The 72,089-nt window shown below is 39.7% G+C and overlaps 3 protein-coding genes and 1 long non-coding RNA gene across 8 annotated transcripts in view; 3 read left to right on the forward strand and 1 right to left on the reverse strand.

Annotated features, from left to right (window-relative positions):
* LOC124253040 overlaps positions 1–9,055 on the forward strand; it is a 13,214-nt gene extending 4,159 nt beyond the window's left edge. The window contains exons 2-8 of one of the 2 annotated variants that reach the window (XM_046686757.1): positions 1,695–1,963; positions 3,239–3,285; positions 3,524–3,550; positions 6,886–7,072; positions 7,777–7,823; positions 8,220–8,422; positions 8,617–9,055. In XM_046686757.1, coding sequence (XP_046542713.1) covers positions 1,699–1,963; positions 3,239–3,285; positions 3,524–3,550; positions 6,886–7,072; positions 7,777–7,823; positions 8,220–8,384 — 738 coding nt within the window. In that variant the 5' untranslated portion in view covers positions 1,695–1,698 and the 3' untranslated portion in view covers positions 8,385–8,422; positions 8,617–9,055. The remainder of the gene's footprint in view (positions 1–1,694; positions 1,964–3,238; positions 3,286–3,523; positions 3,551–6,885; positions 7,073–7,776; positions 7,824–8,219; positions 8,423–8,616) is intronic. The other variant, XM_046686756.1, reaches the window with a different exon arrangement.
* A 5,208-nt stretch (positions 9,056–14,263) lies between these two features.
* On the forward strand, positions 14,264–38,720 carry LOC124253041. Of its 3 annotated transcripts, none has more exons than XM_046686758.1 (7): positions 14,264–14,387; positions 17,899–18,155; positions 34,763–34,809; positions 35,261–35,287; positions 36,823–37,009; positions 38,147–38,193; positions 38,584–38,720. In XM_046686758.1, exons 2-7 carry the CDS (start codon positions 17,903–17,905, stop codon positions 38,698–38,700), a joined length of 678 nt encoding a protein of 225 aa, XP_046542714.1. In that variant the 5' UTR covers positions 14,264–14,387; positions 17,899–17,902; the 3' UTR covers positions 38,701–38,720. The 3 variants fall into 3 exon arrangements, with proteins under 3 accessions (XP_046542714.1, XP_046542716.1, XP_046542715.1); XM_046686760.1 differs by lacking the exons at positions 34,763–34,809; positions 35,261–35,287; positions 36,823–37,009; positions 38,147–38,193 and adding exons at positions 19,993–20,039; positions 20,356–20,379; positions 25,706–25,892; positions 26,564–26,610 and having other exon boundaries at positions 38,584–38,709; XM_046686759.1 differs by lacking the exons at positions 14,264–14,387; positions 17,899–18,155 and adding an exon at positions 33,759–34,059.
* Positions 38,721–38,798: 78 nt separating this feature from the next.
* Positions 38,799–39,928, reverse strand: LOC124253042. Its single transcript, XR_006892078.1, has 2 exons — positions 39,123–39,928; positions 38,799–38,850 (listed from the first exon to the last, which is right to left on the reverse strand). It is a non-coding gene; the product is annotated as an uncharacterized LOC124253042 (long non-coding RNA).
* A 12,270-nt stretch (positions 39,929–52,198) lies between these two features.
* LOC124252940 (ATP synthase subunit gamma, mitochondrial-like) lies at positions 52,199–61,144 on the forward strand. 2 transcript variants are annotated; one of them, XM_046686628.1, is made up of 7 exons: positions 52,199–52,307; positions 53,458–53,492; positions 53,893–54,024; positions 58,913–59,114; positions 59,566–59,709; positions 60,124–60,344; positions 60,813–61,144. In XM_046686628.1, the coding sequence occupies exons 1-7, from the start codon at positions 52,261–52,263 to the stop codon at positions 60,911–60,913; spliced, it is 882 nt and encodes a 293-aa protein (XP_046542584.1). In that variant the 5' UTR covers positions 52,199–52,260; the 3' UTR covers positions 60,914–61,144. The 2 variants fall into 2 exon arrangements, with proteins under 2 accessions (XP_046542584.1, XP_046542583.1); XM_046686627.1 differs by lacking the exons at positions 52,199–52,307; positions 53,458–53,492; positions 53,893–54,024 and adding exons at positions 55,551–55,659; positions 56,811–56,845; positions 57,246–57,377.
* Positions 61,145–72,089: the final 10,945 nt, after the last annotated feature.

A 72,089-nucleotide genomic window follows, 5' to 3' on the forward strand; every position in this document is an offset into this window, starting at 1 on the left:
GTGCCCTCAACCACCAGAATCCCGTCCTCCACCGACACAGGGGCGCAACCCACGGCAAACAGGTTGCTAAATTCGCCCTAAGGCCAGCAATGGGGTGCTGTGGACCAAATATGCCCCCGGGTATATACGGGGGCTTGAAGAGCGCTTAGCGTTACCCAACACCCACCACGAGGAGGTGGCTCTTCACGGGGTGTCATATATCTTATAGATGTACTATATATCTATTATAAAGTGTGTATATATATATATATATATCTATTATGAAGACACTTCACAGTGCCTGTACCGTGTCTGAGTGCTCGCGGGCCCCCTGGATTACTATAGTCACATTCTGTATCATACCTTTACCTTTGAAGTGTCTCTAGCCCTAGAATTCCGCATAAATATAGAGGCAGCATGTAGCAAAGCAAGTGAAAGTGTAGATACATAATTATCAATACTGATATTTATCAAGTCAGTGGCACAGATCAGTTCAGATCAGAATGCCATCTATCACAGAACGCTCGACCCCTGCATACCGTTCCAGACGTAAAATGTTTGTTCAGGGTGCACATATTGTGCAGGTAGTAAGTGCCATGAGTGCGACGTCGGTGTAGGTACTAACACCGTTATCAAGTAAGGGATAACGCTGTTAGTACCTACACCGAAACGTCCCACTCATTACAATAAAGAAGTTGACTATCAATAAAACTTGGTTTTCCTTTGTCTATACAATTTCTAAAAATGCCTCTCAAAGAAGTTTTTCATTGATAACATATTTGTGTAATTGGGGGGTAAAACATTTAGCCATACCCATGGGCACCAATTGTGCTCCCATCCTTTCGGATATGTTTCTTTATGCATATGAAACAAAATTTCTGCTTGGGTTGGCAAAATCAAACCAGGGTAATTATCTTAAGTAGTTTAACTTAAGATTTAGGTTTATGGATGAATTGATATCGTTCAATAATCATCAAATAGACAATTCCCTTCCACTGATTTACCCACCTGAACTTACCCACCTTAAATTAAGGTGACAAGACAGTGAGACTGCCTCAACCGTTTCATATTTAGATCTATACATACAGATTCAGAGAGACAAAACCTCTCCACAAGACTGTAGGACAGAGAGGGATGATTTCAACATCCCAATAGTCAACTTTCCCTTCATGTCGAGCAATAGCCCCAGCCTTTGGTGTTTACATTTCACAACCTTTGAGATACAATTGAGCATGTCCTTTTCACCAAGATTTCAAAGAGCGTCATATCATTCTTGCTCAGAAGTTGTTTGACCGAGGTTACAATATTCAAGGCAATAGTAATGTTTTCAAAAAAAAACTATGTGGAGGACATTTCGAAATTTGCTACCAAAATGATGTCCGATGCAATTCCCTATTTTGATTTGTACCTTACGTTCCCGAATTATTTCTGGTGAACAACGGACTTGACTTTCCATATGTATAAGACGGGTGCCACGGGTGGGGCAGGATACGCTTACCTTTTCGCGAACACCTGGTATCATCGCTATTTCAAAGTGATTTCATAAACACATGCTCTGTCATCGTATCACATGGTGACAATCATTGGCTTGTCTGGTCCAGACTCGATTTCAGACATCATGCAGCTGTAATACTGCTGAAGCATATGTATGCTTATGATATGGTCACAGCTGTACACTCGACTCTGCCTTTAACGAAATTCATTTTCTTCCTTAGTGCAATGAAGCTTCTACTTGTTGCTGTGGTAGCAGTGACGGCTGTCATGGCCGACGATCATCACCACGATCACCATCACGACTACACCGACTCCTATAAATTCGCTGACTACCTGAAGGATATAGAGCAAAGTCACGAATTCTTCAGTATGAACCCAACTGAAAAGCTCCTCTACAGTGAACTCATCATGGCTGCCGAGAAGGGCAGTGCCGATCTTACAGCCTTTATCAAAGCCCAGACCTTCGACAAGATTATTCGTCTCATTGATCGTATGTCTATATTTGTGTTCGTTTCCATTCTCATGGAGCTTTAGAACAGTTGGTATCCCTAACCAGTTCTTTCAGTCATTTGCGATACCTTGTATGGAGTACACCGATCCCTCCTTTGGATTGGAATTATGTACAAACTACACACACACACAAACGCACACACGCGCGCTTATTACACACATTCTCTCAGATGGACACACGTCACTTCTTACACACAGTCACTCAGATGGACACACGTGACTTCTTACACACAGTCTCTCAGATGGACACACGTCACTTCTTACACACAGTTCCTCAGGTGGACACACGTCACTTCTTACACACAGTCACTCAGATGGACACGTGTCACTTCTTACACAGTCTCTCAGGTGGACACGTGTCACTTCTTACACACAGTCTCTAGGATGGACACAAGTCACTTCTTACACACAGTCTCTCAGATGGACACAAGTCACTTCTTACACACAGTCACTCAGATGGACACGTGTCACTTCTTACACAGTCTCTCAGGTGGACAGAAGTCACTTCTTACACACATTCTCTCAGATGGACACGTGTCACTTCTTACATACATTCTCTCAGGTGGACACACGTCACTTCTTACACACAGTCTTTCAGATGGACACACGTCACTTCTTACACACAGTCTGTCAGATGGACACACGTCACTTCTTACGCACAGTCTCTCAGGTGTACACAATTTACTTCTTACACACACTCTCTCTCTCAGATGGACACACGTCACTTCTTACACACAGTCTCTCAGATGGACACAAGTCACTTCTTACACACACACTTTCACAAATGAACGTAAGTCTCTATTTACTCACTCCTACTCAAATGGGCACAAGTCACTAAATGCAGAGCCAAGACTCAGATCAAGAAATAGTCTGATAATACTGAAATGATAATCTGAACTTATGACGGTATCTATGTTTCATATACACACTGACATATACGATATAATGATTCTGGGGGACAAACCAGATCAATTATATCAATTTCATCTCGAAAAACGTTTATGGAAAAATAGAAATTAAGAAAGAAAGTGTATGTCTACAAGTGTATTAACACGTTATGAAACAAGATATTTTATCCCCCATATATAACCTTTGGGGCATAATATGTCATCATTAAAAAGCTTATATAAATCAATATATACTGGTATAGTATTCACAAATATTAAAGAATCTGACATCCTGGCAGGTATAACAACCCTTATCTTTATACTCGCTTCCAACATCCATGTGGCACATATGATTCCTATATCTTCAGATCTTGACAAGGACGACATTCCCCACTTTGAAGGTTACCTTGCCGCTGTAAGTATAGTGATGCTTATTAATCATATAAACTCGCATCAACTTAACAACTGCAAACGTGTGTATTTGACTGCACCTCCTCCTCCTCTTCTTCTTCCTCCTCCTCTTCCTCCTCCTACTACCACCATCACCAATCACCACCACCATTACTACTACTACAACTACTGCTACTACTACTACTACCCCTACTACCACTACTACTACTACCACCACTACTACTACTGTTCTTCTGTTTCAGCATCTGACGGGAGGAAGCATATTCGGGGTAAGTGTGAACCTTAGTCCTGTTTTCAATCAGTCATGAAAGGATAAATATACTGCAGTATGTGACAAAAAGCAGCAAAGCCTTTTCAAAAATCATAAGAAATCACGTCTGTACGATGCCTACTTTATCATGAGCAACCGTTCGTAAATCATTATCAAATAGTGATGATAACAGGTGTTCGCAATAGGATGAAGAACCCTGTCCAAGGGTCGATACTCTGTACAAACACATGGAAAGTGTATGATAATTGTTTATCCGAAAAAGAACATATGGTTTAAAATAGGGAATTGCATCCTTTTGTCACTGATACGCTGAGTTTGGATATTTACTCTGCATGTGTACTATAAAATTTTAGAAAACTGTATTTACCCTGTAACCCTTCTTGGCAAATGCATATGACAGCCTAGTTAAAGTTTGGCAGAAAGAACCTGCTTGATTTTTCCACAAATTCTGTGCCATGTAGACACCTGTAGTTGCTGGGACACTTGCTGGATATAACATATATAGCTGGGGAGGTTGAGTACTGGAACGCTGAAATCCTTCCCACTTTCAGACAATCTTGCAGATCGTATTCTGTCAGTCTTTATCGTTATGAACCGGTGCAGATCTGGGTTAAAATTAGTCTACAGTAACCCATGGTTGTCGTAAGAGGCAACAGACGGGATCGGGTGGTGTTACATGTCATCGTTTACCAATTGCGAAGGTCAATGCTCATGCTATTGATCACAGGATTATCAAGTCCAGATATCGCTGGAATATTGCTGAGTGCTGCGTTAAACAACAAACCAACCAATCATCTTTTTCTTCGTACATAGATCTGTATAGCGTTATGAGAAGGTGTTCTTGTTAATGTTAAGGTCACATTAATTAACTTTTTGTTATTATAGGTCACAAAAGTTTGAAGCACTGGGTGTGATTTGAACTCGCATCTTGAACTTGAGCTGTGTAATTTCACCTGTTAAGAGTAAGCTGGAGTAGCCTACCTTTGGTTGTTTGTTGCCTCCGGTCTTTTGGCGTTCTTGTGGAAAGTTCTGGAAGGATTGTAGTGAGATGTAGCTGCTGCTAGAGAATTCGAGGATTGTGTAATAGGTATATGTTGATTGGTTGTTGAGATGTTCGACACGACTTTGAGGACTGCTTTGGATTTACGCACATCTGTCTGATAACATTGACGTTTGAAGACCATTGACTGTCATTGATTGTCAGTTTCAACATTCTTCAATCAGTACATCGACAAGAGTAAAGACTCCGGTAACTATAGACATTTAGTTAATATTTCAGATATGTGACCCGATAGTATTGAATCAGCTATCTATACTATCATTCATTGTAACCTTGTTCATTCTTTATTCAATATATTATTGAATACTATAGACATGTCTGTATTTTATTTTGCTGGTTTAAAGGTGACTCACAAACCTTTTGTCACGGCAATTTCTAAACTGTAACAAATAGGGAAAACAGATGGTGTGGTCTCACTAATCTTCTATGTGTTCACAGGGTAAATCAGTGGAAGGTAATTAGCTGTTATTGATATCAGATCATCCCTATTCCTAATGCGTGTGTTAAACGTCTTACCCAACCCTTTTTTATACCCTTTTTATACCCCGGCATGTAAGCGGGGGGGGGGATATAGTCGTCGCCTCGTCCGTCTGTCCGTCCGTCCGTAATAATTTTTGTAACTCCAAGCCATTCGATATTTTTCAACAAAAAATTGTAAATATATCAAACAGAACCTACGGTGGTGCCTTTTGCTATTTACAGATTTTTGGCCTTTTTATTTTTCTCAGTTTCCGTGGAAACGTTTTGGACTCAGTCTTAAAGGGAGGGTTGGGCTTCGTTTCCGGAGCATAACTCAGAAACCGTTCAGTATTTTTCTGCAAAACTTGGTAGATATATCAAACAGAACCCAAAGTGGTGCCTTTTGCTACTTACAGATTTTTTGTGATTTAATATTTTCTGGGTTTCCATGGAAACGATTCGGACTTAGTCTCAAAAAGGAGGGGTGGGTTTCGTTTCCGGAGCACAGTTCGAAAACTTCTTAATATCTTTCAACAAAACTTGGCAGATATGTGAGGCAGAGCCCAAATTGGTGCCTTTTGCTCTTTACAGATTTTTGGCATTTGTATTCTTAGTCTCAAAAGGGAGGGGGTAGGTTTCGTTTAAGGAGCACAACTTGAAAACCGTTCAATATCTTTCAACTGTACTTGGGAGATATATGAGACAGATCTTGAAGTGATGCCTTTTGCTATTTACAGATTTATGTCATTTTTATTTTTCTCGGTTTCCATGGAAACGATTCGGACTTAGTCTTAAAGGGAGGGGTGGGCTTCGTTTCTGGAGCACAACTCAAAAACCGTTCAACATCTTTGAACAGAACTTGGCAGATGTTTTAAGGCAGATCTTCAAGTGGTGCCTTTTTCTATTTACAGATTTTTGGCAATTATTTTTTTCATGATTTCCATGGAAACGATTTGAATTTCAAAAAAAACTTTAAGTCACAGATGATTTGTCATTTCAAATATGTTGGGGCCGGGGGATATGTCAACTTCTGATGACTCTTGTTTACTTGTCCAATTCCGATTAGTATGTAGAGAGTGAGTAAGTGGGGTTAGCTTTACAACACTTTTAGCAATATTCCAGCAATATCGCCGTGGGTGACACCAGAAATGGGCTTCACACATTGCACCCATGAGTGCTATGCTACAAATTTTCCTGAATCCCCGAAGGTATAGAAGTAACTTTATACTTCACTACATTTTGAGACAAAAGCCCAATTGATCAAGGTCTTAAGTATATTCCTACCTATGTCATGTGGGATACAAAGTCAAATTTGAGCTAGGGGTGAATATTTTGTGTTTTTCAGAATCCATATGACATTATTCCACTTGGCTAACATACTTTCTGTAAATAATCAGTCCTTAATTAAATAAAGGACTGTGACTCATCTCTGAGACAGGGATGTGGTGGTTCATGTCTATGACAGAAATATATATCACGCTAAAAAAACGTATATCTAACAGCTATTCCTTTTTGATAGATAAACATAATCCGTAACTTAAAAGAAAGAAGTATCTAACAGTTAGAACTCGTTCAGTAATTCTTCGCATATTTCGTATGGTGGACTAGAGATTACTTTTATGTTCTTACTAAACGTTAGTGTGTTATAAGTACACACGTGGGACAGGGAGATGTGAGGAAACACGTTGCTATAACGGAAATACTTAACAAAGAGCGCCATTGTTCGTGGCGCATTTATAGATCTGGGCCCCGATCTGAAACAGACCCTTAACTAAAACGTGTAAAACCTACAGACGTGTGTTTTCTTTAATCAGAAGCGACAGAGTGGCTCCGACCTGTTCAACTTCCTGAACGAACTTCACCTTGCACACAAGATTGAGGACGATCTCTCTGACGCCGACATGCAGGTGTTCTTGGAGATCTTGTACGCTGCTGAACACAATACCCTCACCCAGTACATTGACCAGAAGGGCTACGCAGCTGTCCTGGACCTTATGTCACGTATGTATATAATCCACAACAACCGCGTACTGTGGACAGGAATATCATGTATCTCTATGTTCCTGTACAAACACCTTTTCATCCAGGAGCAAATGTTATGAAAGTTGCTGAACGTTCATTTGGTTTCAAACTGCTACCACTTTTTTATCAGAGAACTTAGTACAAGTGCCCAGCAGTATGCCAGGATATCAAGCCTTGTCTCTATTTCCATGAAGATTTCATCAGAGTTACAACATTCAAGATCTCAACAAAGCTTTCTCCCACAAAATACAGTCCATAAACACTCGCTCTTAATGAAGCTGGAACCGTACATTCGACTCTGCTTTGAGAAGTGATTTCAAATGACTATGGACGGGGTTGAGTTTAGAAAGGGTTTGGGTTTTTCCAGAGTATTGTCACCTCTTCACTTCTTCTCGCCAGAATCTCCAACCATCACTTAACTGAAGAGGGAAATCCAGAACCTCATCTCGTTGGTCTTCAATATAGTATTACCCGGAATGTCATACTCCTGCCTCTCCGTGTATTGCTTCCCGGGACATCCAACAGTTGCTCTCTCTACTGCACTATCTGAAACCTCCTCCCGTAGCTCTTTACTGTTGTGCTCACTGAAGCCTCCATCCATTAGTCAGTCCGGAACTGCTTCCCAACCAATGTGTGCATTGAAGGAGACTGTCATTGATTGTATTTCTTATTTCTTTTTGCAGAAATTGATGACGATGAAGTTCACGGCTTTGATCAGCTGATCATTAGGGTAATCCAAACTAACAAACTCACGATAGAGAATCCTAAAAATCGTACATCAGTTGTTACATTATCATAGACACTTTCCTTCCTTCCTTCAATTCAGTCAGCCAGATTATTGTTTCCTAACACGTGAACACAAAATCATTCATTTCATGCCAAGTAGAACGTAAAAGTACCTGAGTGCAATCTTGAAAATTCCGCAAAGAAACTGTAGATTTACTGCAAAGGCGTAATCAAATAAAACTCTTACGGTTCATTTTGTCTGTTTCATTAGACTCCAAATACGCCCAAGGCACTGGAAGAAAAAGAAACATGAATTGGAAGAGAAAGAAAGTAGATTTGATGGGGCTGTGTATTTTCCAAAGTCTGCATCCATTTTAAGTTAATCTTTGCCGTATTCCAGCATCTGGAAATGGAGGCTAAGATGACGGAAACTACCGTCGGCACCATCGTTGTCACATCTCTTCCAGTCGTTGTCAGCACAGCTGCTCCAGTAGTTGTCAGCACAGCTGCTCCAGTAGTTGTCAGCACAGCTGCTCCAGTAGTTGTCAGCACAGTCATGGGGTGAACCAGACTGTAACATATACAGATCAACATTTTCCGATGGTAATAGTATTAAGGATATATCTGACAATTGACAGGTAATTACGGATTTTCCGTCCTAGAGATTTGGTTTCTTGTGACAGGAGCCTTTTCAAAATGACAAGGGAGTTATTCTGTGATTGGGAGTTACATGCTTCTGTCTGTCCTACCCACAGTAATTTTATTAGCAAGATTTTATTAGTGGTTTTCTGATTTAGGAAAACTTTCCACAAAACGATCAGAGCGCTACGGCTGTGGTAAACCTATAAAGACAGTTTCGAGCATCGTAACATGGTGATTGTTTTGTGGAACTAGCCCCGGCTCATTTCGACTATTGTTGAATAAACGTCGATTGTGACGTCACATGATATCACACTGCAGTAGGCTTTTGGAATAAAATTAACAAACTTACTGATAAAATGTTTAGGGTTCATATTCTGAGCAATATCCGTGCCTCTTTCATACTGGTGCAATGTCATTTAAATATGTGAACATTATATGGAGGATTAAACTATAATTGAAACTGGAAGGCCTTCTGCAGGAGTTGGTTGTTTGCAAGTATATTATCAATGAATGTTTATTCAAGTGTGTAATTCGTGTAACTATTTTCTTTGCAGATACACCATTGCCAGTTGTGAATAAAATGTGGGTAATGTCTGTATTGCTTTTACGTTTATCATTTCATCAGAAAAACACAGTCACAATACACAGTACATATATCTTAAGGTATAAAAGAGACAAGACATATCAAGTTGACCAGAGTGAAGTTGGATGGGTCCAAAAGTTTCGGTCCTGCTCCGACTGGGCACTAGTTATGAAACACAAGTGGTATATTTAAGTCTTGCATATATTTACCCATCAGCGAATTGGTCCTTGGGTTTGTGAAACGGGGCCTAAAAGTTGCTTGGATTGTGTAGTCAGCCTGGGTGGCACGTCTACCTATCGGGCCAAGGTTATTAAAGCGATAAAGCCCTTTTCACAACCATAAGATATCCTGCTAAAAGAAACGTATTGCACGGTTCTGGCTACATGTTCAGTCATTAGTGAATCACTATCAATTAGTGATGATGCCAGGTGATCGCGTGGCATCCTGTTGGCGATCAATAGCCCATTTTTACATTGTATTGTCTAAAATAGTGTTGTACTTTTAAAAATATATGCTAGCTAGTTTTAACTCTTTTTATGATTCTCTAGTTATTTTACAGTCCGTCGATGACTGGTTATTTAACTGCTTGTATTTATTGGGTATGTACAACCTATCTCACTATAAATGAAATATTGCCGAGGTGACGTTAAATTTTAACTCACTCACTCGCGTGGCATCCTTCACAAAGACACATAAATCATTTGTTCACCAGATGGTACAAGTCACGTCGCTGATGCGCCAACTTATAAATATTACCATAAAACATGTTCATTGTTTGTGTTCGTAACAACACAGGAATGATCGTATTCCGTTGCCTGGTCATCACCCAATGTACACTAGAGGGATCTCAAACCTGAGTTTACTGAGTGAAGAGTGAAGGCTGGACCCCACGCCTCTATCGAGGCAAAACAGAAATACATGTATCCGACTGAGCAAACTGTTGTTCTTTCAGTTTTCGGGAATTCCTGATAGACCAATGGCAGTCTCCAGCATGCTAGCCAAATAAAGGAGATTTTTATTGTGAAGACATAGCCATTTGCATGTAGAAGTGGGAGTCTTTCTAAACGACCAAAAATGACTTGATTGTCTGGCAAAACCTTGGCAAAACTAGAGATTCCACTTCTCTTTAAGGAATCTGCTTTACTACCGCCTGAAAGGTCGGTTATGGTCCATATTTATCTAATCAAATGTGGCAACTTCGTGAGGGTGTAGAAAAGTGTGTTGTCACTGTGGCTTTTAATTTTTTTCTCCACTATCAGGAACAACATTTCGTTTTAAAGAGCAGGTCATCCATACATCATTGATACATAAAAGCGACCCTCAATGTGGTCAAAGAAATGACGATCTTGTTCGTCTGCATTATCGTCTACAGAAACAAATCCAGATCTACAAAGGATCAAAAAGACAAGTCACTGATAAATCCATGAATGTGTTGATATCAGGTCAACCTAGCGATCATTTCAGGTGATACAGACCTGAACTTGACAGACGTGGCTGTCTGGTCCAGACCAAGGAGATTCGTCAACGTCTAGCTGGTGGTTGCAATGAACAAATACATTGTGAAAGTTGGAATAACAGTCCAATGCACAATTTTATAATTGCCAAGTGCGAAAAAGTAACTTTGCTGAAATTTTCGTGACAAACGAGGAAATGATGACACAATCAGACAAAGACACGTTTATTTATTTGAAAGCGTGTTAGAAACAAACAAATTATTCTAAAATCTACAAATCAGTACCCAGGTATTACAATGGCAGTACAAAATAGAGTGGCATTACAAGTCATAGGTAATATAATACAAGACCAGTGGCTGTACCGATTAGGACACCGAGTGTAATACTCTCCTATCATGAACAGTATTCCAGATTCAAAATATAATATAATGCAAGACCAGTGGCTGTACCGATAAAAACACCGAGTGTAATATTCACCTATCAGGAACAGTATTCCAGATTCAAAATATGGGTGTAGGCAGGGAATAGAATCACACAAAATGTTGGTCTTCTTGTGGCTTGAGATGTAATGCGAGATGCGTGGCAAGAGTTAACTCCCCTGTTATATCACAAAAAGCTGCCAGATCTTTCTATAATGTATTCTGCATCATAGGAGGGTTGGGGTACATTTCAGAAATCTGTCTAAATATAGCATAAGTCTAATTATTGAACATACCACTGCACCCTAACCAATTGCAACAGGTTCAATGTATCACATTCTTGCACAATGAATAACACTGCCTCATGCCATTGTATTTAAAATTTAATCATTTATTTAAGTATCTAAATTTGAAAAGAAAATTTACCCAACGTATTTGAGGGGGAGTGGGGAAGCATTAATGCAGACGAAACCGTAAAAAATTGAAGTAGACGGAATGACCAAATAACAGGGTTAAATATCCGTGGGGACGGAGTAATTTCATGGTAGGTGCCTCCAGGACTGATGACCCCGAACTGGCTGACTTCCAGTGTAGACGCATGAGGAATGGCAAGGAACTGTTCCCTAATGAGACTTGGTCAGATCCTCTTGTTTATTTGTTCGCTTGTTTAACGCCATAGTCAGCAATATTATAGTCCTGTTAGATCTGTAAATAACCAAGGCTGGATCAGGGAATCCCGTGATTGACATCAGGAGCATCAATATTCAAGGAATGACCTGTATCTGATCTGGGATGAACTTCCATCCGTCGAGTGTACCATAACTCGATAACGCCTAATTACGTTTCACCAAACCCCATCGGTTTTACCTGTCGTTGTAGCTTGTCTGGTCCAGTAGCTCACCAATCGTTCCCTTGTCTGGCCCTGTAGCTCACCAATCGTTGTAGCTTGTCTGGTCCAGTAACTCACCAATCTTTCTCTTGTCTGGTGCAGTAGCTCACCGACCGTTCTCTTGTCTGGCCCAGTAGCTCACCAATCGTTCTCTTGTCTGGCCCAGTAACTCACCAATCGTTCTCTTGCCTGGCCCAGTAGCTCATCAATCGTTTTCTTGTCTGGCCCAGTAGCTCACCAATCGTTCTCTTGTCTGGCCCAGTAGCTCACCAAGCGTTCTCTTGTCTGGTCCAGTAACTCACCAATCTTTCTCTTGTTTGGTGCAGTAGCTCACCGACCGTGCTCCTGTCTGGCCCAGTAGCTCACCCGACGTTCTCTTGTCTGGTCCAGTCCAGTAGCCCACCAATCGTTCGCTTGTCTGGTCCAGTAGCTCACCAATCATTCGTTTGTCTGGTCCAGTAGCTCACCAATCGTTCTCTTGTCTGGTCCAGTAGCTCACCAATCGTTCTCTTGTCTGGTCCAGTAGCTCACCAATCGTTCGTTTGTCTGGTCCAGTAGCTCACCAATCGTTCTCTTGCCTGGTCCGGTAGCTCACCCGACGTTCTCTTGTCTGGTCCAGATTCAGTTTTTCAGATGCTTCTGAATTAATACTTGAATATCACTGACTCAAGCGTAAACATCGCCAAGATCCGGTTTCGATTCCGTCCGCTGTTATTGTTATGGTGTAGTCTGCCCAGAAATGATCACATATTTAACACTGACGGTTATTGGTCACGTTTATCTGAGGAAACAACAGACAGACAGTTTATTCAGTTTGCGGGTAACATGGTAAAAGTACCAAAATTATCTACATGTCTCAAGCTTCTTGAGTTGCGAAAGTTATAACACATTCAAGCGTACATAAAATGCCGTTTGGGGCAGAGGGTAAAATATTTTTAAAAACTTGTCCAATGGAATCAACGAACATTTAATTGTCCTAGCGAAATGAAACAAGGAAATGTATAAAACGAACCTAATTAATGTTACAGAATGAGTGAGTGGGTGAGTGAGTTGTGTTTTACGCCGCTTTTAGCAATATTCCAGCAATATCATGGCGGGGGACACCAGAAATGGGCTTCACACATTGTACGCACGTGGGGAATCGGAGCCGGGTCTTCGGCGTGACGTGCGAACGCTTTACCACTAGGCTACCCCACCGTCCCGTTACAGAATGATGTGTGAACTTTTAACTACATGCAGTATGAAGAGAGCTGCTGTTGTTGTTATGTTTGTTATAGGTAGATGTCCTCTATTTGTCTCCCACACGAAACTAGCTTGCGTACAAGGTTGGAACTGTCTACATGAATACGGATGCAGGATAAACAGAGCTGGAACTGGAATTTGAACCACGACGATTTTGTTAGAGTAAACATGACAGCTCACTGTGATACAAACGGGTTTATGTCTTATTTATATGACTGGTGTATACAGTAACCTACGTTTATAACGAACTGGTTAATGGTATGTATAATTTAGTCGAAAAGCTTAAAACGACGTACCATCATAACGAACAAAAATAAGTGGTGCTTTTTAGTTCGATATTAGCGTAGTTTACTATAAGTCAAGTAACTGGATTTACTGATTCTTGGTCTCAACATGTATATAACAACGGAAAGTTCCCCACCAACCGATAGTTAATAACTGTGTGTCGTGCAGAATATTCCGAAGCATTATAGAAGAGTGTTGCTCCTATTTGCATAGAGCCAGAGCGCTATGACAATCTGTCAGTCAAAGAACTTCACATGTTTTTGAACTTTGGTGTGTATTCAGGCCTACTTTTTAACAAAGATGATTTAGCAACATATTGTAATGAAAACTGAGGTGTCTTATCTGATGCATAAGAGCAGTTTTACTATTTAACAAGGACATACTTGATATTACATCCTAAACACTCTATGATCGTAAGCTCGACGTATGATATTCCATAGACGATACATGCATATAGGTCATGTTATGACGCACATCATTTCATACATTCGCAGCCTTGCCTAATCTTATCGGTGCTTGAATTCGTGAAACATAAGTTGAGACTTTACTAAAATATGTGACAGGACATGTTCTTCTAGATAAGAGTTGGGATTGGCTTATGTAAAGTCTCAGCCTGTCAGTATTATTGAGGCAGGTTACCATTGTGTAATAAATGTTCGAATATTACTTATTACCAGCGTGGTTAATTAAGCAGAAAAATTACCCCTCCCCATGTCTTGTTTTTAGTAAGTGAGTGTAGGGGGTGTAAGTGAGTGAGTGTATGGGTGAGTGGGTGGGTGAGTGACTGGTGAGTGAGTGACTGAGTGAGTGAGGTTTTATGCCGCCTTGATATTGTTGGGATACTGTCACTTGTGGCAATAGCAATTCCTCATGATCCTAAACAGAGATTTATGAGTAAAATCAAAACGAAAATTGTGCCCTATATCCAGAATTCGAAGCAGCATTAGATGGTCAGGTGAGCTTCAAGAAGCCTATCCTGTTTCTTATCACAGTTTAAATAGGGGTAGCGCGCCACTGAAAGTAGAGTGGACTTCCCAGCAGTGAAACACGACAGGTATTGGACTTTTTACTCTCCTACTGTATAAACTCTGAAATGGTTTTCTCATTTTTAATGTATTGGTTGGTGCAACAAATATCCAGTTGCCCTGTAACATGAAATTATTCTTTATATTTTTGGGTTAATGCAAATTAGCAATAGTAATTTTCGGAGCACCGTTTTCAGGTACAGACGAACTGATTTTACACTTCATAATGAAAACTGTGTAAAAGATACCTTGCCTTTCATTCAATGTAAACGTATATTCGGCGTGCTTGACAAAAAAAACAATGCCTGGATTGTTGCAACGTCTTCGAGTTGGATTCTTGCAAACCGAAACATGAGTCTCATTAACCTATTCAGACAATGACCTACTTTTCAGCCGATCCGAATTTTCTCGTGTGAAAGTAAATATAGACATCATAAACAACTATGGTTACACTGAATTCAAATTCCTTGTTTCATAAGAAAATGGTATTTACAAATGAATTTTAATTTTATGTATCTATATTTTATGGAGAAGTGTAGGCAGCATGACGTCACAGACTGCCCTTGTTTGATGAGGTCGTAAAATGATTCACAATGCATCTGGCTCACTGGTTACACCTGTTGTGTGTTTTTTTGCGCTTATTCAGTGTATTTCTGTACGCACAATGTGTGATTGATATCATATCAAGTCCGTACCAGACTGCCAAACTTTTCTTGTGGCAGAGCCTCGTTTTGAGATTTCCACGATATCCAGGTTTCCGTTTGTCAGTGTTCGCTGCACGACATGTTTGCAAGGATTATGAGGAGCGTAGTGTTGCAATATACAAGTGCTAAGATGTATCAAATACTACTGATTAATATTTATGTATCCAGTTAAATGAATTGGTCTCAAAATTCTGGACTGGTCATTGTACTAAGTTGCGCAATAGGACGGAACCCAGTCAACAGGAAACGAGGCTGTTGTGTAATCAATGTTTTGACTTGTGTCCATTGTGACAAGTACCTTAGAACATCTTTCTTATCAAACGGATTATTAAAAAATAATGTTTATTGTGAAAGGTCATAGGCCCATAAACGTGAAGTGTACAATACACGATATAGGATAAAATTTTTTTTAAAAACACCAATACATTTCAGTCCGTTTCTGCCCTTGAAGGAACATTTGGAGGAATTGTATTTTTAGCCTTGTACATCCAACTCGAGCAGGAGCAAAGTCGGTTGCAAATGTCCACAAGGTCGAATCGATTAACTGTATCTCTGCTCAATTTAAAATTTGTATTACATGCATATCTAATTATAGATGCTAATATATTTGTCCATTCTTGGATGTACATATCTTATAATCTGGTTTGACAGAACCGACATTTCGTAAGCCTAACGCGGAAGTCTAATAGATGGTATGTTACGTAGATTTAACCTGCAATCGTTGAATTCCCAAGATGGGTTTAATTTTTCAATCATATTTGTTTCGAGTGGGACTTTTCCATATGTCCAAACTAATTTGAAAACATTCATTAATGCCTTTTTGCGAATTTAACGCCAAATCCGATACCGCTCTTTATGATGGAGTCATCAATAGTCCAAGGTACGTATATTCTGAAATAACATCTACAATTTCATAACGATAATTACCATATTTCACATTGTTTAAGATTTCCAATTTTACAATTACACTAAACGCCAAAAGAAACGTTACCCTCCTTCCTTAATGACGGAGGTGCCTATCTTCAGCTGGCGTTGTGGTGCGTGGACGTCCACTTCTTGGTCTGTCTTCGGTGACCCCGTCTGTCTGAACCTGAACCGTGATACGGGGGCATCCGAGGGCGAGGCAAACGGCATTGTATGTCGACCCCACATGCAACATCCCAATGGCTCTTTCTCTCTCTTCAGCTGTTAATCGTGGCATATTTCTCGTACTTGTGTATCATATCCTGTATTCTAGGCTCTCTTTATACCCTATAGAATCATTATACATGTGAAATGGATGCAAATACTGCTTGAATATTGCTGCGTTTTGGCGATTGATACTTCTATGTGTAAACAGAAAATGGAATAATGTTACTTTGCAAGCAAAAATGTTAACAAAGATAATTTTGGATGTTCCTAAACATTTTTTCAAAATATCAAAGACACGTTTTACTTGTTTTCACTAATACAAATCAGCAGAAAATGTTTTAAAAGACTAATATTACAATATTACACACTCTACAACAGTTGTTTTATGTTTTAATAGTTGAAAATGGTGACTTTAAACGGTTTATCATTGTCCCAAAGCAGAATTTTTTTTCAACCTTTCTTTAGACATCAGAATCACTGTTATTGGTTTATTTCGGCATGGACGAATATAGGACAATTTAACTCTTCTGAAAAAGATCCATTTCACCTAAATATGAATGCATTTTAGAATGTTTTTTTTCGTGATTTGCACAAAGCTTTCTTGTAAAACTACTACCTTCTAAGATATCTTTGATAGTTTTTCAGTTATTCATAAAGGTAGGAGGGTAACGTTTCTTATGGCGTTTAGTGTATGTTTGTTTTCGAAAGGTAAACATTTAACTTGAAGTTGAATAGTGGTCTTCCAGAATATTCGTTGCTCTTGTAGCCCACTTTTTCGGTCAGAAATAAAACTTACTCAGTAAACATCAGTAGAAACAGTTCATGTAAATCAGGGAATAAATGTATTGCTCATCGACATGTATATATCGACAGTCAAGTCCTTGATAAAACGGGTAAACAAAATGGGGCTTAATACATAGCCCTGTTGTATTCTAATAGGACAATCAAAACACTCAGTAAAACCAACATTACATGTTGTTACGGACGAATACATTAACGAAATCATATTCAACATTATAACAGGTAGACCGTATTTTTGGAGAACATAAATAAATTTATTTGAAGTCGATAAAGGCAACAAAGAATGCATGCCTCTACGTTTACTTAAACATGTTTGTATTCAAGCAGTTAGTGTGAAGCATATCCAATCCTAAAGTCTGCTTATTCTTCACTTATTTTGTTATCATTTTCTGCTGTGTTATCAATCTGCAATTTATTATTGTGCAAATATCTTATTTTTATCTTATCGTATATAACATATATCTTATAGATATATTATATATCTATTATGAAACTCCTTGAATGTTATTACAGAAGCTGGACCCCTACATGCATCAGCGATGCAATTCCCTATTTTGTCTGGTACCATTATTTCAGGTGAACAATTGACTAGACTTTGCAAATGTTTAGGACGGGTGCCACCGGTGGGACAGGACCTTTTCGCGAACACCTGTTTTTGTCACTATTCCATGGTGATTCATAAACACATGCTTTGTCATCGTATCACATGGTGACAATCACTGGCTTGTCTGGTCCAAACTAGATTTGTTTACAGTTGTAATACTGTAATAGTACTGAAACAAATATATACTCATGATATAGTCACAATTGTACAATCGACTCTGCTTTTAGCAGAGATTTCTTATGAATGTGCAAAGGGATTTGTCGCTTCTATTGCGATAACGAAACACATTTTCTTCCTCAGTACAATGAACCTTCTACTTGTTGCTGTGGTAGCAGTGGCGGCTGTCATGGCCGACGATCACCACCACGATTACACCGACCCTTCTAAATTCGCTGACTACCTGAAGGATATAGAGAAGACTCACGAGTTCTTCAATATGGCCCCAACTGAAAAACTCCTCTTCAGTGAACTCATCATGGCTGCTGAGCAGGGCAGTGCCGATCTTACAGCCTTTATCAAAGCCCAGACCTTCGACAAGATTATTCGTCTCATTGATCGTATGTCTGCATTTGTGTTCGTTTATATTCTCATGGAGGTTTAGAACAGTTGGCATCCCTACCCAATTCATTCAGTCATTCAAGTCATTTCTTACTGACAGTGTCTCAGATGGACACAAGTCACTTTTTACAAACATTATCTCAGGTGGACACGAGTCACTTCTGACACACAGTGTCTCAGATGGACACAAGTCACTTATTACACAAAATGTCTCAGAAGGACACAGATCGCTCCTTACACACAGTGACTCAGATAGACACAAGTCACTTCTTAAACACAGTATCTCAGATGGACACAAGTCGCTTACGCCCAGTGTCTCAGAAGGAAACAGGTCACTTCCTATACACAATGTCTCAGATGGACACAAGTCATTTCTTACACCCGGTGTCTCGAATGGACACAAGTCACTTTTTACACATTGTCTCAGATGGGCCCATGTCACTTTTTACACATTGTCTCAGATAGACACGCGTCACTTCTTACACTCAATGTCTAATATGGACACAAATCACTTCTTACACACAATTTCTCAGAAGGACACAAGTCGCTTCTTTCACACAATGTCACAGATAGACACAAATCACGTTTTACACACAGTGACTCAGATGGACACAAGTCTCTTCTTACACACATTGTCTCAGATGGGCACAGGTCACTACTTACACACAGTGTCTCAAATGGACACAAAATCACTAATTGCAAAGCCAAGACTCAGATCAAGAAATGGTCAAAGTTTGTTATGTAGATTCCTAGAAAAAGAGAACAGCATTGATAATGCTAAAATGATAATCTGGAAGATTTTATGCAATAGAATTTCAACTTATGACAGTACAGTATACCCTGGTTATAATGCCACCATTTGGCATTATATCCAGGGTGGCATTATAACCAGGTAGGACAGTTCGAGGTCCTGTGCAATCAACAAAATGATTAAGCTGATGTCTCCTGTGATGAGCCTTGAATGACTGGATAATCATAGCATCTTGAGGCTGCATGTGTCTTCTTGCTGTGGGTGACTGGAAGTGTATTGACACATGTCGCATTAATGGGTTTGGTCAATTAACCAATTATGGTATGTATACTACATGCAGCCTGTGTAATTGGCATTATAACCAGGAGAAAATGACTTTTGTTCCCAAAACCATTGGCAAATGGCATTATATCCAATTTGGCATTATAACCAGGGTATAATAATGGCAGGAAATCCGTTCTTGCAAAATCGTGGCATTATATCCAGGGGGGCATTATAACACGGGTGGCATTATAACCAGGGTACACTGTATATATTTTTCATATCCACAGTGACATATACGATATAATCACTCTGGACAACAAACAATAAGCCTTTACCAGATGAATTATATCAATTTTATCTGGAAAAACGTTTGTAGAAAAATAGAATTAAGAAAGAAAGTGTATGTCTTCAAGTGTAGTAAACACGGGGCGGTGGGGTAGCCTAATGGTTAAAGCGTTGGCTCGTCACGCCGAAGACCCGGGTTCGAATCCCTACATGGGCAGAATGTGTTAAGCCCATTTCTGGTGTCCCCCGCCGTGATGTTGCTGGAATATTGCTAAAAGCGGCGTGAAAACCAAAACTCAGTCAGTCAGCTGTAGTAAACACGTTACTAAACAAGATATTTTCTCCCTATTCATAACCTTTTGGGCATACATGCCATCCTTATGAACGCTTATATAAACCGATATCCACTGATATAGTACTCACAGAGATTATAGAATCTGACCTCGTGGCAGGGAGAACACAACCTTTATCTTTATACACCTTTCCAACATCCACATGAAGTTGAAACGTTGCACAAATGTTTGATACACCTTCAGATTTGGACGAGGACGACATTCCCCACTTTCAAGGTTACCTTGCCGCTGTAAGTATCGTGATACTTTTTGATCATATAAAATTGCAACAACTTAACAACTGCAAATGTATCTATTTGACTGTTCCTACTACTACTTCTACTTCTACCACTACCACTACCACTACTACTACTACTACTTCTACCACTACCACTACCACTACCACTACCACTACTACTACTACCACTACCACTACTACTACTACTACTACTACTACTACCACCATCACCAATCACCACCACCACCACCACTACTACTACTACTACTGCTACTACTACTACTCCTACTACTACTACCACTACTACTACTACTACTCTTCTGTTTCAGCATCTGGGAGGAAGCATATTCGGGGTAAGAACAAACCTTAGTCTTGTGTTCAATCAGTCATTAAAGGATAAATATACTGCAGTATGCGACAAAAGCAACAAAACCTTTTCCAAAATCGTAAGAATCTGTACGATCCCGAATTTATCATGAGCAACTGTTCATAAATCACTATCAAATAGTGATGATAACAGGTGTTCGCAATAAGGTGAAAGAATCCTGCCAAAGCTCGACAGTCTTTACAGGTGATGTGTATGATAATTGTTTATCCGAAAATGAACCTATGGTTCTAAATAGGAAATTACATCCTTTTGTCACTGATACGCTGATTTTCCATATGCTATCTGCACGTCCACTACAAAACTTTATTATACTCTAAAGCTTTATTAACCCTGTAACCCTGATAAAAACAGCAAATGTCGTATGACGCCCTATGGAAATTTTGGCCGAAACAGCGTGCTTGATTGTACCTCAAAAACTGTGCCACGTAGAAGCCTGTAGCTGCTGGAATATTTACTGGATATAGTATATATAGCTGGGAAGGTTGAGTATTGGAACGCTGAATCCTTCCTGCTTTCATACAGTCTTGTGGATCATACTCTGTCAGTCTTTGTCGTTATGAATCCCTTCCTGCTTTCATACAGTCTTGTGGATCATATTCTGTCAGTCTTTGTCGTTATGAATCCGTGAAGATCCGGGTTAAAATTGGGCTTCAGTAACCCATGCTTGTCGTAAGAGGCAACTAACGGGATTGGGTGGTCAGGCTCGCTGGCTTGGTTGACACATGTCATCGTATCCCAATTGCGAAGGTCGATGCTCATGCTGTTGATCACTGGATTGTTTGGTCCAGACTCGATTATTTACAGGCCACCGCCATATAGGTGGAATATTGCTGAATGCAGCATTAAACAACAAACCAACCAACCAACTTGATCTTTGTGCACAGATCTATATAGTGTCCATTCGTCACCACTTTTTCCGTAACCTGCAAAAGAAGACTCGTCCCCGGCTCGATGCTTCTTATGTGCGAAAAAACGACAAACCAATCAGAACGCCCGTAGTGATTGCGGTTCCTTTATATAAATAATCCTGAATACTTAATTCGTTTGTGGCATTATGTCATTGTTTATAAAATCTTGAAAATATGTAACGTCATACAAGGAACGTAGCTAACAAAATAGTTTGGGCTCATGTGTAGTTTTTAGTAAGGATAACGCCATGAAAGGTGAGAGATTCAAATCCACGCACGTGCGTTTGTTTACATAATGGCTGTCATGGGTCCGAGTGAGTGTATTTCAAACGTTCTTGCGGTCTTGTTTTGGAGATTGTTCGTGCGCTTTCCAACATATTTACAATCGCTAAATATATATTGTTTCAAATTTCTGCATTTTTGTAAACAAGATAATTGTGAAACCAGTAAAATGGTGTTTAAACTTGAGAAGTTTCTTAAGTATCCTACCACTGAGACAGTCGGTGAATTGCGCAAAACAGATTTATTGCGAATTTCTGCACATTTCGAACTTGAGTTCAAACCTGCTATGAGGAAATTTCAGATTTTGAAAGTTGTGTTGAATCACTATATTGAGGAGGGAGTTTTGGGACATGAAGTTTTGGAAATGGTTAAAGAAGAATGTTCGGACCAATTGGAAATGAAAAAATGAAGTTCAGTTACAAATTCAAAAAATGGAGAAAGAAATAACATTCAGAAAAGAATTCGGAATTTGACGAAAGAAAATTGGAAATTGTCAGAGAAATTGTGCTGAAATGTTTCAAAATCCTTCTCCTCCCTCAAACCCTTCCTCTTTCGCCATTGCAAGGCACGCCAGACTGGTATCCTCTTTCAATGAATAAAAAGTAGATAAAGATTTTCTACATTTTGAAAAAAATGCTGAAACCTCAAGTGGCCTAAAGAGTCATGGACTATGCTATTGCAAACTGTTTTGAAGGGTAAAGCTCAGGATGCATATTCGGCCTTATCCATAGAGCAAAGATCAGATTATGATCTTGTTAAAAGGACCCTTCTTAAAGCTTATGAGTTAGTGTTCTAAGCTTACGATCAGAAATTCAGAAATGCTCATAAAAGTGACAATGAGACGTTTGAAGAGTTTGCAAGAGGGAAGGAAACTTTGTTCGATAAATGGTGTGGTTCTAAGGAGGTCACAGATTTTGATGGTTTGGGGCAGTTAGTTTTGATAGAGGATTGAATGAACATACGGTTGACGTCTTGCATGAGACAGTGATGTTGGCAGATGACTAGTGTGTGACTCACAAGAGTTCTTTTCCGTCTCCAGGTAATACCAAGTTTTCTGGCGTTTCCCCGGGTAAGATTTCAGGACATGCAGGTTACAGTGGTGTTAAAACAGGTTCAAATTCTTCTGACAAGCAGTCACATTCTTCTCAGTCTAAGTCTAAGACTTCCAGTGGTTCTGATCCTGTTTGTGCATATTGTAAGAAGCCAGGCCATTTGATTTCTGCATGCTACAAGCTCCAGTTTAGAAATCAGGCTGCAGGTTCCCCAAATGCTTTTGTGTCTATCGCACCTAAGAATTCTTTCCAGGTGGTTCTGAGGAGAGTTTAGTTTATAAGAGTAAGTCCCCAGATTTTGTAATTTGGAAGGAGTAGTTGCCCTTCGTTTCTAAGGGTTCTGTGTCGCTTACAGGAGATAATTCCACCCCGCGGCCAATTGATATTTTGAGGGATACTGGAGCTCTTCAATGTCTGATTTTAAAGGATATTTTGCCTTTTTCTGATGAGTCTTCAGCGAACTCAGGTGTTTTGCTTCAGGGTATAATTGGCAATTCCGCTCCTCTCCATTTTGTGAATTTGACTTCAGATCTGATTTCTGGTGAGATGAAAGTTGGTGTTCTTGACTCTCTCCCAGTTCCACGTGTCGATTTGTTGATCGGTAATGATCTTATGGAGGCCAAAGATGGTGCTGATCCTATAGTCGCTATTTCTTCGGTAAGTTCAGTTAGTACAGAAAAGTTGGAGGATGATGTTCCGGGTGTTTACCTTCTTGCACAGTGACAATGTCGTTCAATGTCAAAAGGGATTTCTTCCAAGACTTCTTTGCCGAATGATACCACTTATTATTTGTCAGGTACTTTCATGAATCATTCTTTTTTGTGAGGTAAAGGTTGATGACTTATCTTCAAAGGGTCGTAATTTTTCAGGTCTTCTTGATAAGTCTGAGAGTTTGTCAGGTGGTGATCACATTCTTGCAGAAATGCAAAAATTGGCTAATAAAGGCTGTTTCTTCTGAGGAGGTTAGCAAGGTTCCGTTTTGTTATTACTTCAAGGCTGGTGTTCCGATGAGGAAATATAGGTCGCTGGACGCTCCCGCGGAGGATGAATGGAAACTGTATTATCAAATTGTGTTTCCAAAATTACTTCGAAAACATGTACTGTCATTGGCAGGTCATTTGGGTGTAAACAAAACTTGTTAAAAATTGTAACACATTTCTTTTGGCCGAGTTTGAGATAAGATGTGGCTGAATTTTGCAAGACCTGTCATGCATGCCAAATTGTTGGAAAATCAAATATGAAAATTCCTACCGCTCCTTTAAAACCTATACTGGCATTTGAGGAACCTTTCCATAGAGTTATCATTGATCGTGTTGGTCCACTACTAAGACTAAGTCTGGTAATCAGTCTCTTCTCACTATTATGTGTGCTTCTACCAGATTTCCTGAAGCAATTCCTCTTTGTAAGATTGTCACTCCTGTGATTATCAAGGCTTTGATCAAGTATTTCACCCTAGTTTTTTTTTGCCAGATGTTGTTCAGTCTGATCGGGGCTCTAATTTTATGCCTGAGGTGTTTCAACAAGTTATGTACCAACCGGGTTAAGTCTAGTGCTTATCCTCCGGAGTGACAGGAGCTTTAGAGAGTTTCATCAAACTTTGAAGAATGTGATAAAACATTATGGTAATTCTGAAAGATGCATTTCATCTTAGTGATCTTATTGTGTTAGTTATCCTACTATGGTTGATAACCTTTTCTTTAAGTGGGAGAGTGTTATGACAATGTATTTTTGTTAATGTTAATGTCACATTAATTAACTTTTAGTTATTATTGGTCACAAAAGTTTGAAGAGCTGGGTGTGATTTGAACTTGCATGTGTAATTTCACCTGTTGAGAGTAAGCTGAAGTTGCCTCCCTTCGGTTGTTTGTTGCTTTCGGTCTTCGGCGTTCGTGGGGAAAGTTCCGGGAGGATCGTAGTGAGGATCCAAAGTTCCGGGAGGATCTTAGTGAGGATCCAAAGTTCCGGGAGGATCGTAGTGAGGATCCAAAGTTCCGGGAGGATCGTAGTGAGGATTGTGTAATAGGTATATACGAATTGGTTGCTGAGATGTTCGACAAGACTTTGGTGACTGCTCTGTTTTACGCACATCTGTCTGATAACATTGACTGTCATTGACTGTCAGTTCCAACAGTCTTCAATCAGTACATCGACAAGAATAAAGACTCCGGTAACATAGACATTTAGGTAATATTTAAGATTTGTGACCCTATAGTACAATCTGTAAAATCATTCATTGTAACCTTGCTCATTGTTTATTCAACATATTATTGAATACTATTGACTTGTCTGTATTTTATTTTGCTGGTTTAAAGGCGACTCACAAACCTTTTGTCATGGCAATTTATAAACAGTAACAGCAGATGACGGGGTCTCACTAACCTATGTGTTCGCATAGTAAATCGGTGGAAGGTAATTAGCTGTTATTGATATCAGATCATCCCTATTCCGAAAGGTAATAGGCAACCACATCACCACAGTTAGAGACAAATCCCAATTGATCAAGGTCTTAATTATTCTCTTACCTATATCATGTGGGATACAAAGTGAAAAGGTCAAATTTGAGACAAGGCTGAATATTTTGTGTTTTTCAGAACCTATAACAGCTATTCCTGTTTGATGGATAAATATAAATCCGTAACTTAAAAGAAGGAAGTATACCTTCCAGTATACAGTTAGAACTCGTTCAGTAATTCCTCGCAGATTATAGTATAGTGCACACTAATCTTACAAGAGATTTCTTATGATTATGGAAAAGGTTTGGTTGCATCTATTCACCTGGCGCAGTATCCTGCTGCTGGATTGTACTTACACAATAGTCGTTTATGTTCTTACCAAAGGTTAGTGTGTTATACGTACACACTAGGGACCTGGAGGTGTGAGGACACCCTTTGCTATAACGGAAATACTGATCAAAGATTAAGTGTGCTTTTGTTCGTAGCGCATTGATCTGGAACCTGATCTGGAGCAGAACCCTTAACTAATTTTGTGTAATATTTTGTTGAGATTTAACTACGTGTAAAACCTACAGGTGTGTGCTTTCTTTAATCAGAAGCGACAGAGTAGCTCCGAACTGTTCAGCTTCATGAAAGACTTTCAACTTGCACACAAGATTGAGGACGATCTCTCTCACACCGACCTGCGGGTGTTCTTGGAGATCTTGTACGCTGCCGAACACAATACCCTCACCCAGTACATTGACCAGAAGGGCTACGGCCCCGTCCTTGCCCTAATGTCACGTATGTATATAATCCACAACTACCGCATACTGTGGACAGGATTACCATGTGTCTTTATGTTCCTTTGTCATACAGGTGAAATGTTAGGAAAGTTGCAGAAAGTTCATTTGGTAGTTTAGGATGATACTACCAAGGCTTGTGGCTGCCAAGATTGATCAAACTACTACCATTTTGTTTAATCAGAGTTTTATCCAGCCTTATCTATATTTCATCAGATTTCATCAGGATTCAACAAAGCATTCCAGAAGTTTTATGTTTCATAACATGTGGAGGACATTTCCCATCTTAACGCATCACCGGAGCACAAAAACATGACCCATAAACACTCGCACTTAATGAATTTGGAATTGTACATTCGACATTCTGCTTTGAGAAGTGATTTCAAATGACTATGGACGGGGTTGAGTTTAAAAAGGGTTTGGACTTGTCCTGAGTATTGTCTTCAGTGTACCATTCCCTGGAATGTCATCCTCCTGCCTTTCCGTATATTGATTCCAGGTACCTCCACCAGTTGCTCTTCTCTGCAGCACTATCTGAAACCTGCTCCCGTAGCTCGTTACATAAAAGCTCTCTGAAACCTCAAGCAATTAGTCTTTCCGAAACCTGCTTCACAAACAATGTATGCATTGTACGAGGCTGTCGTTGATTGTTTTTCTTATTTCTTTTTGCAGAAATTGATGACGATGAAGCTCATGGTTTTGATCAACTGATCATTAGGGTAAGGTAATCCACACTAACAAACTCACGATTGACAATCCTAACAGTCATACATCAGTTGTTACATTATTATAGACCCTTCCCTCTTTCTTCAACACTTCAGTCAGTCAGATTATCGTTTCCTTAGAGGGGAACAAAAAATCATTCATTTCATGCCAAGTTGAATGTGTAATTATCTGAGTGCAACCTCGAACATTGCGGAAAGAAACTTAGATGTACTGCAAAGGCTTAATCAAATTTAACTCTTGCGGTTCATTTTATTTATGTTTCATTAGTCTCCAAATACACCCAAGGCACTGAAAGAAAAGGAAACATGAATAAGAAGAGGAAGAAAGTAGATTTGACGGCGCTGTCGATTTTCCAAAGTCTGCACTATCTTTTAAGTTAAGGTTGTCTTTGCCGTATTCCAGCACCTGGAAATGGAGGCTAAGATGAAAACTACCGTCGGCAACATGTTTGCCACAGCTTCTCTACCAGTCGTTGTCAGCACAGTCATGGGGTGAACCAGTCACCAACATGTACAGATCAACAGTTTCTGATGGTAATAGTTTTAAGGATATATCCGACAAATGACAAGTAAATACGGAGTTACATGAAGCTTCTGTCTGTCCTACCCATAGTGGTTTTATTAGCAAGAAACATGAAGTTTTCTGAATCAAGGAAACGTGACACAAAATAATCAGAGCACTACGACTGCGGTAAACCTTTAAAGACGCGGTGATCGCTTAGTGGAACGAAGCCCGGCTCATTTCGACCTGTGTTCAATAAACGTCGATTGTGACGACACATGGCATCACATTGCAATAGGAATTGCAAACAATACAAACAATAGAATGAAATTATAGTGTGACCAGAAATTATTGAGAATTTTAGGAATATGTTTAATTGGATTTCTAGTACAAACAACCTTGACCAGCTATCAAGTGCTTGGTTTCATTCAAGAGAGACAACTCCGTGAATCCTTTTTCATTAGTTTGTTAAGAGTTATCCCCCTTTGTTTACTTGCTAGCAGACGACATTTTCAGTGATCCTCAGTATGGATGATTTAGAGAAGAGGAAGTTGATTTTAGAGTATTATAACAAGAACATCAGATCAGCTAAAGTGATTTCAAGTAGAATAGGCATCCCTTTGTCCATTTTTTATCGTGTTTTGAAAAATATTGCAAATGGATATGGCATTGAGCACCAGGGAGGCGCAGGCAGGCCCAGAAAATTGACTGTCCGTGACAGGAGGCGGCTTGGTATTCTTGTTTCTAAAAACAAACGAAGGAGTTTAGAAAACTTAAGGCTGGATATGATTGATAGAGGAACTGTGACTCTCTGTAAGGAGACCATTAGAACTGAGCTGCATGCAATGGGTTGGCAGAAAAGTCGAGGAATTCCATCACCGATCGTGAAACCTGAACAAAAGGAGCGAAGGTTGAACTGGTGCTTACAGCATAGAGGTTTTGACTGGGACAATGTGATTTTCTCAGATGTAAGTTCTGTGTGGCTGTTTCCTAATACACTGAAATTCTGGACCAAACAAACTGAAAAACCTTTGTATCAGCGCCCAAAGTACAGTCCCAAATTTAACGTGTGGGGTGGAATATCTGTGTTAGGGGCAACGCCCCTCTGTGTATTTGAAGGCAATATGAACAGTTAGCGGTACACAGATATTCTCGAGGGACATTTACTTCCATCTGCTCACGTGTTCTATGGAAATTTTTGGATTTCCAGCAGGACATCGACCCAAAACATCGTTCAAAGCATTCACAGGCCTGGTTTCGGACCCAAACTATGGCATTATTAGATTGGCCAAGCTATAGCCCTGATCTAAATCCAATAGAAAATGTTTGGGGACTTATGAAGGAAAGTGTCAATAAGAAAAGTCTGACAAATATTGCTGAAATGAAAGAAGAGGTGGTCCGATATTGGGACAGCATTGACCACGACTTCCTAACTTCTTTGATCAGTAGTATGCCCCGCCGCATTGAAGCCTACATTGCTGCCCATGGTGACTTGACAAAATACTAACTGTTCACCTGTCTTTGAATCTGGAGTTATGTTCTGCTAATATTCACATTTAATACATGAGTAATGAGTAAAAAAATATTTAAAAAATTACAATCTTTAAATTCTCAATAATTTCTGGTTGTACTGTAACGAGCTTACTGATAATAATATTCAAGGTTCATGTTCTCAGTTGTATCCGTGCCCCGATGATGATGGTGCTACGTCATTTAAATGTGTTAGCATTATAGGGATGATTAAAATATAATTCAAACTGGAATGCCTTCTGCACGAGATGGTTTTCGCAAGGATGATATTAATAAATCTTTATTCAAGTGTGTACTTCGTGTAACTTTTTTCTTTGCAGATACACCATTGCCAGTCCTGAATAAAATGTGTGTAGTGTCTGAATTGCTTTTACGTTTATCATTTTCATCAGAAAAAAAACCAGAATCTCATCACACAGTACATATATCTTAAGGTTGCGATGTCTGAAGGTATAAAAGAGACAAACAAATCAAGTTGACCAGAGTGAAGTTGGATGGGTTCAAAAGTTTCGGTCCTGTTCCGCCTGGACACTAGTTATGAAACACAAGTAGTATATTTAAGTCATACATATCTTTACCCATCAGCCAATTGGTCTACGGGTTTGTGAAACGGGGCCTGAAAGGTGCTTTGATTGTGTGGTCAGTCTGGGTGGCACGTCAACCTATTCATGGTTCCGACTTTCGCGTCAAGCTCCGCCCACCTTGGTTCTGTTGCTACGTCCCCAAATGTTTGGGATGCCGAGCAGTCAAAATGGCGGATACACTGTCAAGCTCCGATTGCCTGTTGACAGTTCCAGACTGTTGCATGTTTGCCAGATGACGCTACTTTAACGCCGAAATCGCAACAGAAAGGCTTAAACTATTTCTCACAGGGTTATATCCATGAGATACGAGTCTATAGCCACAACACATCTGACATTGATGCCAAGTGCTGGCGGTCAATGTCGAAGAATCAGAGCCCGCATACCCTCAATTTGAGGGCTGACACAAGCGCCGAGAAGACCGTTGACAGCTATTGTTCTTGTAAAGCTGGGTAAGAATGTCATTGATAAGAAATGGGTAAATCCTAATATAAATCACTTAAAATCTGAGTCTGATAGATTAAGAAATTGTCATTTCAATGGTGCAGGGACCTTTCAGTCTTGTTATGACTGTGGTCTTGAATTTTTCTAGTCCTGTCGAAGTTAGGCAGCAGAAATATGACGAGTGTTTACACTTTTGTATTTATGTTACATCAGGTTTACATATACTATCGGCAAAAATGAAACAGATTGGGGTTTTTTCATTCAGTAATTTACCAAAAAGAACCATAAAATTCAATTGTTCTGTTTTCGATCAGCCTCCAAATGTTGCACATAGGCCTAGTAACATACGATTAACTGTGATTAGGCCTATATAATTATATGTTCATTTTCATATATTTTAAAAATAGGTAACATGATACTGGATTAGATGTTATTCTTGATGCAATGATATTTCATTTTGATAAAGAAAATCTTAGATTTCCTCCACGTGACTTCATTTTTGTTTAGACTTAGTGGGAGATGTTCCCACATCATTGGCTTCATGGATTGAAGCTTCACAATTTCACGCACATTCCTGAACAAGAGAGTTGCACCAGCCTCCCACAACAGTGGCAGATTCCCATCGGCAACAGGATCAGCCCTGTGCCTATCAAGCAAGTGATTGTGGCTCGAGCACTTGCCCAGTCTAGGAAAAGGAAGCCAATCATTTGTCAAGTTGATGTGACAGAAGGTATGAATGTTTTGAAAATATTTATATATTTTTCAAAATTGTCACTTTTGAAAACTGTTTTGCACATACTCACTAAAACAGGTGCAGTCTTAGTGGTATATAAAGAGTATATATACCTTGATATAGACTTCCACATATCAGCGACGCTGACATTCGAGTGCTACAGGAGCTTGAGGGTACCCCACTGCAGTACATGTTACACACAGACGCACCCACTGTAAACACTCCACCCGGAGACGTCCAGCTGGGATCAGTCTTGTCATATCAGGTAACGCTTTAATCTATTGAGACGTGGATCAGTAAATCTTACTTTCAGTAACAAGACTAACATTTCATGCAAATGAAATTATGTTTATTTCATAGAGACTAGTTTCACATCCAGGATGCAACATTTATTCTATCGACTGTACAAAACTACACCCTTTACAGGCTTTAGAATGGACAATTCAGTCACAGCTAACAAAAGATAATATCAAATTATACATTACCTATCAGGCTTGTATGAAAACAGCATTTGACAATAGAGAAGCATGTTAATCTAATTTGTATGAAGAAACCAGTCCAAATTTGATGGATTTTCGTGAATAGAGTGGTAGGAATTCTATTTTAATTGCTTAATCTGTGCTGAAATTAATGATTACACAATCAGACAAAGACACATTTATTTATTTATTTATTTATTTATTTATTTATTTATTTATTTATTTATTTTTTTGGTTTATTTATTTATTATTATTATTTATTTTTTATTTTTATTATTTTTTATTTATTTACTTGAAGACGTGTTAGAAACAACAATTGTATCTACAAATCAGTACCAGGGTATTACAATGGCAGTACAAAACAGAGTGGCAGTACGAAGTCAAAGGTAATATAATACAAGAGCAGTGTATATTTGAACGACGCCGATTTTGTTAGAGTAAACATGACAGTTCACTGTGATGCAAACGGTTTTATGTCTTAATCATATAACTGGTGTATATGTATACAGTAACCTATAACGAACTGGTTAATAGTATGTATAATTTAGTCGAAATGCTCAATACGACGTACGTCAGGTAATATGATATACTGGTTCGTGGACACAAGATCTTGTTTGTAATAACCTACAGTTCCTCACCAGAATATGCCCACAATGTGTGAAGAATATTCCAAAGCATTATGAAAGAGTGTTGCTCCTATTGTCAGTTGAAGAACTTCACATTTTACTTCATTTTTCTGTGTATTCAGACACACCTTTTAACACAGAAGATTTAGTAACACATTGTAATGAAAAATATATGTCTAACAAGTAAGTATTTCTAAACACAGCCTAAACACTCCATGATATGTAAGCCCGAGTTCTGTTTTTCTAAACGACAATACATGTATATAGGTTATTTTATGTTATGATTCACCGGTTTGTGTACTCTTATCAGTGTTTAAGGCGTATGAATTGTTGTACATTGGGTGAGACTTTACTAACATATGTGACACGTGTTTGTCTAGATAAGAAGTCGGATTAGCTCCGATATAATCAACAAGTTCTCTCAGCCTGTCAACAGTGTGGTGACTATCAAAAGTTACAAAAATTTGTAATAAAGGTTCGAATATTAGATTAGAATATTACGAGCGTAGTAGTATAAGCAGAATATCGCCTACTTCTCCTACTTGTTTTAGTGAGTGAGTGAGGTTTTATGCTGTAAATAATAACACAACTTATGGCAGTCACATTCTTCCTTATGCTTAACAGAGGCTAAAACGTAAAATCAAAAAGACAAATGTGCCGTGTGTCCAAAATCTGAAGCAGCGTCAGATGACCAGGTGAGAGTATAGAAACCTATCCCGTTTTTTTATCACAGTATAAATAGGGTAGCGAGTCACTGAGGGCAGAGTGGACTTCCCAGCAGTGAAACACGCCAGGTATTGGTATTCTTACTCTCGTACTATATAAAACGCATAGCCTTTTTTATCTTTTTAAACGTATTTAATATTGAACCGAATCGAAGTATATCCAACTGCCCTGTAAAGGTAAATTATTCTTTATATTTTTATGCAAATAGTAATAGTAAATAGTAATAGTAAATAGTAATAGTAAATAGTAATAGTAAATAGTAATATATGTTGAGGATTTGCGGATACCTTTCAGGTAGAAGTGTACTGAATTCTTTCACCTTATAGTGAAAACTGCGAAACTGTGACTTGGCCTGTCACTAGGTGTAAAAGTATATTCCTCTTGCTTGACAAAAACTAACAATCCCTGGATTGTGATTTCGAGTTGGATTCTTGCAATCCACAGTGACAGTTCAGACGATGTTTGAAGCAGGGAAACCTATTCCGGTACCTGATGAACTTCGTTCTTATCAAATGGATTATTCAAATTCAAATGTTTATTGTATGAAAGGCCATAGCCCATATACATCAACTGTATAAATCAGTTTTGGATCATTTTAGCGAATTATTCACATTTCATTTCAGGCCTTTTCTGCTCTTGAAGGCACATTTGAAGTACATTTGTAACATAACAGATTTTTAATCTTGATAGTTTTTTATAGCAATGAGGAGAAAATATTGTATTAAAGGTCGAAGTAAGCATGTATTTGGTATGTATTTCTATCGAATGTTCTTTAAGGATGGACATATAAGAGTGAAAATGGCACAGATCTTCGATATTGTTTAGGTTACAATACGTACATACTCTTGCAGTCTAACAATATATTTAGCCTTGTACATCCAAGTCGAGCACAAGCAAAGTCGGTTGCAAATGTACAAAAGGTCGAATCGTTTACATATTTCTCTGCTCTAAGGCCAATCTTAAAACCTATACAGCATTCATATCTAGTCCTATATTCTAATATCTGTCCTTGGGTGTATATATATTTCAGTCTGGTTTGAAAGTTTTCAGAAAACTAGCTATACATCCAACGTCTAGGTAGACCCAAGCATAACCTTGACCTGAACTAAATGAGATATTAACTCAGTTCTGTCTACCTACTGAATAAAGATTAACTGACATTACGTAATCCTTCGGAAGTTTATTAGACATCATGTGAAGAAGTGTTAACCAATTCTAATCTTTGATTTGGTGTCAGACAGTAATCTATCAAGCTGTGACGTGTGTTTTTGTTTGATTGTGTTCATGTTTTCTTTTTTCATGTTTCTAGTGTGAGAAACACTCTCAGACTTTGTGTCCACCATTGATAGTCTGGGCAACCGTTGCCAAGATCAGACTCGTAATTTATGACAACGTCCGCCTGCACCTTCCTAGCGTGACGTAATGTAATGTTCCAGCCTCTGACATCGAAGCAAGGGACACCAATAATGGAGTTTTTCTCAAAACTGGTATTCGAACGCGGTCACCTCCTTTTGTAATGCCACTTCACTTCACTTGCGATATAGGAAACTCATTTTCTCCCTCAGGACGATGCAGCTTCTACTTGTTGCTCTGGTAGCAGTGACGGCTGTCGTGGCCGACCATCACCATCACGTCTACACCGACCCTTCTAAATTCGCTGACTGGCTGAAGGATATAGAGACGACTCATGAGTTCTTCAATATGGCCCCAACTGAAAAACTTCTCTACAGCGAACTCATCATTGCTGCCGAGCAGGGCAGTGATGCTCTTACAGCCTTTATCAAAGCCAAGACCTTCGACAGTATTATTCGCCTCATTGATCGTATGTTTATGTTTGTATTCTTGCATATTCCCATAAAGGCTTGGTCAGCCGGCATCCCAACCCAATTATTTCGGTCCTTCCTGATAGATTTTATGAAAAACACCAATCCTTCAGTTGGTGAATATCGGAATTATACACTAACTACACAGAGACAGAGTCTAACCACACACAGTGTTTCCATTTCTCCACAAACAGTGTCACTAATTGCAAAGCCAAGACTAAGAGCGATCATTGGTGCAGGGTGGTTAAGTAGAGTTCTCGAAAACACAAAAGCATTGGTAATACTAAAATGATAATCTGGAAGATTTTGTATAATTGAATTTCAATTTATGGCGTTTTCTATTTATATGTTTCATAAGCACACTGAAATATACGATATAATTACCCAAGAACAAACAACAAGCATTTGCCAAGTCAATTACCTTAAGTTTATCTCGAAAAACGTCTGTAGAAAAACAGAAAGAAAGTCTGTCTACAACTGTGATAAACACGTTATTAAACAAGGTATTTGACCCTGTATATACCCATTTTGGTATAAATATTATTAATGAAAATTCTTATATAAACCAATATGCACTGATATAGTTTTCACAAAGATTATAGAATCTGACCCCTTGCACGTAGAACAATCCTTTGTCTTTATACACTTATCCAACATCCACATGATATTGAAATGTGGCGCATATGATTCATACATCTTCAGATTTGGACGAGGACGACATTCCCCACTTTGAAAGTTATCTTGCCGCTGTAAGTAGCATAATGGGTCTTTTCTTCTTCTACTAGTACTACTACTACAACTACCAGTAGTACTACTACTTCTACGACCACTACTACTACAACTACGACTACCACCACTAATACTACTACTAGTGCTACCTCCGTGGTGTAGTGGTTAGAGCGTCCGCCCGGAAAGCGGAAGGTCGCGGGTTCGATCCCGACCGCGTCATACCAAAAGCCGTTAAAATATGGTACTTGTTGGTCCCTGTCTGGCGCTCGGCATTAATGGGTACAACAAGGACTGGTCGGCTCGGAGTCAGTATAATGCACTATAAAACCAGCTTCAGTCTGGGTTAGTACAAGCAGCCGCACATACATATACACACGTCGTCATATTCTCAAGCACGACGTTAAACCCAATTTCACCTCACCTCACCTCACCTCACTACTACTTCTGCTTCTGTTTTGGTTTTTGTTTCAGCACCTGAAAGGCTCAAGCATTTTAGGCGTGAGTAGATTTGTGTACACCTCAGTTTTAACGATTTTACAGAAGGAAAAATGTACACAGTAAGTTATGACAAAGTAGTCTATTTCAAATGTTAAATCGGTCAGTAAAGGTTACATATGGTAGACAGGGTTACGATAACAAAGTATATCTACCCGTTCTTAAAGCAACTTAGTTGTAATCAGTCAGTAAAGAATGTATAACATCACAAAACATCAAACAAAACAGTTATTATTTCGGTATCATGTGTTATATTAATTATATTACCATATGTTACAAAAAGCAACACATTCCTTAACAAATTCGTGAGAAATCCCGATTGTACGATCTCATGAGCATCTGTTAATGAATCACTATCAAAGAGTGGAGATGATAGGTAAGAAAGGTACTATACTTTATGGGCGACAACACCTTTATTATAGTATGACGCGACGTGTCGGTATAGGTTTACTCTTGCTTGACCACGGTATAAGAACCATCTGCGTGTGTTAACCTTCAACACTTTTGACTTATCCAACCCAAGCAGAATTTCCGATTTATATGTATAGAGAAACGGATCGACCTGAAAGGGAGCACAGTGGTGCCATGCTATCATATTTGACAACTCTTCCTGAACTCTAACGATAGACAGGTCGGTACATCTATAACCACAACGTTAAGAGTCAAAGGCCCATTTGGTCAAGGTCTTAAGTATTCTCTAACGTTCGTCAAGTGGAATACAAAGTGAAAAAGAAAAATGTGACAGATAGCTGTTTTCTTAAATTGCAAAACGTTAATGAAACAATGAGTTTTTCAAAAACCCATATAACATTCTTTTATTTTGCTAAAGTACTTTCTGTGAATACACAGACAATCATTCCTTGACTGAATAAAGGACCATGGCTCATCTCTGAGACACAGGTTTGGCGGTTCATGCTCTTGGCAAAAAATATCTCCCTCTCTGAAAATGTATATCTAACAGCTACTCCTGCTTGATAGATACATATTATATAACAGTAATTTAAAAGAAAGAAGAATATCGAACAATTATAACTCGTTTATGTTGATTCACGTATTATACTAAAGTGGACTCTACTTTAGCAGAGATTTCTTATGATTATGTAAAGGGCTTAGTTGCGTTTAGTAAAGTGTCTTATTTTTGGATTGTACTAACACAATTGGCATTGATGTTCTTACCAACCAAACATTTAGGACACGCTTTACTATACCGGAAATACTGATCATAGATAAAGTGTCTCCACTGTTCTTGGCCCATTTAGAGATCTGGGGCTAAACCCCGAAACTGGATTGTACCTACACAATAATCATTTATGTTCTTACCAAAAACTACTGTTATAAGTACACACGAGGGGCCTGGGGGTGAGAGGACACGTTTTAATACAAAGGAAATACTGGTCAAAGATAAAGCGGTTCTATTTTTCGTGGCACATTTATTGATCTGGAACCCGGTCTGGAGCTGACCCTAACTATTGTTCTATATTGTTTTGTTTAGGTTTAAAAACTTGTTAAACGTACAGATGCGTGCTTTCTTTGATCAGAAACGGCAGAGTGGCAGCGACCTGTTTAACTTCATGAGAGAACTGCACCTTGCACACAAGATTGAGGACGATCTCTCTCACGCCGACCTGCGAGTTTTCTTGGAGATCTTGTACGCTGCCGAACACAATACCCTCACCCAGTACATTGACCAGAAGGGCTACGCAGCCGTCCTGGACCTTATGTCACGTATGTATATACTATGGGCAGGAATATCCTGTGTCTCCTGCATATAATTCTTGTTTGAAATTATCAAACAAGGAGTTTATGCCTTCTATTTAAATCAATCACATGCTCTGAATAATCAGTTTCCAGTGTTTCCCGCAACTTGTGAGAATCAGGAAACACCAAAATTATATATTCCTGTACAAACACATATTCATACAGGTGAAATGTTAGGAAAGTTGCTGAACGTTCGTTTACGATCTACGATCTACGACCAGTGAGACAGCCGTGTCTGTTTCCTATATAGATCCATGCTTAAAAGACTTTGAGTGACAAAACATTATCCACACGACTGCAGATTCAACTTTCCAATTGTCAGTCTCCCCTTCATGTCCAGTAATATTACAGCAGCCCCAGTCTTGTGTACATTTCTACGGAGAATTCATCGGAATAACAACATTCAAGACTTGACATGTAGAAAACATTTCATGATTTGATGCATCATTGAGTGATATGATCTATAAACACACGCCCTTGATGAAGTTAGAATCGTACATTCGACTCTGCTTTGAGATGTGATTTCAAATGACTATGGAAAGTCGTTAGTTCAGAAAGGATTTTAATGAGAGTGTTGTCACCTCTTCACTACAGCACTATCCGGAAACACCCCCAGTTTGTCTTCAGTATTGCCCTCGCTGGAATCTCCCACCATCACTGACACAAGGGCGATGTCAAGAAACTCCTCCGGGTGCTCTTCTGTATAGCGTTATCTGAAAACTCTACCTTTTCTCTTCGGTATATTGCTACCCGTGACCTCCACCAACTGGCCTTCAGTATTGGCTGTCTTGTATACTGCTACCCGTGACCTCCACCAACTGGCCTTCAGCATTGGCTGTCTTGAACCTCCACCACTTGCATAGCTCAATACCACTGTCTGAAACCTTTATCCGCAGTTCTTTACTATAGCTCTCTATGAAACCTCCAACCAACTCACTTCAGTACTGCGCTGTCCAGAACCTCCTTCTGGTACTCTTCAGGATACCGCTGCCTAGCACATACCCCTGTTCCCTTTCACTACAGGTCAGTCTGGAACCTGCTTCCCGCCTGGGATTGTGAACTGGGAACTGGTGATGATTATATTTGCGTATTTCTCTGTTGCAGAAATTGATAAGGATCAAGCTCACGGCATGGATAATATGATCATTAGGGTAAGGTTATCCAAACTAGCAAACATACCACAGAGCATTCTAATATTCCTACATTAATTGGTACATTATTATAGGCCCTTCCTTCTATCAACACTTCAGTCAGACAGATTATCGTTTCCTCAGATTGGAACAAAAAATTCATTCATTTCATGCCAATCTGAGAGTACTCTCGAAAATAGCGTAAAGTAACCCTAGATGAACTACACAGGCGAAACCCGTGATGTACGATCGCGTAGTCTTCAATTAGGGTGTTTCACAAGACACTAAATACTCCCAAATCTCTGGAAGAACAGGAAACATGATTTAGAAGAGAGAAAGAATTGGATTTGATGGGACTGTCTATTTTCTAAAGTTTGCATCCATTTTCGGTTAATCTTTGCCGTATTCCAGCATCTGGAAATGGAGGCTAAGATGACGAAAACTAGCGTCGGCACCATCGTTGTCACATCTCCTCCAGTCGTTGTCAGCACAGCTGCTCCAGTAGTTGTCAGCACAGTCATGGGGTGAACCAGACTGTAACAGGTACAGATCACCAGTTTTCTTATGGGAATAGTGTTGCAGCCATGAAATAGTGGTGCTCTGTAATAACCACAGGCTACGGGTTGTGAGGTCAATATCTTTTATTCCGTAGTGGAAGAAGTAGTAGGAGTAGACACTCTGTAACAATCATAATTATACAATGTATATGTATATGCTGAAACCACATCCGATGAACATATGCCTTCATATATATGTAGGTATAAACATCTCATAAATGCATGTCTTCAAATATACACATCGGAATAACAAAGACTTAAGTAAAGAATGTACCTGTCTTACATAATCTCACGCAGGTTAGGAAAAATGGCATATACTATTGTTACTATTACAAGTGACATTTCATGTGGCATATCATGAAACAGACTATAAAAACAGACAATGAAACCTACCCTGTGGGTGACACGGGAGTGTGCTCAAGCACCCAGCAGCCGGGCAGCCAACACGTGCAATAATCCTACATAAAACAGGATACACTGATGAGAGGTATTGTCCATGAGACAACACATAAAATAATACCATTATACCAACATATATACATACTTGAAACTACCACTATGGAGTTACAAACAAGATACAGAATTGATGAAACAGATCAATCTTACATCATATACAGCATTTGTAAAACAAGAACTACAAGCCAACATAAACATATAGCAAAAACCAACCATACGCACATTCATACAGGTAAAATAGCATACTGTGTAAATATTTACATTTGATTTATCTTGAACATATTTGTGCCTATGTTATACAATTATTTATATTAGGGTTTAATTAGCTATGTATATATTACAAACAGTATAATTACTAACCTTAGATCAAAACTCAATCTTTAAAACAGTCCTCATGTAGACACAGTGTGGTGCAAAACTGATTAGTAACATGGCGGTGAGAAGTATATTTGAACTTACACCAATCAACTGAGAAGCTGAGCCTGGGCTATTGTTAAAACAACTAAAGACAATGACATAAAAGTAGATCGACCCAGATACCCTTAAATACACAATGAACCAGCCCTGTAACACAGAACTGAACAGTTAAGGCCAAGACAAGATGCAACTGGATTGACAACATATAACATATATATAATGTATAGAGAAGTCGTCTGTCGGATCACCTGAAATAAGAATAAAAATGAAAATGATTAATTATAAATGTATGTACACAATACACAATCCCTGGATTTATCCCTGTTACAATAGTATTAGGGACGCCGTTACATTATAGAAAACGTCGTATGCGCCTATGAAATGATCATTTGAAAATGAAGTTTGAACGCTTCTTTGAATATCACACACACGCATGCACGCATGCACGCATGCAGGCACTCACTAACAAACAAACTGTCGATAACATGTACATATCGCATGCTCAGTGACGTATTTCGTTGGCTGACTTGGAATATGTTATACTGATGTCTTATCTGTATTATGTTCGTATGATACCTCGTATGGTCGTAATTATATCACATTAGAATTACACAACTCGTAAGTAATTACAGATTTTCTGTCCTAAGTTTCGTACGTGAGGGGCCTTTTCAAAATGTAACTCGGGAGGGACGTAATCTGTGATTCGGAGTTGCATGTTGGTTGCTGTCTGTCCTACCCATAGTGATTGTATTAAATAATGAAAATCCATCATTCTGATTTTCCAATTTTAAGAAAATATTGCACCTACGTTCCACAAAACGATCAGAGCGCTGTGACTATGAAGAATGACAGTTACCATCATCATAACGTGGTGATCGCTTTGTGGTGGGGGGGGGGACAGAATGCTTATTTCGACTTTTGCTGAAAAACGTCACGTAATGACATCACATTGCTATGGACATCTTTACAAGCAATAAAAACAGTGGAATCTTATGATCGGACGTGTTGATTAGATTAAGGCCAATTAGACCATACAAGTGATTGAGTACTGAGTGAGAATACTGGAAGTAATATTGAACAATATCGTTTTGATTTTCGCAAGTATAATATTCATGAATGTATATTCAAGTGTCTAATTCGGTGTAACTATTTTCTTTGCAGATGCACCATTGACAGTTGTGAATAAATGTGTATAATGTCTGAATTGCTTTTACTTTTATCATTTTTATGAGATACAACTTCTGTGTCGATCTCATTACACAGTACATACATCTTAAGGTGTACAAGAAAGAAGACAAATCAAGCCGGCGGCGGAGTGGAGTTTGATGGGTTCAAAAGTATTGACCCTGCTCTGCTGAGTCACAAGTTACGAAACCTACGTGGTGTCTTTAAGTCTTACACCGGTTTACCAACCGGCGAATGGGTCCTCGGGCTTGTGAAACAGAGTCTAAAAGGTGCTGTGGTCAGCCTGGATGGCACATTGACCGGTGTACACAGGTCACCTATCGGGCGAAGGAAACTCATTGGTTCGCCAGAACAAAGATGGGAAAAGATGGTGATGCGCCGACTTTGGAAATATTACCATCAAAAAGTGTTCATCTTCACTAAAGCCTTCAGTGTTGTAACTGTTATCAAAGAACGCAGGGGTGAGCAGATTAAGGTCCATTGTTTGGGCATCACACGATGTAACCTAAGAAGGTCACGAACCTGGGTTTACTGAGTGATGAGTGAACGCCTTCACCACTGAGCGTCCCTATGCCTCTACAGACAAAACAGAAATATCCAACGTCTCCTCAGAAGACGGAGGCAAAAGTTGTCCTTTCGGCTTCTGTTTACTGGTATTCCCAAGGATTCTTACTGGTGGACTACCGCCTGAAACGTCAAGGCCAGTTATTGACCTCGGAGGGTAGTAGGTCAAGGATAATTAGCAACTGATGGACTATGGAAATCCATAGGCGTAAGAACTGGGGGGCAGGGGGAAGGAGGGAGGGGAGCTGCCCCCCGAAAACATATGGAGGGCACCCCCCACACACACACACACACACACACACCCACACCCTATTTTTACAAGCTGGAAAAAAATTTAGGGACCAAAATAGAGAATAAAACACAAATTCAAGCCCCTGGTAACGTTGAAAAAATAACATGATAAAAAAAAAAATTCCGCTAATGATATAATCAAAGAAAATTAATTCTTGTCATTCAAAAGTGAAAGTAGAGGCAGTCAGGCTGACACTGTTATTAACAGCCAACATGGCTTCGATGGATTAGAATCAGCGGTAAGTTGACAACATACATTGACATTACAGTGTAGTCTATACAGTAACATAAGTTTACAGTAATAGCCATATTTTAAGTATAATAGGTACTGTTTGATTTATTTATTGAAAATCTAAACAATATCAATAAGACACGATTTCAAACTCATACATTGGCAGTGAGAGAGCTGGTTTTATTTGAAAGCCGAATTCATGTATGAATGGCTGCATTATTATACCCACGCTACGACGTAGTCGGGGGTATATAGCCCTCCGCCCGTCCGTCCGTGTGTCCGTGCATCCGGAATGGTTTCCCTGAGCATAACTCAAAACTATACCACTTACAAACTTCAAATTTGGCATGGAACTTGCTCTTATGGTGGCATTGTGCCTCTTGGGGTTTTTAATTCTGTACTGCCCAAAATGTTTGAAATTTTCACCAAAAACGGCCCAAATTTCCGACTTTGTTTTATTTCCAGAGCATAACTCAAAAACTATACAACTTCCAAACTTCAAATTTGCCATGGAACTTACCCTTATGGTGCCATTGTGGATTTTGGCTTTCAATTGCATGATGCCAAAATTGAATGTTTTCCTAAAATATTATTTTGGTATTCAATAATGGTATTGAAGGCGATCAGACTATAAGCGGGGTATGTGAGCTGCGCTCACTTCTGCCTTGTTATTGAATGTAATTATAATATATTTATGGTATAAAACTATTGTTTTTCAGTACCCTATTATTCTATCTGTCAGCACCCAAAATATGATTATCATAAAGAAAAAGTGACAGTGACTCCAATTTCTTATTTTTCAGATATTTAAGACTATGAAGACCTTCTTGTGAAGTATTCTAACGCTGCAGACAAGGGCTGGGACACTCTTTGTGGAGAAATTGCAAAGTCAAACACAAACAAATTTGAACTGGATTTAAGTCATTTGCCAAACTATAGCAATATGCAATTCAGTATTGATCACGTTGCTAGAATATTATATCCAGATGATGCTCCTACACATCTTACCCAAGTCAGATGTTATGGAGATGGAAACTGTTTTTGGTGGTCAGCGTCTCAACTCTGCTTTGGTTTTGAAGATTATTATACTGAACTTCGAGTGAGAGGTGTTTTTGATCATATCACCAATGAAGAACATTACTTAAATGAATCAAAACTGATCAAGTGTTTCTGAAGCCAAAGGTAATGGATCACTATTACAGTATATTTTGACGTCATCCGAAAGTCAGTCTGCAGAGGGTGACAACATACAGCGTTACAGACATTTAGTAATGAAAACAACAAGAAATGGAGAATATTCATCAGTTTTACACATGTTTAGTTTGCCAAATGTTCTGAAACGACCAGTTCAATTTATCTATCCCAAAATCCAAAATGTGGCTACAAACAGACATGTACTTAATCAAACAATACACCCTCTGAATGATGCGGAGGAGGAACCTGTCTGCATCATGTGGACACATTATACAAACACAAATACTAAGAACTGGTCACCAAATCGTTTTGTTGCTTGTTTGGATACTGAGAAAAAAACATGTTGATGCTGACTTGGCAGAAAGTGAAAAAAAAATTAGAAACAAAAGAAACAGAGGACGTTGGATTTTATGTTTTCAGTTCAGAGCAAGAAGCAATCTCAAAGTGAGACAAAACCATCAGAATTTCCCCGGACACAAGACTCTCAGTCTCATATAAACCCAGTTCCAGACACCATCAGTGAAAGCAAGAGTAAGGATGTTTCAATGGAGAGTTCTCTGACATCTGAGCTCCAATCATCGTCCGGTAGTGATGAAGATGAACGTCAACATGTGTGAAATTCACCTTGTTGTTATGATATTAGTGAACCTTATCAGCCAAATGCTGCATCAACCTTGAAAAAGACAACTAAGAAAACTGGGAGATCTTTCTCGTTCTCATGGTTTCATGAATATCCTTGGCTTACTCTGTGTACAACAAGAAACAAAGTTTTCTGCTTTTATTGCAGACTGGCTTACGGTAAGGACAGTGATCTGCAGAAGCATCCTACCTCTAGACAACCTGAAGCAACATTCATATCAGAAGGTTTCAACAATTGGAAAAGGTCTGGAGATAAGTTCAAAAAGCATGATAAGAATTCATATCACAGAGATACCCTTGCAAAACACAAGAAACATGGTAATGACAAAGTCACAAGTTTACTTCTGGCAAAAGTTACCAAGGAACAGCAGTGCAGACGAAAGCTTCTGCTTGTGCAGCTGTCATGTCTCTTATTCTTATCAAGGCAAGGATTAGCGCTTCGAGGGCATATTGAAGAGGAATCGAACTTGTTTCAGCTTCTGAAACTGAGAGGTTCTGCTATAGAGGGGTTGCCAACATGGTTATCTGAGAAAACATATACACGTATGTCACTTGCAATTGTGAATGAGCAATTGATGCTCCTGGGCCAAGCTGTGCGACTGAAGATTCTTGAGAGAATCAAAGCTGTCAGGTTCTTTGCCGTTATGGCGGATGAAACAAGAGACATATCAAACAAAGAACAATGTCTCATATGTATCCGTTGGGTGGATAATGATTTCCATGAGGATGCTATTGGCCTATATGAGGTTCCTTCCACAACATCAGCAACACTAACAGAAGTACTAAAAGACACACTCATCCGTTGTGATTTACCACTATCGAATTGCCGAGGTCAAGGCTATGATGGTACAAGTAATTTTCAAAGCCATGTCAATAGAGTTGCTGTCCAACTGCAAAGAGATGAACCACGGGCAGTTCATGTCCATTGCCTCGCCCACTGTATCAACTTGGCTTTGCAGGAAGCCACTAGAGCATGCAAACCTCTCAGGGATGCTCTTGACATCACAATTGAAGTGAACAAGCTCATTAAATATTCTCCAAAACGAGAACACCTATTCAAGAATCTTCAAAAAGCTCCATCCATTGAGAAGAGTCTTGACATGGATGTGCCTCAAACTGAAAGAACTCGTGGCTTACGACATCTGTGTCCAACACGTTGGACAGTTAGAACGGGATCTATCAACTCTGTTTTGGAGAACTTTGATACTCTTCGAAAAGCATTTGAAGAAATCAATAAGGGTCACGATGAGTATGCCAGGATTGCAGGCGGTTTACTTTCACAGTTTGACCAGTTTAGTGTGTTTTTTGGGCTGAAAGTTTCTTCCCAAATTTTTGCTGCATCAGAGCAATTGTCTTCCTCCATTCAAAGCGTAGAAACAACGGCAAAGGACGCTCAAAAGGGAACAGAGCAAGTACTTGCGTATTATGATAAGCTGAGGAGCACATAGACTTTTTCAGAGTTCTACAAGTCTGTTGTTGATGAAGCTGAAGACAAAACAGATCCTCCACGTCTACCACGCTACCGGAAGAGGCCCAAGAGATTGGATGATGGATCTAATACTCACACGTTTCTTTCTGTGGAAGATTATTATCGCCAACAATATTTTGAAGGTCTAGACATCGTTTCAGAGCAACTAAAGCTGAGATTCTCACAGAAAGGATTTAACACTGCTGTGGAGATAGAGCAACTGTTGCTGTCTGCTGCAAATGGACGGAACTTTCAAATATCTTCTGACATCAGAGAACTCTACAAAGATGATGTTGACTTTGTTCGATTGAACACACAGCTTTCCATGCTTCATGACACAGTGAAATCTGTCTCCACTGAAAGAGGATGCTTAATCATGGAAGTCACAAATATTGATACTGTTGTATCAATTATCAACTCATCACCTGTAATAAGGCACCTGTTCAAGGAGATAAGCACCCTTTTGAAGATCTACTTGACTATTCCTGTCACCACAGCAACATCAGAACGCACTTTCTCCACGCTTCGACGCCTGAAGTCATACGTCAGATCTACAATGACACGGGAACGTCTGAACAACGTTCTGCTACTGCATGTCCACAAAACCATTGCTGATGAACTATGTCTAGTGGATGTTGCCCGGGAGTTCATTTCTTTCAATGACAGAAGACGCACCTACTTTGGACTTTTCTCATAAGAGCTGATCATGTCGCGAGATGCACTAGCCTGTATAAACAGTTGATCTAGTTAAAACAAACACATGTGTTACCTGAATAATGTAATGCATTTCTTATTAATTAAAGTTTCAAGTGAACTCGTCTGCGCTTTTATATATCCCTCCACGGTTATCAATTTCGAATCCCCCCCCCCCCCTCACCCACCCTAAAAAAGGGAAAAAAAGACAAATTTTTAAACTGTTCCTACGCCTATGAAATCTTCGTTGACATTACCGTCGCGACCCCATGAAGACACCTACATTAACTGAGCGATAAAAAGTATTGCATTTTTAATTATCAGTGTCCCTACTTTACATGGCCAACTAATTCCTCTTTCCGGCCTCTGCAAGGGGTGGAAGCCAAGATTGGCAGTAATGTCAGCTACATGATGTTTCTGACACTGAGTGCGCAACTTCCGGTTGACATGAATATTCAAAACAAACAAACAAAAAGACTAATCTGTTGTGAAGGCGTGTGTTGGGGGGTGAATATTTATAATGGGCGTACCTACATCGTTTGCATTCTTGAAAAGCAATATTAAAGATTTAATGTGGACAAAAAGGTTTATTGTTGTAGAAGAACCCAGAGGACTGCATTCGAACAGCAAAAGATACCATGGACCTGTGGTAAGGTTGGTTGTATAAACTAACGTCCGAAAGACACTTGGCAGCCGATTTGAAGCTCCATAGCGAAACAACAAAACACACATGACCATGATAAACGGTATTTTAAACACCAATACGTGCTAAAACCGTGCTTGCCCATCTTAGTCTTCGATGTTCATAGGTCAACAGCGGGCCTCTTTAGGGCCTATAGGCTCATATACCGGCTGCCCTTCGTCGTCTTGCTACTGTCTGTCTGCTGACCACACGACCCGACGCTTTCGTCTTCGATGACTTTACAGGGAAGAATCTGTTACGTAGACGCAGGGTGCCTAGCTTGTTCTGCCTGTTGTCCTACTTGTCATTCTGAATCGTTGGACCAAGTTGCCCACAGTAGCAGTTCAACGTTCTTGAAACATGGTGCTATGGTGCCGCCATTTGCTGCATTTCTTTTGTGTTTTTTGTTAATACTGCGTCCCTCCCCAACATGTGAACTGAACAGTTTTTAGGCCATTCATGCATGCGCAAGTTACTCGGAAATCACGTGATTTTAGCACAAAAAAACAACAAACATTTTTTCAACACAAAATACGAGCAAAAAACTGCAGTCATAACACGGATTCCTATTCTGGGGATTTGGGGATTGGATTTGGTTTTGATGCGTTTTGGTGAAAGTATCTGTCTTTCAACAATTCAATCTTTTTAGTTGCCAAGGCTTTTTGCACGTTAGTTGACATATTGTTCAGTTTTTAAATCAACAGATCAGCCTTCACTTCAGAAAGCTATGGGTGTAAGTAATGTATAATAATAATAAAGTAATTAAAAAATTTGTATCCATTATCAAGAATAACATTTCGTTTTAAACGATACTAACACATAAAAGCGGTCCTCGATGTGTTCAAAGAAATTGCGGTCTGCTTCCTCTGCAGTATCGTTTGCAGAAACAAATCCAGACCTACAAAGACCAAAAACCATGACACTGATAAATCCTGGGCTGTGTTGAAGCTAGATCAACGTAGTGACCATTTCACGTGATAGGACCTGTATTTGATATGAGATTTGGCTGACTGGTAAAGGTCAAGTATATTCGTCAACGTCTAACTCTCTTTGAGAGTTGTTATTACAAATGCATTGTTAAAGTTTGAATAACAGAGACCATTGCCTTGCATGACGGAACAGAGAAAGATAACCCGTCGTTCGTTCATGGATCTGACAAAACAATAGACAAACAGTATATTCAGGTAACATGACAACAGTACAAAAATGTCTATATAATATGCCTCAAGGTTTTGGTGATGTGAAAATAATAACACATTGAAGGGTACATAAAATGCCGTTTGAGGGCGAGAGTAAGATTTGAAATCTTGGCTAATGGAATCAGCTAACACAAAACATATTCATATAAATAAACCTATTTGTGTTACAAAACAAAATGATGTGTTATCTTTTAAATATATTCATCATGACAAAAGTTGGAGTTGGGGGGCTTTCAGCATTGTTCTTATTCAGTAATTAAAGCTTTTGAAAACGTTTAGCATGCAAATGTAATATCCTATAGCCATTTACTAGGAACTGATCAGCATTTGTCACAAACAAAGATTACATAATACGCATTATCGATCGAACACAGCGACGACTCTTTTTCGATTGCATATAATGCAACCATTTCTACTCCCTTGTCGTCGGAACAAATTAGGAAATATTTATTAATGTTCCGCAAGAAATATGGAGAAACAATGAATAAGTATATCAAACAGCATTGTTAATCGCCAACTTTCACATCGTGTCACGGTCTGAATCCCAGCATCTTCCCATACAGCTAGAGGTCAATATACCCGGTAGCTCTTTGCCGAACCCGACCTCTACCCATATAGATCAGTGCAGGTACATATGGAAGGAGTCGTGTAAACTCAACTTTCTTCATCATATGGAATCCTCGGAGACTTAAGCATTACTCGAACAAGCAGCCATGTGTTCATTGACTAATGTAGCAGAAGCAGTCTCGATATTCACGGACGCCATCCTTTCAGCTGCCTCCATGTTTAGACGACCAGAAAGTCACAATCGCAGCACTTCACCATGGTACGATAGTGAATGCCTCTCTAAAAAGCATGAACGATGTCAGTTTCTAAATGCTTTTAGAAAATCAAAAGACAAATCTTTCTTGTTGAAATATAAGAAAACATGCAGTGAATACAAGTCCTTATGTCGAACAAAGAAAGAAGAATATATTCAACGTCAGAGAGATGATTTGGAGACCTCGACAACTGACTCGAAACGTTTTTGGGGTACAATAAAACGTTTATCAGGTCGTAAACTGCGCCCAAACCCCATAGATATTGGAGACTGGGTGGATTATTTCTCTACCCTCTACGACAGTCCAGATAATTTAGAATGTATTAATGACGATATACATGATATAGAAGATCCCCCAGATTCTATAAGAGTAATCACTGAAGATATTCTGGATTCCCCCTTAACAAGATTGGAGATCATTCGCAGTCTCGAGGCGCTAAAGAACAACAAATCTCCAGGACTTGATGACATATTGAGTGAATATCTTAAACATTCATCCCATGTAATCGTTCCATACCTCGAGATAATATTCAATAGTATGTACCAAAAGGGTAAATTCCCAGAGACCTGGTCTACAGGAATAATTATTCCTTTTCATAAGAAAGGTGACACTTCTATCCCCGACAACTACAGAGCAATAAGCCTCCTGAGTATCCTCAGCAAAGTCTTCACGTACATCCTGAATCAGCGATTAGAGTGTCAATCAGGTTTTCGAAAAGGTTATTCAGTGGTTGACAACTGTTTTGTTCTGAATTCTATTATCCAGCGTTATCTTTCCCGCAAAGGTGGTAAATTCTATGTAGCTTTTGTTGATTTCTCGAAAGCTTTCGATTCTGTTCAAAGACATTTTCTTTGGAAGTTATTATATAAACACGGTCTGAGTCGTAAAATGGGTAAAATGTTAGAGTCTATTTATAATAGTGTAAAATCTTGTGTTCGCTCAAATAGTAGTTTATCTCGTGTATTTGATTGCCCAATGGGAGTCAGACAAGGGTGTATGCTCAGCCCCTTTTTGTTTCAGTTTTATATAAATGAATTAGTTAATGTAATTGAAACTGAATGTCGGTTTGGTGTCCAGCTACATCCAGATGTTACTCATATTTTCCTTCTTTTATTTGCGGATGACCTTATTTTGTTCGGGAACAGCGTGAGAAGTCTGCAGTTTAAACTAAATGTTCTTAATAGGTACTGTTCAGAATGGAAATTGTCAGTCAACATGCATAAAACTAAAATTGTTGTTTTTAAGAAAGGAGGTGGTTTATCTCGGTATGAAAAATGGTTTTATAATGGTAGTGTTGTTGAAGTTGTTTCAGGATATTGTTATCTCGGATTGTATTTTAGTAATAGGTTACAGTGGTCAAAAGCGTTTGACAATATTTCTATTCAAGCCAGAAAAATGCTGTCATTACTTCTTAGTAGTATACATTGTTTGAAACCACACTCGCCTCATCTGTACTTCAAATTATTCGATACAAAGATAACACCAATTCTCCTCTATGGGGCTGAAATTTGGGGGCTTAATAATATTGAAGAACTGGAAAAGTACATTTATATGCCTGCAAACGTTTTCTAAACGTTAAGTTATCAACGTCCAATAATGGAGTATTAGCCGAGTGTGGTAGATATCCTGTCCAACTATCTGCTGTTTTAAAATGTATTAAATATTGGTTAAATCTTATTAACATGCCTGGATGCCGTTTGCCTCGAAAATGTTACAATATGATGCGTATGTATGATGAGCAAGGCTATGAGAACTGGGTTACCAAGGTTAGAAATATCATATTTAAATTAGGTTTTGGTGATGTTTGGGTATCACACACTTACGGAGATAAAAACGTTTTTGTTAAAATGTTTTTTCAACGACTGAAAGATAATTTTCAGCAAGTTTGCCATAGTGATTTATCTGAGAGCCCCAAAATGTTTACGTATTGTAATTTTAAATTAACGATTTCTTGTGAAACATACTTAACTCATATTACTGTATCCAAATATAGATCTTGTTTATCACGATTTAGGTTAAGTTCCCATAGTTTAGAAATTGAAAGAGGACGTTACTATAACATTCCCCGGGAACAAAGAACATGCAAAATGTGTAACTTAAACGTAATTGAAAATGAATATCACTTCTTACTTATCTGTCCAGCCTACATTGAATTAAGACGTAAATATCTTTTGTCGCAATTCTATGTTTTCCCCAATATACTAAAATTCAATTCGTTGTTATCATCCAAAAAATGAAGACATTTCCTTGAATACTGCTAAATATCTGTTTTATGCATTCGAAAAAAGGAAATCAATTTTGTCATATTAAGATTGTATATATTATACATGCTTTCATTGTTAACATTTTATTTCAAGTCTGCACCGATGAGGTGTTTTTGTACTCATAGGCCCGTGGCCTCATAGTATCAGAAATAAAGATTTGAGAAAATGCAGAAAACTTTACAAGATCTGCGTACGACGTCCCCCCAGAAGATTGTTTGAAATTACTGAATAAATTGCGCAAGAACACGAAAACAGAGGAAGTGAATCTTGACTCTTTCTTGACATTTTTCCATTATTATCAAACCCTAGTAAATGACCCCGACATAACGATGTTCATACTCTTCACAAAGAAAAAAACAATACATGGAATTAGGAATGGTGTCTCCAATCTTAAGACAAAAACGTCGCCGGGAATAGCTGAAATTATTAATGAATATTTGAAACTATCTGATGTATTGAATCCAGTAAGACTAAAGTTATTTACCATTATATTTGATACAAGCATCTTAGAATGGCTCCTCGGACTGATCAAACCTATTTATGAACATATGGGGCAGTAACGACCCTAACTCTTACCAACCCATTACGCTTTAAGCTTCCTTGGTCAGTTGTTTACTTCTACTCTAGGTGAAAATAATAATAAATATTTAGGAACGTCGACAGTTTAGTGGCCGCATTGTTATCGTATGGGGAAGCATCACATTTCATGGTCGGACACAACTTGTCATTCTCAAATGCAATCTGACAGGTGTGCGATACAGGGATGAGATCAGTGTGCCTCATGTGCAGCCGTTCATTCAAGGACAAAGACGTAACTTCACGTTTCAGCAAGATAATGCCCGTCCAGATGTCGATTGTGTTGTGACAGATTTCCTGAGACAGCAGAACATTCCGGTACTTCCTGACCAGCTGTTTCTCCGGACCTGTCCCCTATCGAGCACGCTTGAGATGAAATGGAGTGACGTTTACGTCCAGCTCAGAATCAGCCATTGACTTAGCAGAATTGGGACATGCGTTGGTTCAGACATGGAACAACATTCCCCAAGCTTTCTTCAATCGCTTAGTGTCGTCCATGTGTCGTCGTTGTCAGACCTGCATCAACGCCAATGGTGGACACACGCGATACTGTATTTGCGAGCTGACATCTCTTCATGCTTAGTGTCAAATCATACAGATTTCGATATTATCCAGTCAACAGTTAAACAGTGATTTTAAAAAACACCACAAATCATCTTATTATATGTTAGCATTACAAGTGGCACAAGATCAAATTATGCACAGTTAATTAATTCGAGTGGTATATAAACAGTCTCACGGTAATATATTGTATGAGAGCTTCAATTGATATTTATGCGTGGTATGCAATACTCGAACTGGAAGAATTGTTTCCCCTGAGCTATTCGGCCTCGCTGTGGTGACCGGCAAGATGGAAGCCATGTTATCACGCACGGTGCAAGTAATTTCACCGCAATGGTGTGTAGTTGTTTGTGACATTATCAAAGTTACATTTTTGAAATAATATAAAACATATGCCATTTATGACATAATCAATGCTGAACTGGTGAATGAAATGCATTTCTTGTCTGTTACTAACTCTTTGCCACATGCAACATCAAAGTCAATTTCAAGGTGATTGACACGAAAGTCAGACATTCAGCATATTTGTATGTAGTTTGTTTGGCTCTGAAATGAAATATGTCCAAATGTTCTGCAAACACAGTATTGTGTGATAATTGTTTTTATTATTTGCGTGCTCAGAAACACCTGTAGTACTGTCCTGTCCTACTTGTTGACCAACATACAATGCTTGTAGTGAACATGTTAAGTATAACCCTCTGATATTGAGCAGGACATGTCATTTCAACATAGTTATAGTCATCACAAATGCTTGATACTTGTTATGGTGTAATCTTCCGTTTGTCAAAAAAATTATTGCTGTGATTAGAGTCCCCTCCTCTCCCCATGCCATATTCCCTGTGAAATTTTGGTGTGTTTTTTTCAGTAATAGAAAATGTTTTTACTGTGCCATGATGAGGGTTATGGATTTTCACAGTGGTAATGCTCTGTTTCAGGCCTGTACTCTATCTGACATATTTACTTGCTTGACAATGACATAAGAATCAGCCAAAGTGTCACCTATACAGATTAAAATAGTTGTATATCCATAAAATTGTCGTCATTCTTGTAGTCTCCAGTTAAAGTTTTTTTCAACAAAGTAATATGTATACATACATGGTTAGTGATAGCATAGGGACAGTAGTTTAGTGGCAGTCAGAAGTTTTAATACAGATGTGTGATGTGATAACCACAATTTCTGAGAGTCAAAATGTGCCACTCTGGTATTGCATATTGGTAAATTATTTGAGACTGGGATGAACAGTTTCTTTGATTTGTTAATAGGCAGAAATCGGTAAGACTACAGAATACCAGGTACCTTCCACCATCTTTGAACCATCGAGTTTACTTATGGTAAGGGATAGGGTAAGGTTTAGGGTTAGCTTTAGGCTTAGGGTGATGTGACACTAAATAATAGGCTGGTAGGTATCCGTTATTCTGTAGGTGTACCTAGAAATCAAATTTCTAGCTGTTTGTTATTTACCATATATATTTCTTTCTTCCCAAGCACCCAAGTGCGGGGCATGGCAACACTGAAGGATAGTAAGTATGACTTCATTTTTTTAACTATTCAATTCTATATGTTACATCTAGTTGTGTGCATTTACTTGTCAAATACATACAGTGCTTTTTCTAATGTTTTGATTGCAATTATTAATCACATTTTTCTATTGTTACATAATTCTGATTCATGTTTTCTGAATGGCCACAAGTCAGCTAATCCAGAGACTTATGAAAGCTGGGAAGCTTAACTTAATTTAACATCCTGACTGTTTAGTATGAGTTGTGAACTGTTTGTATTAAGCTGGTCTTTTACAACTTGTGTAATTCTACTCCTGAATCAATATGTTCATTGTATTGTAAGAAACAGGAAACCGAAAATTGGTTTCCCAAATGTCGACAAAGATTCTTCTAAAAGTTACTATTGTTGATCTTTAATTAGTTCGTATCCGACTCAAGTCCGTCACCAACATTCAAAAGATCACCAAGTCCATGAAAATGGTGTCAGCTGCCAAGTTCTCCCGTGCTGAGAGAGAGCTCCGTCCAGCGAGACCTTATGGATTAGGAGCTAAGGGTAAGGAATGTTTGCCTCTTCCGTTCTGTAAGGTTTAAAACAAAATGGTTAAATGTTCTTAAATTGAACATGTTAGTCAATTTTCATCAAATGTCCAATATACTAAAATTCAATTCGTTGTTATCATCCAAAATGAAGACATTTCCTTGAATACTGCTAAATATCTGTTTTATGCATTCGAAAAAAGGAAATCAATTTTGTCATATTAAGATTGTATATATTATACATGCTTTCATTGTTAACATTTTATTTCAAGTCTGCACCGATGAGGTGTTTTTGTATTCATAGGCCCGTGGCCTCATAGTATCAGAAATAAAGATTTGAGAAAATGCAGAAAACTTTACAAGATCTGCGTACGACGTCCCCCAGAAGATTGTTTGAAATTACTGAATAAATTGCGCAAGAACACGAAAACAGAGGAAGTGAATCTTGACTCTTTCTTGACATTTTTCCATTATTATCAAACCCTAGTAAATGACCCCGACATAACGATGTTCATACTCTTCACAAAGAAAAAAACAATACATGGAATTAGGAATGGTGTCTCCAATCTTAAGACAAAACGTCGCCGGGAATAGCTGAAATTATTAATGAATATTTGAAACTATCTGATGTATTGAATCCAGTAAGACTAAAGTTATTTACCATTATATTTGATACAAGCATCTTAGAATGGCTCCTCGGACTGATCAAACCTATTTATGAACATATGGGGCAGTAACGACCCTAACTCTTACCAACCCATTACGCTTTAAGCTTCCTTGGTCAGTTGTTTACTTCTACTCTAGGTGAAAATAATAATAAATATTTAGGAACGTCGACAGTTTAGTGGCCGCATTGTTATCGTATGGGGAAGCATCACATTTCATGGTCGGACACAACTTGTCATTCTCAAATGCAATCTGACAGGTGTGCGATACAGGGATGAGATCAGTGTGCCTCATGTGCAGCCGTTCATTCAAGGACAAAGACGTAACTTCACGTTTCAGCAAGATAATGCCCGTCCAGATGTCGATTGTGTTGTGACAGATTTCCTGAGACAGCAGAACATTCCGGTACTTCCCTGACCAGCTGTTTCTCCGGACCTGTCCCCTATCGAGCACGCTTGAGATGAAATGGAGTGACGTTTACGTCCAGCTCAGAATCAGCCATTGACTTAGCAGAATTGGGACATGCGTTGGTTCAGACATGGAACAACATTCCCCAAGCTTTCTTCAATCGCTTAGTGTCGTCCATGTGTCGTCGTTGTCAGACCTGCATCAACGCCAATGGTGGACACACGCGATACTGTATTTGCGAGCTGACATCTCTTCATGCTTAGTGTCAAATCATACAGATTTCGATATTATCCAGTCAACAGTTAAACAGTGATTTTAAAAAACACCACAAATCATCTTATTATATGTTAGCATTACAAGTGGCACAAGATCAAATTATGCACAGTTAATTAATTCGAGTGGTATATAAACAGTCTCACGGTAATATATTGTATGAGAGCTTCAATTGATATTTATGCGTGGTATGCAATACTCGAACTGGAAGAATTGTTTCCCCTGAGCTATTCGGCCTCGCTGTGGTGACCGGCAAGATGGAAGCCATGTTATCACGCACGGTGCAAGTAATTTCACCGCAATGGTGTGTAGTTGTTTGTGACATTATCAAAGTTACATTTTTGAAATAATATAAAACATATGCCATTTATGACATAATCAATGCTGAACTGGTGAATGAAATGCATTTCTTGTCTGTTACTAACTCTTTGCCACATGCAACATCAAAGTCAATTTCAAGGTGATTGACACGAAAGTCAGACATTCAGCATATTTGTATGTAGTTTGTTTGGCTCTGAAATGAAATATGTCCAAATGTTCTGCAAACACACAGTATTGTGTGATAATTGTTTTATTATTTGCGTGCTCAGAAACACCTGTAGTACTGTCCTGTCCTACTTGTTGACCAACATACAATGCTTGTAGTGAACATGTTAAGTATAACCCTCTGATATTGAGCAGGACATGTCATTTCAACATAGTTATAGTCATCACAAATGCTTGATACTTGTTATGGTGTAATCTTCCGTTTGTCAAAAAATTATTGCTGTGATTAGAGTCCCTCCTCTCCCATGCCATATTCCCCTGTGAAATTTTGGTGTGTTTTTTCAGTAATAGAAAATGTTTTTTTCTGTGCCATGATGAGGGTTATGGATTTTCACAGTGGTAATGCTCTGTTTCAGGCCTGTACTCTATCTGACATATTTACTTGCTTGACAATGACATAAGAATCAGCCAAAGTGTCACCTATACAGATTAAAATAGTTGTATATCCATAAAATTGTCGTCATTCTTGTAGTCTCCAGTTAAAGTTTTTTTCAACAAAGTAATATGTATACATACATGGTTAGTGATAGCATAGGGACAGTAGTTTAGTGGCAGTCAGAAGTTTTAATACAGATGTGTGATGTGATAACCACAATTTCTGAGAGTCAAAATGTGCCACTCTGGTATTGCATATTGGTAAATTATTTGAGACTGGGATGAACAGTTTCTTTGATTTGTTAATAGGCAGAAATCGGTAAGACTACAGAATACCAGGTACCTTCCACCATCTTTGAACGCACGTGAGTTTACTTATGGTAAGGGATAGGGTAAGGTTTAGGGTTAGCTTTAGGCTTAGGGTGATGTGACACTAAATAATAGGCTGGTAGGTATCCGTTATTCTGTAGGTGTACCTAGAAATCAAATTTCTAGCTGTTTGTTATTTACCATATATATTTCTTTCTTCCCAAGCACCCAAGTGCGGGGCATGGCAACACTGAAGGATAGTAAGTATGACTTCATTTTTTTAACTATTCAATTCTATATGTTACATCTAGTTGTGTGCATTTACTTGTCAAATACATACAGTGCTTTTTCTAATGTTTTGATTGCAATTATTAATCACATTTTTCTATTGTTACATAATTCTGATTCATGTTTTCTGAATGGCCACAAGTCAGCTAATCCAGAGACTTATGAAAGCTGGGAAGCTTAACTTAATTTAACATCCTGACTGTTTAGTATGAGTTGTGAACTGTTTGTATTAAGCTGGTCTTTTACAACTTGTGTAATTCTACTCCTGAATCAATATGTTCATTGTATTGTAAGAAACAGGAAACCGAAAATTGGTTTCCCAAATGTCGACAAAGATTCTTCTAAAAGTTACTATTGTTGATCTTTAATTAGTTCGTATCCGACTCAAGTCCGTCACCAACATTCAAAAGATCACCAAGTCCATGAAAATGGTGTCAGCTGCCAAGTTCTCCCGTGCTGAGAGAGAGCTCCGTCCAGCGAGACCTTATGGATTAGGAGCTAAGGGTAAGGAATGTTTGCCTCTTCCGGATTCTGTAAGGTTTAAAACAAAATGGTTAAATGTTCTTAAATTGAACATGTTAGTCAATTTTCATCAAATGTCCAATAAATAAATGGAGTGGGGTCAAAATGTTTTATTGTACAAGCCCATAAATAATTCATGTTACGAGTTTGATTTATTTATTTTTTCATTTTCATGTGATCTTGACATCAAGAAGACAAATGTTTATTCATTGATTTTGATGGCAGCTGTAAATATTCTGAATTTGGGCAAAATCATTTTTGACATTTTGTAGGATAATTAGTGTCCTAAAAAAGAACCAATCTGAAACCTAGGTATAATGATTTTTTTAGTTGGAAAACCCAGATTAATGATTACAGTCAAATCCCGATGAGTCGAATCGCTGGGGACCAAGTAATAAATTCGACTTATCGATGTATTCGAGACATAGGTATGTCTATGAGGGTAGAAAAAAAAAGATGATCGAATATTGAACAATTCCTTTATTCAGCACATCATATCAAAATATGGCACAACAATACATTAGGTGACATAGATAATGGAAACAAACAGTATATAAATGAGAACACATTTCAATACTAGCACAATGAAATACAAAATACATGTACCTCTTAAAATCTGTGAACAAAATCTATCGGCAATCATTAGATATACATGGCGCCATCTTGAATCTTGTTACTACAAAAAGACGAACTCACTTCTGGAAAATGTCTAACATTAATGTTTGTTTCTGTGAATTTCCCTTACATTTTTCCACAAATTCGCAGACGCTTGCCAAGTGGGAAAAATGTTCATTTCAACCAAGTAGAAAGAGTGCTAGGCAGAATTTCAAACTCTCTCGCAATTTCACTCTCGGATTTGGTACCTGCCTCCACTGCAGTGATCGCTGCAAACTTCTTGTCAATAGTGTGCACTTTTAGAATGCGCTTACGTTTTGGAGTTGATGTTTCCAACTGGTTATCCCCCCAGGATTTAGACTGGGTTCTTGGCCAGATTGCTGGGAGCATTGTAACTCCGCCATGATATACAGATCATGAATAGTAATAACCGAATGAAAGCTGCTATATAATGCAACCGATTTGATTGCGTTAACTCAATATGCTAATTTGTCCGTTTCCGTAAAATCACTAATCTGCCTTTTGAACTCACCCGACAATAGCGGAAAGGTGCGAGCCACGCTGGTTTGTTAATTGGATCAGTTAGCTACACCAATTAACTTCTCACTGACTGACTTCGGCTTATGTATACAAGATTACTGTTGTTTGAATTTCATTGGACCAAATTTCCTTTTCGAGTCATCGTGTGTATTTATGAGACGAATTCGTGTAACCGGTAATCAAATGATGACAACTATAACAGGGAATGGTCGGGACCGACAGGTACTTCGAGTTATGCATAATATTCAAGACACCGGCATTCGACTCATCGGGATTTGACTGTTTTTCCAAATGTATCTTTGGTTTTGCAACACCAGTAAACAGACACAAAGTTTTTGAATGAGTTTTCTTTGTGTTTTCAGCTTTTTATGAGAAGGCTGAGGTTGAACAGGATGCAAACCAGCCGAACCACCTGATCGTAGCTGTGACCTCTGATAGAGGTCTCTGTGGTGGTATCCACAGCAGTGTTGTAAAACACATCCGTACAACACTTGCAGAGCAGAAACCAGGCATTGACACCAAGATTGTCTGTATTGGAGATAAATCCAAAGCCATGTTACAAAGGTATGTTTAACCTCTAAGTACTGTCTGTCATGTATAATTTCTCACATTATCAAAATGGTGGAGTGGTGGTGGTGGTGTTTATAGTTTAAGCGCAGTGTGGAAAAACAATAGGGATTTTTGCTTCTACTTTTAAGATATCTTAATTTACCAAGTTGTGTCTGGATCCTCTGGTTGTGGGTTAAAATTCTCAGTTCTTTTAGCACAATATCTGTGTTTGCCAGTTTCACTACAGAGATAAACCTCTCCCAGCTGCAACAATTTAGGCTTTCCACAATCATCTTGCACACCTTGATATAACGGAAATACTGTTCCAAATGTAATAAACATAAACCAAATCAATTGTTCATTTACTGAATCCCCTGACAGATGAGATAGATGTGAATTACCAGCACAACATTGTAATACAACATTGTGATACAAGATTGTAATCCTTGGGAACTTGTTTCTCCAGGCAGTACCCTAACAAGATATTGTTGTCATTCAATGACATTGGCAAGCGGCCCCCAGTGTTTGCAGATGCTAGTTTGATCGCCGGCTCCTTGTTGGAGTCTGGCTATAAGTATGATCACGGAACAATGATCTTCAACATCTTCAAGTAAGTTGAAAACAGTGTGTGTATGCCAAACATTAATGTTGGCTCAGGTAGCACCCAGGTGTTGGCTGTTGCCTTTGACCTTCACATATGCCTTTGATGCTCCTGGTGATAGTCGATGTTTAAAGCAATTGAATTATTAGCTGTGAATTTGTGTATAAACCAGCAATATTTGCTGAAAATTCTTACAGCAAACATGGCCACCCTCTGTAAATGTTGGGCAATACCCAACCAATATTTTGAGCTTTAGTTTGTTATCTGTTAGACAGTGCATCAGTCCAAAGATGCATCAGTCCAGTTATGGCAATTTTTGTCGATTTACAAATTTCTTCACATTGTTTGTAGTATAAATTAACTTTTTTATCCTTTTCATGTTTTCACTTTTTGCTGGTAACACAAAAATTTCTGTCATTTCAGGAGTGTGGTCTCCTACACAACAACCGAGCTGCCTCTCTTCTCTCTTGATAGCGTCAGTGGTGCTGAGAAGCTCCACGTGTATGACAGTCTGGATGAAGATGTAGTGCGCTCATACAATGAGTATGCTCTCGCCAGCCTCCTCTACTATGCCCTGAAGGAGGCCTCGTGTAGTGAGCAGAGCTCTCGTATGACGGCTATGGATGCTGCCAGCAAGAATGCAGGTTTGTGCAAAAACCATCATTGTGAAGAAAGTTACTGCACAATTTAAACTTTTAAAATAGTTTTTAAAGAATTGATTTGAGTAAACTGTTATCAATTTAGATATGTAACTATGTCAACAATTATTAACAACTTCAAAATCAGTGATGTCGAGCCCAGCACATTTTATTGTTAGCCAATCAGAAAACAGTTGTGAGTAATCAATGGGTATGACATATTTTTCTTTCCATTAATGGAAATGTTGACATGAAATACTGTTTGGTTAGCACAGAATAATTAGCAGTTTGTCAAATAGATGATATTTTTATCTTGATCTTTTATTTCCATTCCGTTTGTGTGACTCACCGATCAACGATTTTTGGGGGCATATTTGATCAAATCATTTAAAGTTATGTTTCTCAATGGGCTGGCTTTCTGTTAAGATCCTCTCTCTCTCTTTCAATGAATCTGTAACTGATCTTATTTTCCAGGAGAAATGATTGACAAGCTGACCTTGACCTTCAACCGAACTAGACAGGCAGTGATTACCAGGGAGTTGATTGAAATCATCTCTGGTGCTTCTGCACTTTAATAGTTGCTCGTTTTAGTCATCAACATTTGTACATAAGCTACAAATAGGACCATTTACAGTCAGGATGGGAGAGACGAGCGTTCATCTCACCCGACTGGCCTCGACATCATTGAGAGGCTTTGGGAAAATCTGTTTAGTGCTGAGCAGTGCAGTTTTCGTCAGAAAGTTCGGTTTGCTGACCAGTCTGTATTTGAATGTTAACACACAAGAAAATAAATTAATTTGTATGTAGATATTTGTTTTCATTATTTTTCTTTCAGTAATTTCTACTTACCATTGTATTTTTTTCCAGAATGAAAGTAAAGGTTCCTTGACACTCTCTGTAATAGTCCAAATGGTAAAGCATATAGATTATGGAGGCCCTGATAATCTACTATAGGAGCAAACATGGTCACCATTACTTGTGTAACTTGTGTAACTCTGCTGAGTATGGGCATTCAAGACACGCTTTTAGTACCTCATACTTGGGGTAAAAGATGTTGCTCTATTCAACCCTGGTAATAACCTATAATAAGTGTCTCGCAGGGAGAGGATAGTCTGTCAAGGTCATATGTTGATGGGACAGCTTGTAAACATCACAAAGGGATGGTATAGTCAACGATAACCTATTTGTATCACATTGACTGGGTGGTCAGTCTGTGTCACACATTGACTGGGTGGTCAGTCTGTATCACACATTGACTGGGTGGTCAGTCTGTATCACACATTGACTGGGTGGTCAGTCTGTATCACACATTGACTGGGTGGTCAGTCTGTGTCACACATTGACTGGGTGGTCAGTCTGTATCACACATTGACTGGGTGGTCAGTCTGTATCACACATTGACTGGGTGGTCAGTCTGTATCACACATTGACTGGGTGGCCTCTGACTGGGTGGTCAGTCTGTATCACACATTAACACACGCCCTTATCACACAACTGTGTTGCCTCTCTTTCTTACACAATGCAAGGACTAGATGGCTTGTTTGCATCACACACTGAAGGGGTGGCAGCTGTATCACACACCAACTGGGTACCCAGTCTGGGTGACCTGCCTGTATCACACAGTGTCGGTGAGAGAGTTGCCTGCCTGTATGACAGGATGGTTGTCTGTATCGCACAGTGACTGGGTGGCCTGTCTGTATCACACAGCAACGGGGTGCCCTGTTTCCATCGCACAGTGACTGGGTGCCCTGTCTGTATCACACAGTGACTGGAGGGCCTGTCTGTATCACACTGTGACTGGGTGGCCTGTCACACAGTAGTGATGGCCTGTCTGTGCGATGCATCCAATGTGTCACACAGTGACAGGATGACCTGTTTGTATCACACAGTAACACACGCCCTTATCACACAACAACTGTGTTGCCTCTCTTTATTACACAAGGACTGGATGGCTTGTTTGCATCACATACTGAACGGGTGGCATGTCTGTATCACACAGCAACTGGGTGCCTAGTCTCGGTGGCCTGCCTGTATCACACAGGAACGGGATAGCCTGACCATATCACACAGTAACACATGTACTTATCACACAGCAACTGCATGCCCTGTCTGTATCACACAGGAACGGGATGGCCTGACCATATCACACAGTAACACATGTACTTATCACACAGCAAATGCGTGCCCTGTCTGTATCGCACACTGAGTGGGTGGTCTATCAGTATCACAGTGACAGCATGGCCTGACCATATCACACAACAACTGCGTGCCCAGTCCGTATCTCACACTGACTGGATGGTCTATCTGTATCACAGTGACAGCATGGCCGGACCATATCACACAACAACTGGGTGGCCTGTCTGTATCACACAGTGACTGGATCTCCTGTCTGTATCGCACAGTGACTGGATGGCCTGTCTGTATCACACAGTAACTGGATGGCCTGTCTGTATCACACAGTGACTGGGTGGCCTGTCTCTATCACACAGTGACTGGATGGCCTGTCTGTATCACACAGTGACTGGATGGCCTGTCTGTATCTCACAGTGACTGGATGGCCTGTCTGCATCACACAGAAACTGGGTGGCCTATCTGTATCACACAGTGACAGGGTGGCCTGTATGTATAGCACAGTGACTGGGTGGCCTGTCTTTATCACACAGTGACCGAGCGCCCTGTCTGTATCATACAGTGACTGGATGGCCTGTCTGTATCACAAAGTGACCGAGCGCCCTGTCTGTATCATACAGTGACTTGGTAGTCTGTCTGTATCATAGGTGGATTATCTGTATCACACAGTGACTGGGTGCCCTGTCTGTTTCTCAGAGTGACTCGGTGCCCTGTCTGTATCACACTGACTGGATGGCCTGTCTGTATCGCACAGTGACTGGATGGCCTGTCTGTATCGCACAGTGACTGGATGGCCTGTCTGTATCGCACAGTGACTGGATGGCCTGTCTGTATCGCACTGTGACTGGATGGCCTGTCTGTATCGCACAGTGACTGGATGGCCTGTCTGTATCACACAGTGACTGGATGGCCTGTCTGTATCGCACAGTGACTGGATGGCCTGTCTGTATCGCACAGTGACTGGATGGCCTGTCTGAATCACACAGTGACAGGGTGGCTTGTCCGTATCACACAGTGACTGGATGGCCTGTCTGTATCGCACAGTGACTGGATGGCCTGTCTGTATCATAGGTGGTTTATCTGTATCACACAGTGACTGGGTGCCCTGTCTGTATCTCAGAGTGACTCAGTGCCTTGTCTGTATCACACAGTGACAGGGTGGCTTGTCTGTATCACAGTGACTTGGTGCCCTATCTTTGTCGCACAGTAACTGGATGGCTTGTCTGTAGCACACAGTGACTGGGTGATTTGTCTGTATCACACGGTGACTGGGTGGCTTGTCTGTATCACACAGTGACTGGGTGGCTTGTCTGTATCACACAGTGACTGGATGGCTTGTCTGTATCACACAGTGACTCAGTGCTCTGTCCGTATCACACAACAACTGGAGGGCTTGTCTCTATCACACAGTGACTGGGTGCCCTGTCTTAATCACACAGTGACCGAACGCCCTGTCTGTATCATACAGTGACTTGGTGATCTGTCTTTATCACACAGTAACTGGGTGGCTTGTCTGTACCACACAGTGACTTGGTGGTCTGTCTTTATCACACAGTGACTGGGTGGCTTGTCTGTACCACACAGTGTCTGGGTGGTCTGTCTGTATCACACAGTGACTGGGTGGCCTGCCCGTATCTCACAGTAACAGGGTGATCTGTTTGTATCACGCAGTGACAGGGTGTACTGTCTGTATCACGCAGTGACTAGGTGGTCTCTCTGTATATCACAATGACAGGGTGCCCTGTCCGTATCACACAGTGACTGGGTGGCATGTATGTATCACACAGCAACAGGAGGGCCTGTCTGTATCACACAGTGACTGGGTGCTCTGTCTGCTTTCCACAGTGACTGGGTGGCTTGTCTGTATTACACAGTGACCGAGCGCCCTGTCTGTATCTCAAAGTGGCCGAGCACCCTGTCTGTATCACATAGTAACTGGAGGGCCTGTCTGTATCACATAGTAACCGGAGGGCCTGTCTGTATCACACAGTGACTGGGTGGTCTGTCTGTATCACACAGTGACTGGGTTGTCTGTCTGTATCATAGGTGGCTTATCTGTATGACACAGTGACCGGGAGGTCTGTCTGTATCTCAAAGTGATTCAGTGCCCTGTCTGTATCACACATTGACTGGGTGCCCTGTCTGTATCACACAGTGACTCAGTTCCCTGTGTGTATCACACAGTGACTGGGAGGCTTGTCCGTATGACACAGTGACTGGCTGCCCTGTCTGTATCACACTGTGTGGAGGGCCTGTCTGTATCGCATAATGACTGGGTGCCCTGTTTTATCATACAGTGACTGGGTGACTCCTCTGTATCACACAGTGACAGAGATGCCTGTCTGTATCACACAGTGACTGGGTGGCCTGCCTGTATCACACAGCAACTGGGTGGCCTGTGTGTCTCACACAGTGACTGGGTGGCCTGCCTGTATCACACAGCAACTGGATGGTCTGTCTATATCACACAGTGACTGGGTGGTCTGTCTGTATTACACAGTGACTGGGTTGTCTGTCTGTATTACACAGTGACTGGGTGGTCTGCCTGACTCCTCTGTATCACACAGTGACAGAGATGCCTGTCTGTATTACACAGTGACTGGGTGGTCTGCCTGTATCACACAGCAATTGGGTGGTCTGTCTGTATCACACAGTGACTGGGTGGTCTGTCTGTATCATACAGTGACTGGGTGGCCTATCACAGATTCACAATGACAGGGTCTGACCATATCACGCAGTGGAAGAGTTCTCTGTCTGTCTGTCTGTCTGACCATATCACACAGTGACTGGGTGGTCTGTCTATATTACACAGTGACTGGGTGGTCTGTCTGTATTACACAGTGACTGGGTGGTCTGTCTGTATTACACAGTGACTGGGTGGTGTGTCTGTATGGCACAGTGAGAGGATGGAGGCATCTGGTGCCACTGAAGAAAATGAACAGGATATCCTGAGCTTATGTTTCATATATACCACCCATTGCCACTGAATAATATTGATAGATGACATGATTTCTATGTGATATATACATGCCATCCATTGCCATATAAAACTGAAGATATGTGGATATCATTCACTGGCCAAGTTTGGCATGTATGCATGACACAGGCTCAAGATATCAGGTCTATATTATTCACTGGCAAGGTTGGCATGTATGCATGACACAGGCTCAAGATATCAAATCTATATTATGCACTGGCAAGGGTGACATGTATGCATGACATAGGCTAAAGATATCAGGACTATATTATTCACTGGCCAGGGTGGCATGTATGCGTGACACAGGCTCAAGATATCAAATCTATATTATTCACTGCCAAGGATGGCATGTATGCATGACACAGGCTCAAGATATCAGGTCTATATTATTCACTGGTGAAGGTTGGCATGTATGCATGACACAGGCTCAAGATATCAGGTCTATATTATTCACTGGCAAGGTTGGCATGTATGCATGACATAGTCTCAAGATATCAGGTCTATATTATTCACTGGTGAAGGTTGGCAAGTATGCATGACCCAGGCTCAAGATATCAGATCTATATTATCCACTGGCAAGGTTGGCATGTATGTATGACCAGGCTCAAGATATCAGGTCTATATTATTCACTGGCAAGATTGGCATGTATGCATGACACAGGCTCAAGATATCAGGTCCATAATATTTACTGCCAAAGTTGGCATGTATGCGTGACACAGGCTCAAGATATCAGGTCTATATTCTTCAGTTGCACGAAATGTCATGTATATATTAAACAGAAACTCAAGATATCATGTCTATATTGTTCAGTGGGCCAAGATGCCATGTATATATCACACAAGGCTAACGATACCCTGTCTGTATAATACAATGGCAAAGGATGGTATGTGTATATTACACAGAAACTCAAGATGTCCTGTCTATATTACTCAGTGGCAAGGAGTTCCATACCTCCTACAATGGCTTAAGATACCCTCAGGTACTTCCTCAATGGATTGGGATACCAGAATATACTTTCTGTCACACAAAGTAAAAGCGATGCGGTGTGTGGCTGCCTTCCGAGGAAGCACCCGCCAGGTCTGACAGGGGTGATAATTCTGATTCTCCTTTAACATCCTCCGAATGAGCTAATAATAAATTTGCAACAATTTATCCGAGTTCTCAAGCTGAATCATAGACAGAGCCAAGTTCTCGAGCTGAATCATAGATAGAGCCAAGTTCTCAAGCTAAATCTTAGATAGAGCCGAGTTCTCAAGCCGAATCATAGATAGAGCCGAGTTCTCAAGCCGAATCATAGATAGAGCCGAGTTCTCAAGCCGAATCTTAGATAGAGCCGAGTTCTCAAGCTGAATCTTAGATAGAGCCAAGTTCTCAAGCCGAATCTTAGATAGAGCCGAGTTCTCAAGCTGAATCATAGATAGAGCCGAGTTCTCAAGTCGAATCATAGATAGAGCCAAGTTCTCAAGCCGAATCATAGAGCCGAGTTCTCAAGCCGAATCATAGATAGAGCCGAGTTCTCAAGCTGAATCATAGATAGAGCCAAGTTCTCAAGCGAATCTTAGATAGAGCCGAGTTCTCGAGCGAATCATAGATAGAGCCGGTTCTCAAGATAGATAGAGCCGAGTTCTCAAGCCTTAGATAGTTCTCAAGCTGAATCTTAGATAGAGCCGAGTTCTCAAGCTGAATCATAGATAGAGCCAAGTTCTCAAGCTGAATCTTAGATAGAGCCGAGTTCTCAAGCCGAATCATAGATAGAGCCGAGTTCTCAAGCCGAATCATAGATAGAGCCGAGTTCTCAAGCCGAATCTTAGATAGAGCCGAGTTCTCAAGCTGAATCTTAGATAGAGCCAAGTTCTCAAGCTGAATCATAGATAGAGCCAAGTTCTCAAGCTGAATCTTAGATAGAGCCGAGTTCTCAAGCTGAATCATAGATAGAGCCAAGTTCTCAAGCTGAATCATAGATAGAGCCAAGTTCTCAAGCTGAATCATAGATAGAGCCAAGTTCTCAAGCTGAATCATAGATAGAGCCGGGTTCTCAAGCTGAATCATAGATAGAGCCGAGTTCTCATGCTCAATCATAGATAGAGCCAAGTTCTCAAGCTGAATCTTAGATAGAGCCAAGTTCTCAAGCTGAATCATAGATACAGCCAAGTTCTCAAGCTGAATCATAGATAGAGCCAAGTTCTCCAGCTGAATCTTAGATAGAGCCGAGTTCTCAAGCTGAATCTTAGATAGAGCCGAGTTCTCAAGTCACATTCATGAAAAGCGTGTTTATCTCTAAAGCCTATGTTGATGACCTGCATGCACACTGCAGTATCCACTGTTATCAGAGACGTATGTGTGCATTAGTCAGGCGCATTCCTCTGGAGAGACATCTTAACTTCAGATGCGCCATTCTCTATCTATCTAATTTTGTATCGTTTTGTGTCCCTCAGTTTTAGTGCAATGATGAATCTGTTCCTCAACTCCATGGTGCACAGATATCGATCCTGCCTGGGAGTGGTCTTCTATGCCTCCATCTAGCCACCCTCATGTTGACCACACCTGTTTCCCGATATCGTTCCAGTCGATCTATAACCCTTTCAGATTTACCAAAGTGTTTGGCTACTTCATCTTGGAATTGGTCAATTCGAGCATCATTTTTTCATATTTGTTTAGTTTTGTCTTATGCATGCATTTTCTTTCTTTGTACCCGATCAGGGGGTCGTGTGGTTGTGACAATTATTGACACATGCTGACAACCAGTGGATGTTTTACTTGTTGGTACGGGTGACATTGTTTGGCAGCTTGACTCCTGAGAGTTTATATAGCCCATCGGTCCTGCCCCACAACAAAGCATATGTGATACATGTGGTCTCACCTTAGGCAATGAGTTTGTTCAAAATTGCCTCTGTTCACCCAGCAAAAACTGGGTACCCGGTGGGACAAGTCATGTGACTATAACCTTCTTGCGCCTCACAGGCAGCTTGGGTTATCCGGGGTAATACTGTGTTAGCGCCACGGTGATGCTTACGAGCATGGATATGTGCGCATTATAATTATGTATGTATTATTATTATTATTATTTGAGCGAGTTTGATATCCACCTTCAGTAACAGTGTCTCGTGCAGCAAAGATCGTCTTCTCACAGTTACAGTTTAAATAACAGGGTTCCTTTAAATAGTACATACCAAATAATTTCGTGGAAGACTCGTGATATTTTAGTATTTAGAGTGAATATAAGCGGGCGGTGGGGTAGCCTGGTGGTTAAAACGTTCGCTGATCACGCCGAAGGCCCGGGTTCGATTCCCCACATGGATACAAGGTGTAAAGCCGATTTCTGGTGTCCTCCGTCGTGATATTGCTGGAATATTGCTAAAAGCGGCGTAAAACCATACTCACTCAGTCAGTCAGTCGAGTGAATATTTTACGCTTCGTGTAGAGAGGTTACCTACATTCACACAATGTAATTAGTTGCCGGTAATTCAACAGTCAGAAACATGTTACATGCAACAAATGTATTTTACTGATTACTTCAAAGTGCAGAGCTCTGAGGCCTGCATCATGTCGCTCTTCCCTCCCTCATTAGGCTGACGGGTCATGATATAACTGAAATACAGCTATAACCTGTGCCAAACGCTGTAGTACACAATGCCGTTTATATCTTATATACGTTGATATCAATTATGTCTACGAAACTCGATAAAAAAATAATGGAAACTCTTCCAACGTTTTCAACCGGGCGTGTTTTGGCATAAAAGTGTTTAAAACTCGAGGGATATGGAAAATGTCACAGAAACAAAGTTTACAAATATATATATATACCGCTGTCTTCGCTTGTGGAACGGTCGCGTTGGTATACGATGACAGGGGGTCAGCTTGTAAACAGGGAAAACAAGTGTCTTGAGTGTGAGGGGTACAGCTAGCAAGCTTTAGTGGCAGAGTGATCGGTGATGTCATTTGATTGTGACGTCATGGAATCCGATCACATTGTGTGCTAGCAATATCCATTCGTGACATCACCTTTAGAAACCAGTGGTGCACACGAGTAGGTACATCTTGACAGATATGTTCTATGTGTATTATTCTGAACACGTGCATCCAACGCATCTGACCCCAACACATCTGGAGACTACACAATCGCTGAATTTATAGTAGGCTTAGAGCTTAGCGATTTACATACACACATAGGTTAGCAATAAGAACGACAGAATCGTGAGGAATATACAAATGTAAACAATGTTTTCGTTATTCTTCAGCCCCTAAACCCTAAAGGCTTCTGGTCTGTCGAAGTCCTGTCAGTTATGAAGACTGCCGATCGACAGGTGACGGCTGGGGATGTGTAAGTCAGCTGACTAATTACTGGTATCTGTTTATTTTCTGCATTACAAATTATAGTCTGTCATACAGACCCTGAAGCAAACATATCCAAGAAAGCCCACGTAAGTCTAGAAAATGCAGCAAGACTAGATTTCCACAGCTTCAGAAAATGAAGAAAGTCTCAGGGCTCCTTTTCATTATATATATATTTTTTTACTATGAACTTTTTTCTGTAAAATATGTTCATTTCAGAGACTAGTTGTTAGCATCTACAAATTACTACACTGCCATGTGTGAAACGTACAAATAATGTACCTTCCCATATTTTGTCCCCATGATGCCGATCGAGCGTCAGGCAGGGTAACAAGAAGCACCATGTATTAACGTCTCATGGTGTAATGGAACCGGAGATCCAACCTCCAACCTCCCGCTCTATACACTACACCACGGAGTTCTACTATTACATGAGTTATCGACTTATAAAACATCAAACAAATGGGGCGGTGGGTAGCCTAATGGTTAAAGCGTTTGCTCGTCACGCCGAAGACCTGGGTTCGATTCCCCACATGGCTACAATGTGTGAAGCCTATTTCTGGTGTCAACCGCCGTGATATTGCTGGAATATTGCTAAAAGTGGCGTAAAACTAAACTCACTCACTCAAACAAACCAATCCCCTGATTAGTAAAAAAACGACTAAATATGCCTGCTTCGCAACGTTTACTTCAACGTTCCTGACAATACACTATGTTACTATAATTACTTTATTTTTGTTGCTGTTGCTGTTGCTGTTGCTGCTGCTGCTGCAGCGATCTCAGCAACAATCAAGCTTTATGACGGATGTGTGCAAATGATCGAGGATGGACCAGACAATCCAATGATTGGCGTCAAGAGTATCGATATACCAGCACCTGGTATGCGATCATATGCATCAATCTTCCACTGAGTCTGATTACCCGATCCCGTTAGTCGCCTATTACGACAAGCCTGGGATGCTAAAAGCCAATTTTCTCACCAATGCCGTGGCTTTTCGTGGCGAAATCTGTAATGAATTCGAAATACCTGTAGATACAAGCGAGACGAGCGTTTTGTTTCGCAACATGCGGATCAACATGCGGATGTCACTCGGTAAAATTATTGATGTGATGAATTCAATAAGCTTTACATTAAATGCTTATTTGTTTTATCCAGATTCGTGTCGTTTTTGTAATAGTAAGAGAAGCAACTTGGGTCTTGATTCAGTAGTCCGGACTATTCGCAATCCGGACGAATTTGCTGAGAACCGCAACCGTCCGGATTAACGAGGCTTCACTGTATATAATATTTTAGGTTATTTGTTTTTTTATGTAACATGATTCTATTTTACTTCAAATCTAAGATTGGGTTGGGTTGTTGTTTAACGCCGCACTCAGCAATATTCCAGCTATATGGCGGGGGTCTGTAAATAATCGAGTCTGGACCAGACATTCCAGCACGAGTGAGTTTAGTTTTACGCCGCTTTTCAGCAATATTCCAACAATATTGCTTCGGGGGACACGAGAAATGGGCTTCACACATTGTACCCATGTGAGGAATCGAACCCGGGCCTTCGGCGAGACGAGCTTGGCTTCCCTACCACCCCTCAACAGCATGAGCATCCATCTACGGGATACGATGACGTGTTAACCAAGTCAGCCAGCCTGACCACCCGATCCCGTTGGTCGCCTCTTACAAGCATGGGTTGCTGAAGAGCAATTCAAACCCGGATCTTCACGGGTCACAAACCAGAGAAAATATTAGATATTCTTATGGACGAATTCAACCGTCAATGTTATTACCTACAGATGACAGGGTATCATTTTTGCTTGTTTGTGCGACTTATCAAAATTATCCTTACAAGATATTCCAAACCCCACTTTACAGAAACATAATATACTAAAATGTCTGTTGAAAAATTATTTATACATTTGTTCGTCATGCAAGGCAGTAAGGAACAATAGCGTTAATGTGTCACTCCAGGAGTGTTTGTATATACGGTAGGTTGCTGCACTGCAACTCGACCTGTGTTGGCTAAGGGCCAACATCCACACTGACATAAAGATGATGATAACATAGCTTTTCGGAATATTTGACATTTCAAACTATTATCTACAAGAAATGTGGGAAAGTGTACCTGCTTAAAATCAAAATGACAATATTACTTATGGTAGTTAATTTCTTCGTGTATATCGTGCTTAAGTTACTAGTTCGCAAAATATCAATAAATGTAGTAATTTTCCTCACTCTCGTATTTTCTCGTCAAGTCGAATAGGAGTTACTATATCTTAAGGCACGTACTGCATTCCTTGGATATGATTCTTGCACATG

The sequence above is a fragment of the Haliotis rubra genome, unplaced genomic scaffold (assembly GCF_003918875.1).
Source record: "Haliotis rubra isolate DU_JTF1 unplaced genomic scaffold, ASM391887v1 Scf53, whole genome shotgun sequence".
Lineage (NCBI taxonomy): Eukaryota > Metazoa > Mollusca > Gastropoda > Lepetellida > Haliotidae > Haliotis > Haliotis rubra.

Excerpts from the sequence above, each read along its gene's own strand:
- LOC124253041 (XM_046686758.1), top strand. The coding sequence starts at position 17,903 with ATGAACCTTCTACTTGTTGCTGTGGTAGCAGTGGCGGCTGTCATGGCC. Across the intron at positions 34,810-35,260 it reads TTGAAAGTTATCTTGCCGCT|CACCTGAAAGGCTCAAGCAT; the intron begins GTAAGTAGCATA and ends TTTTTGTTTCAG. Across the intron at positions 37,010-38,146 it reads CGTCCTGGACCTTATGTCAC|AAATTGATAAGGATCAAGCT; the intron begins GTATGTATATAC and ends TCTCTGTTGCAG.
- LOC124252940 (XM_046686628.1), top strand. The coding sequence starts at position 52,261 with ATGGAAGCCATGTTATCACGCACGGTGCAAGTAATTTCACCGCAATG. Across the intron at positions 52,308-53,457 it reads CAAGTAATTTCACCGCAATG|CACCCAAGTGCGGGGCATGG; the intron begins GTGTGTAGTTGT and ends TTTCTTCCCAAG. Across the intron at positions 59,115-59,565 it reads TCCAAAGCCATGTTACAAAG|GCAGTACCCTAACAAGATAT; the intron begins GTATGTTTAACC and ends TTGTTTCTCCAG.